We start from the raw sequence: 72,089 nt of genomic DNA, 5'->3' as shown, positions 1-72,089 counted from the left end.
ATGCGTCTTTGATTCCTTGCAGGGAACAGATCCTAAAAGGACGCTAACTACACGCGCCCCTGCAAAAGACGCCATCATCAACAATGGGCCATCAAGCACCGGCGCCAACCCCATCTAGATCAGAGTCGGCGACGGCCTGACGAGCCCGCCCTGCTCCAGGAGCGGCGCTGGCTCGGGGGCTTGTAGCTGTCGTCACTCGTCTCCGGAGTCGCGAAGAGCTCGCCGGAGTCGCTAGAACCTCCGACGCCTCCGCCGCCTGAGGATCCGCCAAGGGAGCGATCGGCGGGCCCAGTCCTCGCCATAGCAGGGTCCCGACCACCTCTCCCGGGGCAGCACTCCAGCCGGCGCCCGTTAGCATTGAAGACCTTGAAGAACATCACCGAAGCACTGTCGTACTCCAAGTGGATCGCGAGGGCGCCTCTTGTCCTGCAAACCCGGGCGATTTCGCTCCAGCCTCGAGTCATGAAGACCTCGCCCGGGGCAACGACCGTGACCTCTGCCTCGGTTGCGAGGGTGCTGCAGCCGGCGTGCTGCAGCCAAAGCTTCAAGAGTTCTCCCTGCGGGATGATGGAGGCGAAGAAGGGAGGAAGGCGAATCCAAGACTGAGGAGGCATGGCGGCATGGAGCACGAACTCTCGGGAGGAGCCCTCGGTGTCGACCCCAGGGGGGACGACCCACACCTTCATGACCTGTCGGCGCCGACGGCGGCGCCGCCCGTGGCGATCGGCATCGACTCCTTCAGAGCCCTCGATGTGGGCGTACAAGGGAAGCGGGAACCCCGGCGGTGGCCGCTCGCACCAGGGCCTCGACACCACCTGATGGGCCCCCTCGTCCTGGCCGCGGAGGGCGAGCCGTTTCTTCGGCGAGAGCGGGTCTGGTTCCTCTCGGGGAGCCTTTCCCTTCTCTGTCGCCGAGAACCGGCGGATCGGAGCCATCGCAGCAAGACGGAGCAAGGACCGGGAAGAAGGAGAAGCAAGAAGGGATGGACTGGAAGGGCGCGCGCCGTTCCGTACTTATGGCCAGCGAAGGCCAACCGCCGACCTCCACGATCACACGTAATCATGACCCGCTTTGCATGCAGGGACTTGTCCAGTCCGTGCAGTTGCCGAGGCGCCGTGGGAAGTGGAGACGCCCACGTCCAATCAACCGCCACGCGGCGCCCAAGGCCGCTGGCTGTTAGGGCCCGCGGCGCTTCGCTCTTGCCCTTTCGCCTCCCTGCACGGCCAAGTCCGGGCGCGCCTTGGGCCCGGGGGCTACTGTCGGTGTTCTGGGAACGGGGGTCCCCAGACTTGCCTGCCTGCGGCCTGCGGCGTGGCTCGAGGAGGGGCCCAGCACGGCCCATCTTCATCAACACAGACACAAGACCCTCGCGAGGGGCCAAGCCTCGCGGGGCGGACGACACGGAGCTTCCTCAGGCACGGCCCCACCAGGCTGGCTCGCGAGGAGGTGGAGAGATCAAGGCGGGGTACCTCACGAGGTGCCCGTGACACAAGCCATGACGACCAAAGGCGCCAGGCGGGCGCCAGCCGCGCAGTGTCCTTCTTTCCTCTTTGGTGCAAAGGGAGCAAGCACAGGCGAGAGCATCAAGCAAAGGCACCCGTTTCGGTGCAACGAGACCAAGACCAGTTCAACGGCAGGGAGGAAGTCATTGTGGAGCCCAAGCCAGCGTCACCACCAGAGCCTTTGGTAGGCGAGGACCAACTTTAGTCAGGATAAGTGTACCAGATGTTCCCCTTCAAAATGGCCAATTGTTGGCGCCCTTCCCGCTCAATATTTGGGAAGAGGCCCAGGGCCTTTGCCTATAAATAGGACTAGCCACCCACAGGGTAGAGGGGAGATCAGAGATCGGAGATCGGATCGAAATTAGTGAGAGAATCGAGAAGAGAGAGAGAGAGAGAGAGAGAGAGAGAGAGAGAGAGAGAGAGAGAGAGAAGGGTGACTGAACTCCTCCTAGCAGTTCATCCCCCCAGCCAAGAACAGACCCTCGCGAGGCTGTTCTTCCTTGTATTGCTCATCATCCTCAGCCCAAGAGGCAATCCACCACACCACACACTGGAGTAGGGTATTACACCACAACGGTGGCCCGAACCAGTATAAACCCTGTGTCTCTTATGCTGTTCTTTCCATAGCTTAGATCTTAGCGAGGCAGAGGGGTGCAGGTAGGTAGAAGGCGAAATCTCCGCGCGCACCCCAGTGTTCGAACCTCAAGGGTCTGCAGGAACCCGAAATCCGACAGCGGTGGCGACGGCGAACCGGCTCGACCGGGCTCGACTGGTGGGGGTGAGAGGAGGGAGACGACTTGGGAGGCAGGTGGGCCGAACCAGCTGGGCATGTCCCTGTGGCCTTAGGCCCAGGGGCAGGCGAGCCTTTTCCCTTTCTTTTTTATTTCTTCTGCTCTTTCTTTTTATAGAAAATGTTTTGCAATATTTGAGTTGCCAAAAGGATTCTGTAAAATGCTTTGTAAAAATGTTGGTTCACCACCATAATTAGATATGGAATATTTGCAACACTTCGAACATTTTAGTTCCCATGTTTGAGAATTTCTTTAATTCGCTTATAATTTGAATTAGAATTCAGATGGAATTTCAAATGAGATATTTTACAAAGGTGATTAAGCATTGTTTAGAAAAATGATTAGCTTAATCACAAAGTGTTATTGTAGCATGACACTCGGGTGTTACAGATCTCCTCCACTACAAGAAATCTCGTCCCGAGATTTAATAGGTGGAGTAAGGGGAAAAGAATTGGTTAAGAAATTCTAACGAATATTCTTTTCTTGCTGCTCTCATCCAAGAGGTTGATCCATAATGTTGATGTCTTCAATTCACTGCATCAGGGCATCATGATGAAGTCGTCAACTTTTCTTCAGAAAGTCCACCGTACTTACGAATAGGGTATAAGGGAAAAAACATAAGGACAGATGTTGGAAAGGATTGGCATCCGGTAATTATCTCACGGAAGGAGATTTTAGAAGCAACATGAAACAAATCGAGAGTGGTATAAGGAGGTTCAACAAGTTTCAACCAGGTAGGCATCAAGTTGGTGCCTATAACAGGTGATGAAGGGGCTCAGAGCAATGAGGAATAATGTTGCCTCTGATACCGGAATGAATCGTGGTGAGGAAGTTAGCTCGTGAATTACATACGAAGCCAAGTGCAAAGAATATTTTAGAATCAAGGTTGTACAGGAGAGTCAGGTTTCGATCTTGTGGAACTGTGGGTTATGGGCCCACCTTGTGTGTTCAGAGTAGGAAGAGCGGCGACATCTTGCACGGATATGATAACAAGGCATGTCATAGGATAGCCTATCAGTTATGTTGGCATCAACATTGGTACCAAGGGCGAGGGACGAAGATAACCATTTTCCTGATCGTTGGAACGAGGGGGACCATTAGGCAAAGTTCTCGTCCATCAGTGGTTACCGGAAGGTCATCAACCATAGTAACATGGTCTTACTGGTAGAGTTGTACGCCGAAGTGTTTGCATAAGCAGGAAAATATTACTGCTTAGATCATATAGATCACAAGGAAGGTTAAACAAAATAATGGAAAGGAAAATGTGAGTATCAGATTAAGCAGAACAATGGAAATGAAAATGTGTTTATACCCAAGTATCAAGAGTATATCTTTCACAAGGAAACGAAGAGCATGATATACATGATAGGGCTCCAAGTATGAAACCATTTAGGCAAAGGGGCAAGCAATTTATGAGGTTAACCATACAACGGTGTTTGGATAATTGATCAAGAAACAGTTAGCATTGCGCTTCCAATGTTCTTGTTGATGATCAGAGTACCATAGACATGCTTCGGGATAGCATTGACATGCTCATCGGATAAAGATCAGACTTTAGATACACAAAGAATCCATCAGAAAACAACTTATAAAGTAAGTCATACAATTTCAGCAAGAAAAAGATGATCTTGTGGCCGGTGGGCTCAACAACAACTCATCGAGGGGGCAAGGATGGTATTCCTCATCATGAATTCGATTGATAACCTGGAAGAGCTCAGAATGTTGATGATGATCACGACACATTTGTTGAGAGACTTCTTGAAGATGTAATCGACCATCGACGACATCAAGCAAAAGGAAGGGTGAAGCGAAAAGTTATCGGAACCACAAATAGGATTGTAAGCTCAGAATCGAAATTGCTTTTCAAAGAAAACAATATGATGTTGAAAGTTCGATGTAGTTTAGCGCACTGTCGGATTTGTGTTCTTTAGACGGAGGACATAGGTAGCACGGTCAAGCTTTAGCATGACGAAGATGATGTAGCCAATCAGTTGGGAATGATATAATCGAGTATAAACTCGTAAGCAATGAAGATTACTAGAAGTTGTTGAATCATAGTGCGGACTCGATTCGGTTATCGAAGTCCTGGAGTGTCTAACAACTCAGAACCCGTGGAAAATTGGAATCAGCGAGAAAAATAGTTGAGGAAGAACTCATAATAAGTTATGTAGTTCTGTGATATTCTCGAGATACCAAAGGGTAATACTCGAAGGTAGAGCAGAATCAAGGTTGGGCAGGCATATTGTTCTATAGAAGACAAGTGCTTTAACTTGTCTAAGAAATGGAATCAAGGAGAAAATATGGTCAGAACTGAAAGTGCAACTATCCCTAGGTGGTTTTGGTAATTCATAACAACATATAGCTCATTGAGCTAATGCTATTCCAAGATGATTATTTTAGGAAAGCTCAATGATTGGCATGGCATGGATGTGAAAGTGGAACCCTCAAAATGCTAAGGAAAAAGGATTGGCTCAAGCTCAAAAGCTCAAGACTCTTCATTTTATATTTTAGTGATCCAAGATCACATTGAGTCTTTAGGAAAAGCCAATACTATCAAGGAGGGATGAGGTGTTGCTTAATGAGCCTCTTGCTTCATGTGCTTAATGATATGCTCCAAAACCCTCAACTACTTTCCCATATCCACATTTGACCTAAACCCTAAGCCAAACTCGGTCATACCGATTCTTCCTATCCGGTGCCACCGAGTTTCACTTGTCATAAGCCACTGCCAAACCCTAGCAATTCGGTTCTACCGATAGGGATCTCGGTCTCACCGAGATGGGATTGCAAACTCTCTGTTTCCCTTTCGTAACTTTTCGGTCTCACCGAAAGAGCGGATCGGTCCCACGGAGATTGCAATGTAAATTCAGTGTTTCCTTTTTGTAACTTTTCGGTCTCACCGAAAGAGCAAATCGGTCCCACCGAGTTTGCCTGACCAACTCTTTGGTTAGCTAATTACCAAATTCGGTCTCACCGAGTTTGTGTAATCGGTCTCACCGAGATTACGTTATGCCCAAACCCTAACCATATCGGTCCCACCGAGTTGCATGTCAGTCCCACTGAAAATCTCTAACGGTCACTAGGTTTACATTGTCGGTCCGACCGAGTTTGTTGATTCGGTCCCACCGAGATTGGAAAACTGTGTGTAACGGTTGGATTTTGTGTGGAGGCTATATATACCCCTCCACCTCCTCTTCATTCATGGAGAGAGCCATCAGAACACATACACAATTCCAACTCTTATGTTCTGAGAGAGAACCACCTACTCATGTGTTGAGACCAAGATATTCCATTCCTACCATATGAATCTTGATCTCTAGCCTTCCCCAAGTTGCTTTCCACTCAAATCTTCTTTCCACAAAATCCAAATCCTATGAGGAGAGTTGAGTGTTGGGGGAGACTATCATTTGAAGCACAAGAGCAAGGAGTTCATTACCTACACACCATTTGTTACTTCTTGGAGTGGTGTCTCCTAGATTGGCTAGGTGTCACTTGGGAGCCTCCGACAAGATTGTGGAGTTGAACCAAGGAGTTTGTAAGGGCAAGGAGATCGCCTACTTTGTGAAGATCTACCGCTAGTGAGGCAAGTCCTGTGTGGGCGATGGCCATGGTGGGATAGACAAGGTTGCTACTTCGTGGACCCTTTGTGGGTGGTTGCTTCTTCGTGGACCCTTCATGGATGGAGCCCTTTGTGGACTCGCACAACCGTTACCCTTTGTGGGTGGAGCCCTCCGTGGACTCGCGCAACCGTTACCCTTTGTGGGTTGAAGTCTCCATCAACGTGGATGTAGGATAGCACCACCTATCCGAACCACGGGAAAAACATCCGTGTCTCCAATTGCGTTTGATTTCTCCAAACCCTTCCCTTTACATTCTTGCAAGTTGCATGCTTTATTTTCCGCTGCCAATATACTCTTTGCATGCTTGCTTGAATTGTGTGATGATTGCTTGACTTGTCCTACAATAGCTAAAATCTGCCAAGAACTAAAATTGGGAAAAGGTTAAGTTTTTATTTGGTCAAGTAGTCTAATCACCCCTCCTCTAGACATACTTTCGATCCTACAAGTGGTATCAGAGCTTTGGTCTCCGTTTGCTTTGATCTTCATAGCTTTTGGTGGTCATAGCCTTGGTTTCACAACCTAGGAGAGTATGGCGTCTAGCGAGGGAAATTATCACCGTAGAGATCCTTACTTTGATGGTACTAATTTTGCTAGTTGGAAGCATAAAATGAAAATGCATATTCTTGGACATAACCCCGCCGTTTGGGCTATTGTGTGTGTTGGTTTGCAAGGTGACTTCTTTGATCGGAAAGAACCAAACCGTGAAGCTACCGCGGAAGAGTTGAAGATGTTGCAATACAATGCTCAAGCTTGTGATATTCTCTTCAACGGATTGTGCCCCGAAGAATTCAACAAAATCAGCCGTCTTGAGAATGCAAAGGAAATTTGGGACACTTTGATTGATATGCATGAAGGTACCGACTCCGTCAAGGAATCCAAGTTGGATGTGCTTCAAAGTCAACTTGACAAGTTCAAAATGAAGGATGGTGAAGGTGTCGCTGAAATGTACTCTAGGCTTGCTCTCATCACAAATGAGATTGCCGGCTTAGGAAGTGAAGAGATGACCGATAGATTCATCATCAAGAAGATTCTAAGAGCCTTGGATGGAAAATATGATATTGTGTGCACATTGATCCAAATGATGCCCAATTACAAAGATCTCAAGCCAACGGAGGTGATTGGAAGAATTGTTGCTCATGAGATGTCACTTAAGGATAAAGAGAACTTCACAACAAATCAAGTGGTGCCTACAAAGCCTCATGCGAAGCCCCTACATCATCAAGTGAGAAACAAAACTTCAATGAAGAATTGAGCCTAATGGTGAATAACTTCAACAAGTTCTACAAGAGTAGAAGCAAAGATAGAAGCTTCAAGTCAAGGTCCTAAAATGACAAAAGATCTTCTAGTCGAGAGCGAAACTGCTACAGTTGTGGAAGACCTGGACACTATTCCAATGAGTGTACGGCTCCCTACAAGAGAAGAGAAGATTCTCCAAAAAGAAGAAGCAAAGAATCACCACCAAGAGAGAGAAGGAGTAGAGATGATCGTTATGAATAAAGATACTCACGGAGAAGCAAGGATTCGGAAAGGAAGGAAAAATCATCAAGGAGCTACACAAAACGAAGACATCAAGCTCATGTTGGTGAATGGGTATCCGGCTCCGACTCCGACAGCCACTCCGAGAGAAGCTATCACTCCGACTCCGAAGATACTCAAGATGAAGGTGTTGCCGGTCTAGCACTTGTGTCAACCAACTCCTACAACATATTTGACTCACCAAATGAAGGAATTGGAAGATGCTTCATGGCCAAAGGTCCTAAGGTAACACACCCCGAGTATGTTGATTTCAATAGTGATGAAGATGACTTGTTAGGTGATGATTTGCTTGTTGACAACTCTAGTGATGAATACTATGATGAAACGTCAATTAATCATGCTAATCAAGATAAAACGAATGACAATGATAAGGAGAAGATTGAGGCTCTAACTAAAGAACTAAACACTCTTAAGTTAGTTCATGAAACTATCTTCGAAGATCATCGAGAACTTTTAACAGCTCATGAGAAATTACGCTTTGAAAAGCTCAATCTTGAGCAAGAGCATGAGTTCTTAAAGGCAATCAATGATGATCTCCGCAAGAAAAGTTCTTCTTACATTGCCAAGCGTTTACTCTTATCCACTTACATGCCTCAAGTCAAGTCTAGTAACAAGAACAAGAAAGATTCTTCCTCTAGCAGTAACAATGGTCATGCTAAATCCAATATTGTTGCTTCTAGTAGTTCTCTTGATTCCACTAATGATTCTCTTAGCCAAGTTACACTTGAGCAAGAAAATAGCTTATTGAAGGGAATTATAGAGAAAGGAGTGTACAAAAGCCTTGTCGGGAGTAAGCAATTCGAGGAAATTGTGCGCAAGCAAGGAATGCACCGGAAGAATCAAGGTGTTGGTTTTGAACGAAAGTTCAATGCCAATGGAGTTGAGTGGGAAGAAGATCAATACCCCAAGACAAAGTTTGTTCCTCAACAAGAGAAGTATGATACTTCTTTCAAGGAGACACAAGCTCAAGATGATCTTCCACCACAAGACTACAAGCAAAAAGGCAAGGACAAGCTTCAAGAGGAAATTGATGCATTTGAAGAAGCTCCTAAGACCTTAGTCAAGTGGATTCCCAAGACTACTTCAAGTTCCACTTCATCAAGTACGACTACAACTCCAAGGATTCCCATCAAGATGGTGTGGATCCAAAAGAAGAAGAACTAGAGAGTTCTTGAGGGTGACTCCGCCAACATACTTCACTCTTATCATTTTGGCAAGAACAAGTGCAACCAACTTCCACATCTTGCACTAGTTCAAGGAGTCACAAACCCTCTTGTTGGTAAGACAAGGGACAAGGTAACCTAAAAGTTTTCATGGACATCATCTTGTGTGTGCATCACTCTATGTCTATGGATATCCTTGTTTGTTCCTTGTGGGACTAACCCATGTAGGTATTGAAAGTGCAATTCACTCAAATGGATAGCTCCAAGTGATCTACATCAACATTGAGCGTCCACATCTTCAACATCTACATGAAGTCATCATCGACAAAACCCAAGGTTAGTTCATCCCTCTAAGGGGGGATATCACATCTAGGGGGAGCTTTACTCTAAGACTTGAGCTAAAGCAACTCTAAAGATGTGAACACAACAATGCTTTATGTAAAAGTGGTAACCCACTTGAGCTTAAACGATGAGTATGACCTATGATCAAGTGTTCTCACTTGACTCCTAAGTCAATATACTCATATATAGATGACCTTGTCATCACAAATTGCTTGATAGATGCTAGAATTGGTTGTGCATGCCTTGTCACATATTTCATTTGCCATCTTATCGTGTGAGCATGATGGTTGCATATTTTACTCATTCGAGGACATCCACTTGTTGTTTTGATTGTTTGGTTTTATTTCCTTTTGCCAAGTGGATGGACAAGAATGCCTAAGAACCTCCTCTAGCTATCTATGCTTTTCTCGTCTCAAACTCTATTCATGCTACATCACAAAATTTGATCAAGTCAGATTCGAACCACTCTGTGTGAGGAGCGCTCGGAGTCCCCGATTCGTCATAGACTTAAACTTCCAAAACCTCTTTATGATTCTCGGTCTGACCGATACCCCACTTTCGGTCCTACCGAAATCATTAAGTTGATCTAGGTTTTCGATCTCGGTGCAACCGATTTGAACCTTTCGGTCACACCGAGTCGTTCCACTCAGTCACACCGACAGGGTCGGGCTATATATAGTCACGGGCAAAAATTTGGAAATTTCTCCGAACCCCTTCGCCCGCGCGATAGCCTGCTCTGCCAACGTGGTCTCCGGATCGTCTCCTCGCCGCCAGCCGCCTCCAGTCGTTGGTCTCCATCGCCGTCAACGGGAATTCTACCCCACCGTTGCCGCCGTAGCGAGTCTCCGCCGAACTAGGGTATGGACTCGATCTTTGTGCTATTCTCCAATCTGATTCTTAGCACATTGTGATCATCATGATTCTTGCCACGATTGAAACACTCCTATCCAGTCAATGCGCTCGTAGATTAGGTTTGATTCGAAAATTTTAGGGTTAGGTTTCCGCCGAAACCATCTCGGACCCACCGAGTTGAAAAACTCGGTCCCACCGATTTGGCTTATGCCATTGCACAAGTGAGACTCGGTCTGACCGAGAATTACTTATCGGTGTGACCAATTTTGGAACTTTGTGAAACCCTAGCAGTCTCGGTGCCACCGAACTGTGACTCGGTCTGACCGAGTTCACTAGTTTAGGTGCCAAAACTGCTTCGGTATCACCGAGTTTAAAAATCGGTAGATCCGAGATGATTTCAGTGGGAAACTAAAACTATGTTTTTGGATCATTCTTTTGCAAAAATCTCTGCATTTTGTGATGCTCATCTATTCTACCTCATCTATAAACTGTTCACAGGGTCAGCAGTCAGCTTGTTCATCATGTCAGATCAGAGTGATAGCCAGAACATGTCAGAAGAGCAAGTGCAGATGAGTGAGGGCACTAGTCCCTCAAGTTCTTCAGATGATGGCAGCAGAAGTACTCCCAGCAATTTGCCAAAAGCTGCCACCAGACAGAGGAAGAAGAGAACTTCAGATTCTGAGGATGAAGATTATGTGGCAGAGGAAGAGGCCACATCAAAGAGAGTTGAGCCAGCACAGGGCACAAAGCCAGGCTTAAAGATCAAAAGGCCAGCAGGCAGGCAGCCTATGTCAAAGGCCAGAGCTTCAACTGAAAAGCCTGCACCCAAAGAGCCAGTTGCTGCTGAAGGCAAGAAGAGGAAGGAAAGGGTCAAGAAGACCGTAGCCAGAGTGCTTGGAAAGGCTTCCATCATGGAAGATGAGGATGACGAAGAAGAGGTTGCTGCACCAGCACCTAAGGCACCCAAGATGATGGGTGATGCCATAAGATCAGGGTCAACTGCTTCTAAGGCCAAGCCAGCTCCAAAGCCAAAGCCAAAGAGGAATACAAGGAGCATACCTGCTGCTGAGAAGAACAAGGCCCCAGTGCCTGACATTGCTGAAGAAGAAGAAGAAGAAGGTCAAGTGCTTAGAAAGCTCAAGCCCAAGATCCCAGACCATAGTGATGCTCATCCTGTGGCTGAGGACATGAAGCTCAGGAGAGATTCAGGGCTCAGGAAGTGGAGAGAAGCAGATCCGTATGCTTCAAGGAGAAGGACTGCTGTGGACTACAGGTTTCACACCAAGGAGCAGCAAGATTTTTATGAGACAGTGCTGCTAGACAAGAAGCCAATAGTCTGTGACATGAGATGGGTTGATTGGGAGTACATGAAGGAAAATGAGGAACACTACCCTGGAGTGTATGACAACTTTAGTGCTTGTGGAGTTGCAGACTTTGTTGGGCAGAAGCGCACAAAGTGGAACGAGGAGCTTATCATGCAGTTCTACTCCACAGCACACTTCTACCCAGATGGAAGGATTACATGGATGTCTGAAGGTACGAGGTACCAATCTACTGTTGCTGAGTGGGCACAGCTCATCAATGCCCCAGAGGAGCATGAGGATGACTTGGATATCTATGCCAAGAAAAAGATGGATCATAACTCAATGTCAAATATGTACAAGGAAATTCCAAACGAGGCACTTGAGACTTTCAAGTTTGGGTCTGTGCACTATCTTCTGTCAGGGCTGCCAATAATCAATTGGATACTGAGGCACACCTTATTGCCCAAGTCTTTAGATCACAAGATGATCAGAGGCCATGAAATCAACTTGCTACATATCTTTGATGTGCCACAGAAGTTCAAGGTCATGAGCCTCATGGTAGAGACAATCAAGAGGACTGCAGCAGATCAGAAGAGGAGCTGTGGATATGCCCCTCAGATTCAGGAGCTCATTAACTCCAAGATGGGCACGGGCATATACTTATTGGACAAGGAACACCTGCCCATCCGTCCAGATTTTGAGGACAATCAAGTTGTGATGACTGAAAATGAACCATCATCTGCACAAGCACAAGCGAAGAAGGAGAAGGCAAGGAAGGAGAAAGCTGCCAAGATGCCAACTCAAGAGGAGGCATCTGAGTATTTCTTGAAAACCAAACAAGAGCAGCTTGGTTACCTGATTGCATCCACCCTGTGGATTGAGAAAGGACTAGCCACCCTAACTCAGAACCAGGCAAGCCTAGAGAGAATCATGGAACAAAAGTTCTATGACTTGGATGTCAAGGTGACAGAGATTCAGACTGCAGTGGAGCAGCTCCAAGATGATATGCAGGAGAGGAAAGGGAAGACAACCACTGATGCCTTTGCCAGAGTGCCACGAGGTCCGAGGTCGTCTGCAGTGCCAGTTCCCGACACAAGAGCAACTGCCTCAGCTCCAGCCGTAGCACCAGCCCAACCTGTTCCAGCGTCTACTTCAACTCCAACTCCAGCGTCTACTTCAGCATCTACAGAAGCCTTCGTCCTTGGAGTGATCCGGACTCCACCACCACCTGAAGATCAAGCCTGAGCGTCGATCTAGCACTATGCATTTTCTAGGAACTTTTTGGTAACTTGTTGCCAAAGGGGGAGAAAATGTATAGATCATAGGCTTCGAGAGAGAGTGTGTGTTGCTTTTTTCTCTCTTTCTTTATTTGGTGGTTGTTCGAACTTTGTTTGCTTTTGAGTGCTTGAGATACTACGTCATTATCTGTGAGACATTGATGATCATGTGTTTGATCATAAGCTACACTTAATGTTTGCTTGGTGAATGCTATTATCTTATCTATCTTATGTGATCATTCACTATTCTTGCTGATGAGTGCATGTATTTCATTCTTATCATTTTAAGCGCTCCACCAAGATGTATGTGACATGGAAGAGTAACCCATGACTCTAACTCCTTGTGCATTTGTAGTCCAAAGCAAATTTTAAATATGCACAAATTTAGGGGGAGCTCTTACTTGTCACATACTTCTCAAAGCGACGATATATTTCATGCTTATTATCATTTGTTGAAGCTTTGATCTATATGTTGTCATCAATTACCAAAAAGGGGGAGATTGAAAGTGCAACTATCCCTAGGTGGTTTTGGTAATTCATAACAACATATAGCTCATTGAGCTAATGCTATTCCAAGATGATTATTTCAGGAAAGCTCAATGATTGGCATGGCATGGATGTGAAAGTGGAACCCTCAAAATGCTAAGGATAAAGGATTGGCTCAAGCTCAAAAGCTCAAGACTCTTCATTTTTTATTTTAGTGATCCAAGATCACATTGAGTCTTTAGGAAAAGCCAATACTATCAAGGAGGGATGAGGTGTTGCTTAATGAGCCTCTTGCTTCATGTGCTTAATGATATGCTCCAAAACCCTCAACTACTTTCCCATATCCACATTTGACCTAAACCCTAAGCCAAACTCGGTCATACTAATTCTTCCTATCCGGCGCCACCGAGTTTCACTTGTCATAAGCCACTGCCAAACCCTAGCAATTCGGTTCTACCGATAGGGATCTCGGTCTCACCGAGATGGGATTGCAAACTCTCTGTTTCCCTTTCGTAACTTTTCGGTCTCACCCGAAAGAGCGAATCGGTCCCACCGAGATTGCAATGTAAATTCAGTGTTTCCTTTTTGTAACTTTTCGGTCTCACCGAAAGAGCAAATCGGTCCCACCGAGTTTGCCTGACCAACTCTCTGGTTAGCTAATTACCAAATCGGTCTCACCGAGTTTGTGTAATCGGTCTCACCGAGATTACGTTATGCCCAAACCCTAACCATATCGGTCCTACCGAGTTGCATGTCAGTCCCACCGAAAATCTCTAACGGTCACTAGGTTTACATTTTCGGTCCGACCGAGTTTGTTGATTCGGTCCCACCGAGATTGGAAAACTGTGTGTAACGGTTGGATTTTGTGTGGAGGCTATATATACCCCTCCACCTCCTCTTCATTCGTGGAGAGAGCCATCAGAACACATACACAATTCCAACTCTTATGTTCTGAGAGAGAACCACCTACTCATGTGTTGAGACCAAGATATTCCATTCATGCCATATGAATCTTGATCTCTAGCCTTCCCCAAGTTGCTTTCCACTCAAATCTTCTTTCCACAAAATCCAAATCCTATGAGAGAGAGTTGAGTGTTGGGGAGACTATCATTTGAAGCACAAGAGCAAGGAGTTCATTACCTACACACCATTTGTTACTTCTTGGAGAGTGGTGTCTCCTAGATTGTCTAGGTGTCACTTGGGAGCCTCCGACAAGATTGTGGAGTTGAACCAAGGAGTTTGTAAGGGCAAGGAGATCGCCTACTTCGTGAAGATCTACCGCTAGTGAGGCAAGTCCTGTGTGGGCGATGGCCATGGTGGGATAGACAAGGTTGCTACTTCGTGGACCCTTTGTGGGTGATTGCTTCTTCATGGACCCTTCGTGGGTGGATCCCTTTGTGGACTCGCGCAACCGTTACCCTTTGTGGGTGGAGCCCTCCGTGGACTCGCGCAACTGTTACCCTTTGTGGGTTGAAGTCTCCATCAACGTGGATGTAGGATAGCACCACCTATCCGAACCACGGGAAAAACATCCGTGTCTCCAATTGCGTTTGATTTCTCCAAACCCTTCCCTTTACATTCTTGCAAGTTGCATGCTTTATTTTCCGTTGCCAATATACTCCTTGCATGCTTGCTTGAATTGTGTGATGATTGCTTGACTTGTCCTACAATAGCTAAAATCTGCCAAGAACTAAAATTGGGAAAAGGTTAAGTTTTTATTTGGTCAAGTAGTCTAATCACCCCCCTCTAGACATACTTTCGATCCTACAAGAACCACGATTGCAAAGGATCAATTCACAGATACCGGATGATATTATATCAAGGAAGTTATTATTACAAGAAGCTTACATGATAGGATCTACATCATGTCCATGGGCATGAACAAAAAGTACAAGGTTGACTCCCGCTTCTTCAATGCATAACCTCTCATTTACTTCTCGCTTTTGACGAAGTTGTAGTGTAAAAAAATTTATCCGGCATAACACCAGTAGAGTATGACCCATAGAAATTTCTGGGTTCACACAAATTAGGGAAAGCATTAGTTCAACCCATCGAGGCATCTTAGGAACATTTGCAAAAACTTCAGAGGTAATTAACTCAAGCTCGGAAGCAGAGCATGGTAGAAAAAAGTAGGGGATACAATTTACCAAAGGCATTATGTATCAGGGAAGAATTCACAAGGTGATTAAATATGAAGGACACTGTCGGATGGTAGTCCAACAAAGGATCTGATGACCCATAACAAAGCTGATGTGGGTATCGGTACCCAATCAGACAAAGAAAGAATGCAAGGAGATGGGATTATAGAAACAACTGACTAATTCAAAGTTTAATTAACAAAGGAATTATGATTTCCAAAATGAAGGATCAAAAGCAGACGCTCTGGTCAAATGATGGGTAAGTTGAATAGAATTAGAACGGCAATCAAGCAAGGTTTGATTTGCCGAGAACCATCTCCTATTTAAAATATGATCTAAGCCAAAAGTAAAATTTCTAAGGATCATTGAAGACTGCGAGTAATTGCACACATGTCGAATCGAAGGCTCAGAATGACAACCACAAAGGATTTTAACGAATATTGCTATACTTATGGAATTAACCATAATGCAAGTAGGTAAAACTTTCCAGAGTAATAGGTTTCTGATGATTTTCGGAAGATTGAATAGCGTTTCAAAGACATATATGAAATGCATGAACAACTGGGGATGAACGAATCCCCGTAAGTGTGAGGAATTATTCATACATGTATTCATGTGGAAAAGGAGCTGCAAGGCAGCAGGCACAAAGGATTCTCGTAATATCCAAAGTATTTCATGGTATCTTGTAATAACAAGAACAATTGGAAAATAAGGTATGGACGACAAGTGTATGCAGCTATCCATAGGGATTTATCGGTGATATGGAATTGCAACGGCGAAGGGCACAAGGGTTTCAGGGAAACATCAGAGAGTATCTTAGAAATCTTCTGGTGCAGCAAGCGATCATCTAGACTGAAGGGGATCTCTGGGAGAAAGTATTTTCGAGAACCCAAAGTTAGATTTTAGCAAAACCATTTAACCCGAATAGAAGAGTGATCAGAATCCCAGAGTATAGACGAGGAATAAAAGATCCTAATACCACCCAATTGTGATGTGGGCCCATAAGCCACACAACAATGTTAGTAAAACTTTTTCAAAGACTAGACTCAACTTCGGCCAAGGAGTTGGAAGGGGGCTAAATACATGCAGTTGATGGTAGCTGGAACTACGTCGGTATTTCCCTGGAGAGGGAGGGATGATGTAGCATAGCGACGGTAGGTATTTCCCTCCGTTATGAAGCCAAGGTATCGAACCAGTAGGAGAACCAAGCAACACAACGTAAGCATCACATGCACACAAATAACAACACCTCGCAACCCGACGTGTTAAAGGGGTTGTCAAACACACTGCAAAAGAATATTACATCAGATAGATCTCCAAGAACATCAAGGTGAGCATTGTATTGAAGATCAAAGAGAGAAAACAAGCCATCTAGATACTAGCTATGGACCCATAGGTTTATGGTAAACTACTCACGCTTCATCGGAAGGGCAGCAAGGTTGATGTAGAGGCCCTCCGTGATCGAATCCCCCTCCAGCAGAGTGCCGGAAAAGGCCCCAAGATGGGATCTCACGGGAACATAGGCTTGCGGCGGCGGAAAAGTATTTTCGTGGATGCGTCTGATGATGGGGGAATATTTGGGAATTTATAGTGCAAAGATTAGGGTTGGAGGACTCCCGAGGGGCCCACAAGCCCTCAGGGTGCGCCCTTGAGGCTTGTGGCCTCCTTGGGGATCATCTAGCCCTCTCTCCAAGTTATGTGGGTGTCTTCTGGTCCAAGAAAAATCATCGGCAAAGTTTTATTCCGTTTGGAATCCATTTGATATTCCTTTTCTGTAAAACTCAAAAACAAGGAAAAAAACAGAAACTAGCACTGGGCTCTAGGTTAATAGGTTAGTCAGAAAAATAATATAAAAATAGGATATTATGCATATAAAACATCCAAAACAGATAATATAATAGCATGGAACAATCAAAATTATAGATACGTTGGAGACGTATCACCAATCTCTGTCTCAAAACCTCATATTGGTACCCGTGGGTTACTAGTAGTGTTGATTACATCTTGTAGTTGATGCAAGTTAGTTTATTTGGTGGAAGATTATATGTTCAGATCCCTGATGGTATTCAATATCCCTCTGATATTGAACATGAATATGATTTGTGAGTAGTTAATTTTTTCTTGAGGACATGGGAGAAGTCTTGTCATAAGTAATCATGTGAATTTGTATTCATTCGACATTTTGATGATATGTATGTTGTTGCTTCCTTTAGTGGTGTCATGTGAACGTCGACTACATTACACTTCACCATAGTTGGGCCTAAGGGAAGGAATTGTGGAGTGATAAGTAGATGATGGGTTGCTATAGTGACAAAATCTTAAATCCTAGTTTAGGTGTTATTCCGTAATGGGCTGATTTGGATCCATATGTTTCATGCTATGGTTAGATTTATCTTAATTCTTCTTTCGTAGTTGTGGATTCTTGCGAGAGGGGGTAATCATAAGTGGGAGGCTTGTTCAAGTAAGAATTACACCTAGGCACCGGTCCACCCACATATCAAATTATCAAAGTAGCGAACGCGAATCAAACAAACATGAAGGAAGTGACTAGATGAAATTCCCATGTGTCCACGGGAACGCCTTGCTTATTATGAGATAACATTTTTGCCTGTCCTTTGCTATAAAAACGATTGGGTTACCTTTCCGCACCTTGGTTACAATTTCTACTTATTGCTCGTTACAAATTACCTTGCTATCAAACTATCTGTTACCGACAATTTCAGTGCTTGTAGAAAATACCTTGCTGAAAACCGCTTGCCATTTCCTTCTGCTCCCCGTTGGGTTTGACACTCTTACTTATTTAAATGACTATGATTGCTCCCCCTATACTTTTTGGTCATCAATACACTTTTCTGGCGCCATTGCCGGGGAGTGAAGCATCTTTGGTGAGTGGAATTTGGTAAGGAAACATTTATATTACGTGCTAAAATTTACTATCACTTGTCACTATGGAAAGTAATCCTTTGAGGGGTTTGTTCAGGGTGTCTTCACCTCGACCGAAAGCAATAAGAGTTGCCCCTCAACCTACTGAACCTACTTAAAATAATTATTATGAGATTCCTTCAGATATGTTAGAGAAACTGCTAGCTAATCCTTATGTAAGAGATGGAACAATACATCCTGATATGCACTTAAACTATGCGGATGAAATTTGTGGATTGTTTAAGGTTGCGGGTTTATCCAAGGATTGAGTTAATAAGAAGTTTTTCCCTTTATATTTGGAGGGAAATGCATTGGCATGGTATAGGCTATGTGATGATATTGGAACATGGGATTGGAACCGATTGAAATTGGAAGTTCATTGTGATCGGTATTATATATATAATTTTTTGCATCGTGAAGGAGAAAGTATCTCTCAAGCTTGGTGGAGGCTTAAGTACATGATGTACACATGCCCCAATCATGAGCTCTCAAGCGAAATTATTATACAAAAGTTTTATGCTCCGCTTCTCATAATGATCAATCCATGCTCGATTCTTCTTCTATTGGTTCCTTTATGAAGAAAACTATTGAATTCAAATGGGGTATTCTGGAAAGAATTAAATGCAACTCCGAAGATTGGGAACTCGACAAAGGTAAAGAGTCAGGTATAAAACTTAAGTTTGATTGTGTTAAATCTTTTATGGAAACCGATGCTTTTCATAAGTTTAGTGCTAAATATGGACTTGACTCTGAGATAGTAGCTTCCTTTTGTGAATCATTTGCTACTGTTGATATCCCTAAGGAGAATGGTTTAGATATCATCCCCCTATTGAAGAAAAGATTGAGGAACCCATTATAGTTAAAGATGAAACTATCATTTACAATGTTGATCCAGTTGTGCCTCTATAAATTCTCTAAAATTGGGAAACCAACAAAGAGCCACCCAAAACGCTTTTACTGCCCCCGCAAGTTTCCATTCTCATGAGATCCCATCTGGAGGCCTTTTACGGCACTCTCCTGAAGGGGAATCGATCATGGAGGGCTTCTACATCAACCTTGTTGCCCCTCTGATGATGTGTGAGTAGTTTACCACAGACCTACAGGTCCATAGCTAGTAGCTAGATGGCTTCTTATCTCTCTTTGATCTTGGTTCTTAACTGAGGGAAATATATATCTCTACTATACTGCATCTTCCTCTCCTCTTCGGGGAAATCCCAACGCAGCTCACAAGTAGCAGGAAGAATCTCCGGCACCGTTGTTGGGGAGAATTTCTGGCGCCGTTGCCGGTGAGACATCATCAACATCTATCAAGTACCATCGCATAAACTTTCATCTCCTTGCATTTACATTATTTGCCATTTGCCTCTCATTTTCATCTTCCCCACTTCTATAACATTTTCACAAAAACACAAAAATATTTTCGGTTTGCCTTTTTGCTTGTTTGCTTGCTTTGTCGTGATGTCTCAAGAAAATACAAAAATGTGTAACTTTTCTAATACTAACAATAATGATTTTATTAGTACTCCCATTGCTCCTCCCGCCACTAGAAGTCTTGTGACATTAATGCCACTTTGCTAAATCTTGTTATGGAAGAACAATTTTCCGATAGTCCTAATGAAGATGTCGCATCCCATCTTAACACTTTCGTTGAATTGTGTGATATTCAAAAGAAATAAGATGTGGATAATGATATTGTCAAATTATAATTATTTCCGTTCTCACTATGAGATCGTGCTAAAACTTGGTTTTCATCCTTACCACGAAATAGTATTGATTCTTGGGATAAATGTAAGGATGCTTTTATTGCCAAGTATTTTCCTCCCGTGAAAATTATTTCTATTAGAAATCAAATTATGAATTTCAAGAAACTTGAGCATGAACATGTTGCCCAATCTTGGGAGAGGATGAAATTAATGATAAGAAATAGCCCTACTCATGGTTTAGGTTTGTGGATGATCATACAAAGAATTTATGTGGGGTTGAACTTTGTTTCTAGTAATCTTTTAGATTCCACAGTGGGTGATACTTTATGAAAATAACATTAGGAGAAGCTACAAAATTTCTTGGTAATATTATGGCAAATTATTCACAACGGCATACTGAAAGAACTCCTACTAGTAAAAAAGTTAATTCTGTTGAAGAAATTAGTACTTTGAGTGATAAAGTAGATGCACTTATGAAAATGGTTGATAGTAAAAGTTCTCATATTGATCCTAATGATGTGCCATTGTCTACTTTTATTAAGAAAAATAATGATCCCATAAATGTGAATTTTGTCTCACGAAACAATTTCAATAGTAATGCTTATAGAGGTAATTTTAATCCTAGGTCGTTCCCTGGAAATTCCTCAAATAATTGTGGCAATTCCTATGGTAATTATTATTATAATAATTATTATAGGATGCCCTCTGATCTTGAGAGTAATATTAAAGAATTTATTAATGCTCAAAAGGTTTCTAATACTATGATAGAAGAAAAATTGAGTAAACTTGATGATATGTCTAGGAGCATGGATAGAATTATTCATGATGTGGGAAATCTTAAATATAAATTTTTGCCACCCAAGACTGATATTGATGAATCCATTGGATCTCTTTATGTCACTATGGATGTAAGTAAATAAAGAATCGCTAGGTTGAGGGCTAAGCAAGAATTCTTAGAAAAAGCAATCCCGCCCGGTTTTTATCGCAATCATGATGAAGATATTAAAATTATTGGTGTTACACACACTAAATCGTTGTTTAGTGATATTAAACTTTATGAAAAGGGCACTGAAGAAGATTCATCTTTAGTTAGAAGATGTCCTCATTGTTCGGAGGGTGAAAATCTTAATGAAAAAATTAATAAAGGTGCGTTTGAAGAGGTCAAAACTTTAAATAGCAATGTGCCCACTATTTTGGATTTCAAGGACTTTAATTATGATAGTTTTTCTTTAATTGAGTGTATTTCCTTGTTGCAATCCATGCTGAATTCACCCAATGCTTATGAACAAAATAAGGCTTTTACTAAACATATTGTAGAAGCGATGATGAAAGCCTTAGAATAAAAGCTAGAATTGGAGGTTTCAATACCTAGGGAATTATTTGATGAGTTGGAACCTACCATTAAGGTTAAAATTAAAAATTGTGAGTGCGATGCTTTATGTGATTTGGGTGCTAGCATTTCCACATTACCAAAAAATTTATGTGATGTGCTAGGTTTTACTAATATGGATGAATGTTCTCTTAATTTGCACTTAGTGGATTCCACTATTAAGAAACCTTTGGGTAGAATAAATGATGTTCTTATTTTTGCAAATAGAAATTATGTGTCTGTTGATTTCCTTGTGCTTGATATTGATTACAGTTCATCTTGTCCCATAATACTTGGTAGACCTTTCCTATGAACCATATGTGCTATTATTGATATGAAACAAGGGAATATAAAATTTCAATTTCCGTTAAAGAAGGGTATGGAAACTTACCTATAAAGAGAATTAAGCCATCGTATGAATATATCATTAGGGCCACCTATGGAATTAATTTTAAGGATGACAACACTTGAAACTATGCATTACGCCTAGCTATGGGCGTAAAACAATAGCGCTTGCTGGGAGGCAACCCAATAGTTATCTCATTTTTCCTAGTTCTTTTTATGTTTTTTTGGTGTGTGCACACTTATGCTACTGTTATGGTTGTGTTTTTGTGTTTTTAATTAGTGTTTGAGCCAAGTAAAGCCTTTGGGATGATTTGGATGATAGTTGCTTTGATTCAGTGAAAAAACAGAAACTTTTGCGTCCAGTGGAAGAATTGTTAAATTTTGCTGGTGCATGATAACATTCTTAATTTTTTACACGTGATTGATATACAAATTTCCCATGTTTTCCTAATTCTTCAGAATTTTGAAGTTACATAAGTGTGGTAATTGTTCTAGTCATTACAGACTGTTCTGTTATTGACATATTCTATTTTCGTTGCGTAGTTTGCTTGTTTTGATGAATCTATGGATTGTATCGGGGGGTATAAGCCATGGTGAAGTTAGAATAAAGTAGGTATAATGCAATAATAAAATATGAATGGGTTTACCACAGTACCTAAAGTGGTGATTTGCTTTGTTATACTAACGGATCTCACGAGTTTTCTACTGAGTTTGTTTTCTGAAGTTTTCAAGTTTTGAGTGAGATCATGATGGATGAAGGAATAAGGAGTGGCAAGAGCCTAAGCTTGGGGATGCCCAAGGCACCCCAAGGTAATATTCATTTGGATATGAGTGATCATGACTTGCTGAAAAAAAGCTCTTACATGAGACCCTTCCTGAGAATATGATGAATTGTAATTGCTTTGTTGGCTAAGAACATGGTTTGTTAGTTTTCTAGAAAGTTTATGCTTTATACTTCGTTATTGTGATGAACTGTTACTTGATCATAAGAAGTTTTATGCTAATATATTGTAGCTATGATAATGATCATGATGCTACTATGTCCGTATTTAGTTTTTATCAACATGTGGTCTTATTATCCTAAACATGTGGTCATTATTATCCAATTCGGTTTTCGCTTGAGGACAAGCGATGTCTAAGCTTGGGGGAGTTGATACGTCCATTTTGCATCATGTTTTCCTACTGCTATTTATAATGTTTTTGATCAATATAGTACTTTGTGATGCAATTCTAATGCCTTTTCTCTCTTAATTTGCAAGATTTACAGGAAGAGGGAGATTGCCGACAGCTGGAATTCTAGACCTGAAAAACCTATATCATATATACCTATTATGCACAACTCCAAATGAGCTGAAATTTCACGGAGAATTTTTATGGAATATATAAAAAATACTACAGCAAAGAAGTACCAGAGGGGACCCACCAGCTGCCCACAAGGCAGTCGGGCGCGCCCCCCTGGGCGTGCCTTAGTACCTTGTGGGGCCCATGGACGGCCTTCGAGGCCCATCTTCTCCTGTATGATGCCATTTGCCCTAGAAAAAATCAAGAGAAGACTTTCAGGACGAAGCGCCGCCGTCTCGAGGCAGAACCTGGGCAGGAGCACCTCAGCTCTCCGGCAAAGCGATTCCGTCGGGGACACTTCCCTTTGGGAGGGTGAAATCGAAGCCATCGACATCACCAACAACCCTCTCGTTGTGGGAGGACCAATCTTCATCAATATCTTCACCAGCACCATCTCATCTCAAACCCTAGTTCATCTCTTGTATCCAATCTCTATCTCAAAACCTCAGGTTGGTACATGTGGGTTACAAGTAGTGTTGATTGCATCTTGTAGTTGGTGCTAATTGGTTTATTTGGTGAAATATTATATGTCTAGATCCTTGATGATATTAAATACCCCTCTGATCTTAAACATGAATATGACTTGTGAGTAGTTACTTTTATTCTTGAGGACATGGGAGAAGTCTTGTCATAAGTAATCATGTGAATTTGGTATTCGTTTGATATTTTGATGATATGTATGTTGTTGCTTCCTTTAATGGTGTCATGTGAACGTAGACTACATGACACTTCACCATACATGGGCATAAGGGAAGGCATTGTGTAGTAATAAGTAGATGATGGGCTGCTAGAGTGACAGAAGGATAAACCCTAGTTTATGTGTTATTCCGTAAGGAGCTGATTTGGATCCATATGTTTCATGCTATGGTTGATTTATCTTATTTCTTCTTTCGTAGTTGCGGATGCTTGCGGGAGGGGATAATCATAAGTGAGAGGTTTGTTCAAGTAAGAACAACACCTAAGCGCCGGCTCACCCACATATCTAATTATCAAAGTAGCGAAAGCGGATCAAACAAACATGATGAAAGTGACGAGATGAAATTCTCATATGTCCTCGATAACGCTTTGCTTATTATAAGAGAATGTCACGGCTTATTTTTTGCTATAAAAATGATTGCGCTACCTTACTGCACCTTGGCTACAATTGGTACTTGTTGCTCGTTAGAAATTACCTTGCTATCAAACTATCTGTTACCGATAATTTCAGTGCTTGCAGAGAATACCTTGCTGAAAACTGCTTATCATTTCCTTCTGCTCCTCGTTGGGTTCGACATGCTTACTTATCGAAAGGACTACGATTGATCCTCTATACTTGTGGGTCATCATTCCTCCCCTGCAACTGAACTCAGAGTTCCTTTTCGGTAGCAGGTATGATGATTCTCGACACCATCTTCTAATAATTGTCTCTCCCTGTAGAATTCTCTAATCTCGCTGAAGTTGCCCATCGACTTGATCAACTGCAGAGGTTCCAGGCACCATGGCGCATGCATGCGCGCCCGCTCCTCCGACGTGGATTCGGTGAAGATGATTTCTTCCATGAGCCCAAACTCGAACTCGAGCCTGCGCTACCAAATCTATACATCTCGTAGCCACTCCACGCGGAGATCGAGCTAGACTTCTGCTTTCTGCCTCACCAGACGCAATTCCTCGGAGCTCCTCTTCATTTGCTAGATCGTCTTCCGGATCCAATTAGACCGCGCATCCCACCACCATCGGCGCAAATTCGGCAAATCCTCCGGCGCCACTGCCCTGTGAGACCAAAGCAGCGGATCTCCTCTGAGGGAGAGGTGAGTCTCGCTCAACAGCAGCGACGGCGGGGCGATATGCACGGCAATGGACGCTCATGGGATGTCGGGATCCAGGTGATCCATGGGATTGTCTAAAAAAAAGGTGATCCATGGGATCCGGAGGGAAACGGTGACGATGGGGCGTATGGTGGCTACTGGAGCAGGCTGGAAGGCAGGTGGCGCTCACGAGGCGAGCAGCGCGGCGGATCTAGGGTGGAGGAGGGTCGCTGTCGCGGGGGGCGAGAGCATTTTTCAAACTCTTCGACCAACCATAGAACATACCATTGTGTTCTCACGGAAATGAAATTAATCGCAGTACATTCAATTTTACAGCAAATGGAAAGGTGTCACTCACTCACCTTAAAACTGGCAGAAAAATGAGGATGTTTTGACGCATGCACGCCTCTGTGGACAGCACGGTCATGCAGATTAAGAATGATAATGGTACGTATAGTATACCAATTAATTAAGCAGCAACGGCTAGAAAAACCAACGGCGGGGGTGCTAGTACTCCTACCTTATTTTCTTATTTGGATATATTTGGAAGGAGTAGTTGGTTTTCAGGTCTCGATATCAGATGGGATTTTGCTACGACTACGACCTGCGAGCATTGATTGATGAATTTACCATGGTAGCGAGCTGTCCTTTCACATGCATACACTACACCACAGTGTCCTGCAAACTTTCACCGGACTGGAGCAGGCAGGTATTATGTGCAGTGTCATTTTCCGGAAGGTTATTTTATTTTGCCTTTAATGGCGCGTCCGTGCAGGCAAAGGACCTGTCCCTTCTTGTTTCCGAACTGTGGCAGTGTGGCTCCTGCTACAGTGGATCTTGGGACTTGGCGCGTGTTTGGAAATTAAAGCAATTTGCATCTACTACTTCTTTTTCTTTTTCTTTTTGCGGGAATACTACTTCTTTTTCTTTATCTATACAAAATACGAGACATCAAAGACACCGTTTGCTTGGGCATATGTTGTGAGATCTTTGTTTATAGCCACCATGTTGTACAGTATAATGCTTGAGCTACCTTCATAGCTGTTTTTTTTTTGGTAGCTGGAGAGTCAACTCTACCTTCGTACAACATTCCTTATATTGTGAGTGTCATGTTTGCAGGAACTATATATATAAACTATAGAGTATAGACTGAAGTAAATGGCCTACAAAAAGGATGTTTCGTAAATAACATTTGCCTTTGAGTTTTTTTCTTGTTTGCTTGTAGCTTGTTTCCCACTAGAAACGGAAGCCAAGATGATGCGGCGATGTACATTCTGTCCCCGACCAAGCGAGCCAGACTCACTTCCTTTGCATTTTGGTGTTACAAGGAAAACTCGTTAAACCTAGTTTTATTTGCTTGCATACATAGCAGTCTCCATGTATTATTATTTTCTACGACACAACTTTCTAATCTATTCATGATCAACCATGGCAGTATAAAAAAAGACTAGAGGTAATGAAAATTACAACCAGGTTCATGGACTACCTAGCGACGACTACAAGCACTGGAGCGAGTCGAAGGCGCGCCACCGTCATCACCCCTTCTTCACCAGAATCTGGCAAACCTTGTTGTAGTCGACGGTCGGAAAGTTATCGTGCTAAGGCCTGAAAAAACCAGCCCACCAGAGCAGCAACCATCGGTAATGAAGAGAGTCGTAGATCAAAAAGGTCATACCTGTAACCACACGAACGAAGACGGACAAAAACTGGATCGAAATAGATTCATTGAAGACCAGCACCGACCGAATCTCGTGAGATCGAACGGAGACACGCCTCCACACACCCTCCGACGATACTAGACGCACCACCGGGACAGGGATCGAACGTGGGAGACATTATTCCTACTGAGGAACATCGTCACTGCCACACAACCCCAACTAAGACGGTGTGCCTAACAAAAACGACATCAGAGTCCCTCTCGCCGGCGAGGGGCCGAGATCCTCCACATCTCCACGGCCCAAAGGCCATGAGAGGGCGGGTGGACCGACGGCGGTGCCGATGGGAGGAGGAAGAAGACTTTTTCTTGAGGAATAGGGAAAAAAAAGGTCGGGAAAGAGAGCCTCCCTGACTCCCTATTCTTCATGTAAATTACTCCCTCCTTCCCTAAGTATAAGTTATTTTAGAAATTTTAATACAAATTACATACGGATATATATAGACATATTTTAGAGTATAGATTCATTCATTTTGCTTCGTATGTAGTCCCTTATTGGAATCTATAAAAAAACTTATATTTAGTAACGGAGGGAGTAATTGACAAATATATTGATGGGCAAAGAAACGTGTATATAATTACGGTAAAGCTTTTGCGACTATCTACAGTAGAAGCAATATTCCGATTTTGGCGGAAGGAGGATAAAAACATAGATTTCCTAATGATAAAAAAAGGTGGTTGCACATATTTTGTGTCGTATTTTAACAAATACTCCTCCGTTCCATAATGCTTGCCGTGGTTTTAGTTCGTGCTACCTCCATCCTGATTTATTGGTTCTTTTTGTAATTTGTGCCAAAATTTGACCAAAGATTTAACTAATAAAATGTTCATGTATGTCAACAAAAATTATATCATTGGATTCGTATTTGAACATAGTTTTCAATGATATAATTTTGGTGACATGCGTGAACATTTTGTTAGCTCAATATATGGTCAAAATTTGGCATAAAATACAATAAAGACCAATAAATCAGAATGGAGATAGTATTATGGAAGGGAGGGAGTACTACGGCTTATATGATTAAAAAATTGCATTAAACTTGTTTGAATGATAAATGGGGGGTCTCTCGGTGTCTGAATCTGGAGATGCACCCACGGAGCCGCCGTTCAATGAATGTGTGCTTTATGCAAGGGACACAAACAAGAGCCAGTTGGGAGGACCAAGTGATTATCATTGTCCGGACAGTACTGACAGATAAATCAAGCTTGGATTTGTACAGCTGGTCCTTGCCTTAAGCTCCATTAATGAGTGTACGAACACTGCATTTGCTATCTGTCTTCCTGTTCTTAAACATCAAGCCTCTTCTTTTTTTTCTTCTTTTTTTTGAGTCCAAGCGTAGGATCGTCTTTTCGCAAAAAAATAAAGCGTAGGATCGTCCTTTTCCCCCCTTTTCCCCACCTTGAGGGGTGTCCTTTTTCTTGTGTATAAGTGCGCGTTCGTCCCAGGAACAACAGCCTGGTAGTGCTATGGCCCTCGGCCCGTTGGGAGGCCCAGGCGGCCCGAATCCAGTTTCTCGTCGTTGGATGCCAATTCAATTTTCCGTGGATAGCACGTGAGGGTTACAAGATTGAAATTTTATTTCTTTCAAAAAAGAAATGGATCTATCAGGCAATTCATGGATCTTCCATCTAAATAAGAAATGGAAAGAAAACGGCCAGTTCAGACATAACAATGACACAAGAAGCCTGCTTAACGCATGTCCGGTGATGAAAGCATGTGCCACACATATAATTGGCCTGGGAGATGGTGTGCTGCTTCACTGAACTGTCCCTGTGTACAGTTTCTTTCCAAGTATTTCAGAGAGCCAGACTGGAATCATATGCTAGGCACAGCAGTAGGGACGGACCGTCTCGTAGGACATACATGCATCAGTACTGGGTACACTTCATTATTGGCAAAGGGAGAACTGGATACAGTTTGTTTAACCTTAGCACCCAGAGAAACAGAAGGATGTAGACAAAAAAGCTTTGACGGGAAAAAATTATGCACTCAAAATGGACCTCAGACCTTTTCTAATGGGCGGTACCACACATGCGCAACGATTATTCACCAAATGGCTGAAGAGGTGTAATTTAGACCTGTTGTTTTTCTGCATGGTAGGAGATCAGAAGTTCTGATGGCTATGCAAAGAATCTACATGTTCAGAGCGGAGACTTGATGGGGTCTCGCTGCAGCGCCTTCTTCACGAGCTCGGTTTGCTCCTGGACATGGACAGTATAGAAACCTGTAGCTGTGGCTGCAGATGGGGCCCTTCCGACGTACTTGATATCATCTATGCTGCCACGACCGAGCGCCCTCATCGCGGTCAGCAGGCGAGGATTGATGTAGGTATACGCCCCCATGTTCATCGGTTCTTCTTGGCACCAAACAATCTCGGCATCTGCAAAACAGAAACACGCAGACAGTATATACTTTTAGTGCTGCTAGGCTTCATCATCTTTTTGGTGGTTATTACTAGAATTCACTAGAGCAAACAATATGAGGTATTCTCATACTCACAAGTGTACTGGATCAACAAAATTGTTTTTTTTAAACTAGAAACAGGTATCCTGGTTAATAAAATACATAGTCCTGCACTACTTGACCGATCAATTCCTATTGTTCTGTACCCCATTTCAAATAATATTGGCATGTAAGATAGAAGAGTTTCTCTCCCTACATGCAAGCCTTGTATGTTTTCACGAAGAGAAAAAGGACTACTCGATATAGCGACGCAATGGACATATCTGAGAAAGGTATTTTTTGCCACATACTTGGATATCTCTTCAGCTCACGCTGAATGAGGTCGTAGGGGAATGGACAGAGCTGCTCAACTCTACATATCGCGACATCATTGGAATCCGACTTCTTTCTTTCTTCATCCAATTCATAGTACACCTAGATCATAGCAAAGTTAGTTATAAAATAAGTCGGTGAAGAAGCTGAGTTTGCAACTTTGTTGGACGTATAGCTTCCAGCAAGTATAACATAACCTACCTTTCCAGAACAAAGAACTAGACGTCTGATTCCTTCCTCAAGGTCCTTATGGTCATTCCGGTCTTTTATTAGACGCTTGAAGCGTGTCCCTTGCTTATCAAATCCAGGGTGACCAGCAAGATCATCGAATTCAGATAGACTGGATTTGCAGTCCTTGTGACGAAGGAGATTCTTTGGAGACATCACAATTAAAGGCTTTCTGAAATCCCGGTGTATCTGCAAACATTGGAAGATACAGGTTAACGCACCGAAAGATGGTTGCGAAGGGCAGGAGGAAGGGATGGGGGGAGGGAGGTTGTATTATTATATTCACCTGGCGACGCAGCACATGGAAATAGTTCGCAGGAGTGGTGACATTCACGACCTGCCAGTTGCACTCCTGGATTTGCTTCCTCAGTGTTGGATCCATCTCAGGTATAACATAGGGGTTATCATCACTCATCTGCAATCATGGACAATCTTAAAAAGGAATATAGCTAAACCAAAAGGTAGCAGCATTTAAGATCTCCATGACCCAGGCCTAGGAAAGAAACTTCATAGTTGCAGAATTTGTTGGTTCTGCAGGTTTGTATTTATATTAACAAAATATGCAATTTAACATATTTGGCAAGTATTTCAATGAACTACCTTCAAAATGCTTCACCAATACTACATGGATTTTGGCTCTCACGTGTTGTGAAGTACAACCCATAAATTGCATGATACAGAAGACCAACTAAGAATCAAGTCTGGTGTAGTTGCAACTTTCTAGCCAGAACTCAGAAGTAGAGGAAGCACAATACAAATGTTGCGCAATTAACATGCACTCTCATGAAAAGAGGTTTGCCTATGAGGTATTTAGCTTTGTCCTTGTTAGGTCATGCGAACAGGAAAGCCATAATAAGCAAGAAAGTGGAGGGAAAAAAATACATTTTGCCAGTAAATGGGGAATATTTATATAAATAATGAGGTGTATGGTTATGGCAGTTCCAGCATTGTGTGTGTATATCATGATAAAATTGTGTAAGAGCTAATGTACAGTAAGTGCTCTCCTCATATGTTCCTTTTATGTGCATATATAATACAGGTACTTTAAATGGAAGAGATACTTGTGTCCACATCCTTGCAACCTGGGCAAAATGATACCTGAAGGAAGCGCTCCATTCTCGCACTAGAATGTTCAGGCCCTTGACCGTCATATCCATGAGGAAGGCAGACAACAAGCCCAGTCTGGCGGAGCCATTTTGCCTCTCCGCTACTAATGAACTGATCAAATATCACTTGAGCCCCATTTGAAAAATCACCAAACTGTGCTTCCCATAAAACCAGTGAGTTTGGGTTCTCCATTGAATAACCCAACTCAAAGCCCAGAACAGCAAATTCTGACAGGGAACTGTTCAAATTATAGCACACATCAGGTGATGGTAAACCAGATCAATTAAAAAAGGGAAATACATCAAGGGACAACATCAGTATATATATTTAAATAATGTTCAAATAATTATTTAAATGACAAGCTTATATTCAGATGACAATGTTATGACTTTGTAAAGTGCACCCCAAGTAGTCTCTACCTAAAATTACTAATTTAGTCACTTAAGAGAATATAACAATTTGTTAAGAATTGCCTCTTCTTTTTCTCACTCCAGATTTTCTTAACAGTTCCAGACAATTATGAGCATGTAGAAATCAACCTTCTAAACCAACTTTGTTATGGGTCTACCAATTATTCCAAGATGGTGTTTAGTTAGTTATTTTCTATTTCTCTAGATCATCCCAGAACATATAATGCTCCGAAATTATACAACATGTATTTAGCCATGATTACATCCCTGAGCAACATGTCTGCTACACATGCCACGTGTGCTGCTCAGTTCAACGGGTACAAACCTTGTTGCATACCTCAGCTGCTAAAAAATCATGACAGTGTATCAGCAAAAAATGCCAATTATTTGGCCAAGGACAAATTTGTGGAGCCTTAGCATGCCAAATTGCATCTTCAGTAATACTGGCCCCAATTTGTTTATGTTCTAACCGTTCTCTTTAGAAATAAAAAGGGTAGTGTCAATTCTCCATTCCAGAGTTGACAATAACGAGCATAATTGGTCAGTTATGTGTCCACTGTCAAATACTGGTGGATCAAGCCAGCCTTAAGCTTTCTCTTATGTATATGGATATAAAAGCAATCACTATGTACAACATAAAACCAACATTATAACTAAACTAGCTGATACAGTTTTCGGTCTATCTGCTTATGGTGATTTCATGTTTCATTATATAAGAAATCTAACTTAAGTAACCCATGTGCACCCCTAACTGGAACAAGTTAGCAGACTACAATTCTTACCTGTTGCTTACAGTAAATAGTTCCTCATTCTGGTTCATGACAAGATTATCAAGTGGGCAATACTGCTCCCCAGTTTCTTGGTCATGGATGACAGAATGGCGGTGGCTGAATGTACCTCTCTCAACATCCTGGCCACTTAACCTGACATGGTTCCCCTCAATTATAAGAGTTGCAAAAGCAAGTGCTTCACCCACTGCCCAGTCAATGCCTTCCCCAGTCTCAATCATTTGGCGACGCAGATCAAAAATCTTCTTGACAGCCCTGTGAGGTTTGAAAGTTTCTGGCAGTGTTGTCATGGCTTCACCAACACGTTTTAGAATCTCTGGCTTGACACTGCATTGTTGCAAATGCATTACATCAAATACACTCACACAAAATGTGGAGGGAAACACAGAAACAACCAGACTGGAAGGAAAGAATCATTTACCCGGTGTTTCGGATACGTGAAATCTGTTCTGGGGACTTAAACCCAGTCCAGTAAGCAGAAAGCCAGTCCCTCTTGTTGGGGATATCGTCTTTGCTCTTTTTGAATTCCTCATTCAGTATGGTGCTGACCTTCTTGTGTATCTTGTCAATATCTTCCTTGGAGATCTTCCCCGATTCTAACAGCTGGTTTTGATATATCTCAAGCGCACTTGGGTGGTTCCTAATCACCTGATCCAGATAGAAAGATATCTTAAGTTGCTTGTATAATAATATCGCTATTTTATTACGCAGAATCAGTTTTACTGCTGATTCATAGCAATCTTTCTAGTTCTGCTTACCAATAGATAAGTAAAATACTTCAGGCTCACAGGTATGTCTACTAAATGATAATTAGCCAGAGTTCCAAAGATGGTGTTTACTCAAAAAGTAAGGAATGATCAGGACTAAAATTAAGAATGAAAAGGCCAAATGCATATAGAATTATGGGCCAGATCATAATCATAATGGTGTTTTCCTTTTTTTCTTTCCTTTGGGAGCGGGGTGGGCGTGTTGACAGTACCTTGTACATTTTAGGCTGGGTGAAGGAGGGCTCGTCAATCTCATTATGCCCAAATCGACGGTAGCATACAATATCCACCACTACATCAGAATGAAATGTTTGCCTCCACTCCGCAGCAAGTTCACAAGTATGAACCACAGCCTCCAAGTCGTCACCGTTCACATGGAAAATTGGGGCATCCAATGCTTTGGCTACGTCTGTACAATACTGTGAAGATCTCCCTGACATCGGATCAGTAGTGAATGCAACCTGATTATTGACCACAAGATGAATTGTTCCGCCAGTGGTGTAGTTTGGAAGTGCACTCAGATGCAGGGTCTCATACACAACACCCTGCCCTGAGAAGCTTCCATCACCATGCAATAGCACCCCTAGATTCTTGGTCCTGTCAAGATCATTAGAATAATACTGCTTTGCTCTGGTCTTCCCAGCAACAACAGGATCGACTGCTTCCAAATGACTTGGATTTGCAACCAACGATAGATGGATATGTTTCCCACCCCTGGTAGGCCTATCATATGAAGTTCCTAGATGGTACTTGACATCACCTGTCCCTGTATACAAACCCTCCCCCTCATTGACAGGCTTGGTACCACCACTAAACTCGCTGAAGATCTGTCGCAAGGGCTTACGTACGACGTTTCCCAAGACATTGAGCCTGCCTCTGTGTGGCATCCCAATGACAATACTCTCTACACCAAGATCAGCTGCCCTGTCAAACATCTCCTTCATACCAGGAATCAGTGTCTCGGCACCTTCTAGGCCAAATCGCTTTGCAGTGGTCCACTTCTGTGCCAAGAAATTCTCAAACTGGGTACTCCAGATGAGCCTATCGAGCATGACCTGGCGACGATCATAGGTGTACTCCCTTGGGTTAACTGTCTCGATCCTCTCCCTCAGCCAGTTGCACTTTTCCCGGTCCGGTATGTGCATGTACTCGTAACCAATGGTGCCACAGTAGGCCTGCTCCAGACGTCCCAACACAGAACGAAGTGTCTGCACAGGCCGATTCTCCGACAAGAACCCAGCCATCCTCCACACCCCGAGGAAGAACTCCCGATCCAAATCAGACTCAGAGAAGCCGTAGAACGCCGGGTCCAGGACATCCGGAACCGCGCGCTGCTCCAGTCCAAGAGGATCGAGCTTGGCCTTCATGTGGCCGCTCACCTGGTAGGCGCGCACGAGCAGCAGCAGCCTCATACTCTCCTGGATCGTCTGGCCGGATATGCCGGGGGACGTGGCGGCCTGCCCGACGAAGTTCCGGAAGAAGTTGTCCCAGGACTCGTCGACGGAGGTCGGGTCCGCCTCCCACGCCCGCTGCAGCTCCTCGAGGTACACGCTGCTGGTGCCATCGAGGAAGCTGTCGGTGAGGCGCGAGAGCGGCACGGCGCGGGGCTCAGGCGCCGCGTACCGCCGGGGGAGCGTCGAGTGGAAGTACCGCGGCGCGGGGCCGGCGAACGGGCTCGCCGGAGCGCGCGACAGGCTCCTCCGCAGCGCCACCCGGGCTAAGCCCGACGCGGCCCGGAACAACCCCATTTTCAGATCGAATTTCCTCTCCCGACGCCAAATCTAGCCGCGGAAAACTGGACGGATTGGGGTACCGATCAAAGAGAAACAGAGAATTAGATCATCAGGAGAAAAGATCGGAGCAATCCAAACAAGTTAGGGTTCGTCACCTACGTCCGGATTCTTCGGTGGAAGAATGCCTGGAGCGGGTTCCACCCACGACGCCGCCGCGAGGGGAAGAGGAAAAAGATGGACGTGGATAAAAGGGAGGATGGGGATATATTCGATATTTTTCTTGGATGTTTTCGCGAACAAGGCGTTGTTGATGTATAGAGAATACTATTTTGGGTCCCTCCCGTGCTAATTGTTCATACTTTTCGTTATGTGGATACTTTTTAGACCATCTCTAGCAGATTCGGTATATAACTGTCCTGTAAATTTCGTTTATAGTATCTTGTAAACAAAATTTACGGGACGGAGGCCTTCTTGTATAATAAATCTTGTTAAATGTTGTCGGATTTGCACTTGATTTCAACATAGATAGTTTCACAAGCCTTCGCGCTATATCCATCACCGTAGTTCCACAAGCATAGTTCATACATACAAGCAAATTAAACTACTCCCTCTGTCCCAAAATTTTTGTCTTATATTTGTCTAAATACGGATGTATCAAGTCATGTTTTAGTATTAGATACATCCGCATCTAGACAAATTTAAGACAAGAATTTTGGGACGGGGAGAGTACTAGATAGATAGTTTCGCACATAGCACACTGATAGATAGGTCAAACTGAAATAACTAGACTAGATAGTTCATGCTAGCATCTACTCGTCGTTGGAGTCGTCGAAGTCGTCCTCATGGGGTGGGGGCTCGTTGTCGTGGAGGGTGTGGTAGATCAGCATGCCAGAGAGGAGCGAGGCGAGTTGGTACTCCTCCCGGAGCGGCGGCACGCGCGCGGCCGCAGCTGCATCTCAGATGGCGGCGGCCTCCTTCACCGCCCACCACGCGCGCTCGGCCACCCAGGGGCGCTGGATGGGTGGATCGAACATCTGCCTGAGGCGACGGAAAGTATCCCACCCGGGCTACGGGACTGTGCGTCACGGCGGCGCGCCTGCTCCCTGTGCCTTTTCGACACCGGAGGGCGTAGGAGGAGTTTCTGGCCTCGTCGTCGTTGCGCTGCTTGCGGGAATCGAACCCACTGCGGCCGCCAAACCCCCTGTGGCACCCGAACCCCCCGCTGCCATCAAACCCGGATCCAACGGACACCATCTCCGATGGTCAAATGCGTCGTAAAACGTCGCCGGAGGTGTAGGGATTTATCGCCGGAGAATGGATTTCGCGGCGGAGGTGGATGTGGGGATTGCGGGACGGGAACACTAAAATGCACCGACGCCCACATTATGGAGGAATGGAGGGAGGTTTACGGGCCGGGCCCTTTTTAGCGAACCTTGTCGGGCCTTTTTTTGGCCCATCCCGTAAAACGGCCGGAAAACTCACTTCACCGGACTTACATGGGATCTACTATAGATGCTCTTAACCCTTTTTCCTATGCAATCACTGTACATCTCATTGTGTCAAGTTTTGGGGCTTTTGGGGCGAATGTCTCTTTCACCGTTGGATTTGAGCACGAATCTTAGAGCACAAGACATCAACCACGGTAGCGAATGAAAGCATTCAAAAAAAGGCAGACGTCGCGAACACATCCACTCGTCTTCGCACCACTCATCTCCATCTCTCTCGTCGCTAACCCCCCCTCTCCTCTTTCTTCCCGCCGACCACCCCCTCCATTTCTTGACCCCATAGTGGCGCCGAATCATTCCTCCCCCGGGCGGTTCTCTCGCAATGGTGTTGCCCGGTTCCTAGCGGTGGCGTAGTGGTGTGGTGCAAAGGTGGAGGCTCGCGGTCCATCGGATGTCGTGTCACAAGGAGGAGGAGTCCGTGGAGGTGCTGCTGTTGGGGAATGCAGTAATTTCAAAAAAAAATCCTACGCACATGCAAGATCTATCATGGTGATGCATAGCAACGAGAGGGGAAGAGTATTGTCCACGTACCCTCGTAGACCGTAAGCGGAAGCGTTATGAAAACGCGGTTGATGTAGTCGTACGTCTTCACGATCCGACCGATCCTAGTACCGAAAGTACGGCACCTCCGCGATCTGCACACGTTCGGCTCGGTGACGTCCCGCGAACTCTTGATCTAGCTGAGTGTCGAGGGAGAGCTTCGTTAGCACGACGGCGTGATGATGAATCTACCGTCGCAGGGCTTCGCCTAAGCACTACGATGATATGACCGAGGTGGATTATGGTGGAGGAGGGCACCGCACACGGCGAAGGGATCAATGATCAACTTGTGTGTCTATGGGGTGCCCCCCTCCCCCGTATATAAAGGAGGGAGGGAGGAAGAGGCCGGCCTAGGAGGAGGCGCGCGCCAAGGTGGGGCCATCCTACTCCAAGTAGGTTTGCCCCCCCTTCCTATTCCTACTAGGAGAAGGAGGAAAGAGGAGGATGGGAGAAGGAAAGAGGGGGCCGGCCCCCAAACCCTAAACCAATTCGGTTTGGGCCTTGGGGAGCGCGCCCCACACCTTGCTTGCTGCCCTCTTTCTCCACTAGGGCCCAATAAGGCCCATAGACTCCCCGGAGGTTCCGGTAACCTCCCGGTACTCCGAAAAATACCCGATACACTTCGGAACCCTTCCGGTGTCCGAATATAACCTTCCAATATATCAATCTTTATGTCTCGACCATTTAGAGACTCCTTGTCATGTCCGTGATCACATCCGGGACTCCGAACTACCTTCGGTACATCAAAACACATAAACTCATAATACCGATCGTCACCGAACGTTAAGCGTGCGGACCCTACGGGTTCGAGAACTATGTAGACATGACCGAGACTCATCTTCGGTCAATAACCAATAGCAGAACATGGATGCTCATATTGGTTACTACATATTCTACGAAGATCTTTATCGGTCAAACCGCATAACAACATACGTTGTTCCCTTTGTCATCAGTATGTTACTTGCCCGAGATTCGATCATCGATATCTCAATACCTAGTTCAATCTCGTTACCGGGAAGTCTGTTTACTTGTTCCGTAATGCAACATCCCGTAACTAACCCATTAGTCACATTGCTTGCAAGGCTTATAGTGATGTGCATTACCGAGAGGGCCCAGAGATACCTCTCCGATACACGGAGTGACAAATCCTAATCTCGATCTATGCCAACTCAACAAACACCATCAGAGACACCTGTAGAGCATCTTTATAGTCACCCAGTTATGTTATGACGTTTGATGGCTGATGTCTACTACACAACCTTCTTCTTGTAGACATTGTTGGGCCTCCAAGTGCAGAGGTTTGTAGGACAGTAGCAAATTTCCCTCAAGTGGATGACCTAAGGTTTATCAATCCGTGGGAGGCGTAGGATGAAGATGGTCTCTCTCAAGCAACCCTGCAACCAAATAACAAAGAGTCTATTGTGTCCCCAACACACCCAATACAATGGTAAATTGTATAGGTGCACTAGTTCGACGAAGAGATGGTAGATATAGGTTTTTGTAATCTGAAAATATAAAAACAACAAGGTAACTAATGATAAAAGTGAGTGTAAACGGTATTTTAATGCGTTGAAATAAGGCCTAGGGTTCATACTTTCACTAGTGCAAGTTCTCTCAACAATAATAACATAATTGGATCATATAACTATCCCTCAATATGCAACAAAGAGTCACTCCAAAGTCACTAATAGCGGAGAACAATGAAGAGATTATTGTAGGGTACGAAACCACCTCAAAGTTATCCTTTCTGATCGATCTATTCAAGAGTCTGTAGTAAAATAACACAAAGCTATTCTTTCCGTTCAATCTATCATAGAGTTCGTACTAGAATAACACCATAAAACACAAATCAACCAAAACCCTAATGTCACCTAGATACTCCAATGTCACCTCAAGTATCTGTGGGTATGATTATACGATATGCATCACACAATCTTAGATTCATCTATTAAACCAACACAAAGAACCTCAAAGAGTGCCCCAAAGTTTCTACCAGAGAGTCAAGACGAAAACGTGTGCCAACCCTTATGCATAAGTTCACAAGGTCACGGAACTCGCAAGTTGATCACCAAAACATACATCAAGTGGATCACGTGATATCCCATTGTCACCACAGATAAGCACATGCAAGACATACATTAAGTGTTCTCAAATCCTTAAAGACTCAATCCGATAAGATAACTTCAAAGGGAAAACTCAATCCATTACAAGAGAGTAGAGGGGGGAGAAACATCATAAGATCCAAAATATAATAGCAAAGCTCGCGATACATCAAGATCGTGCTGAATCAAGAACATGAGAGAGAGAGAGAGAGATCAAACACATAGCTACTGGTACATACCCTCAGCCTCGAGGGAGAACTACTCCCTCCTCGTCATGGAGAGCACCGGGATGATGAAGATGGCCACCGGGGAGGGATTCCCCCTCCGGCAGGGTGCCGGAACGGGTCTAGATTAGTTTTCGGTGGCTATAGAGGCTTGCGGCGGCGGAACTCCTGATCTAGGTTTCTTTCTGGAAGTTTGGGGTTATATAAGAGATGTTGGAGTCGGGAACAAGTTAGGGGGTCCCCGAGGCGGCCACGAGGTAGGGGGCGCGCCCCCCACCCTCGTGGTGGCCTCGGGACTCTTCTGGCCCATCTCCGGTACTCCGTGGGCTTCTTCTGGTCCAAAAATGATATCCGTGAAATTTCAGGTCAATTGGACTCCGTTTGATTTTCCTTTTCTACGATACTCAAAAATAAGGAAAAAAAACAGAAACTGGCACTGGGCTCTAGGTTAATAGGTTAGTCCCAAAAATCATATAAAATAGCATATAAATGCATGTAAAACATCCAAGGTTGATAATATAATAGCATGGAACAATCAAAAATTATAGATACGTTGGAGACGTATCAAGCATCCCCAAGCTTAATTCCTGCTCGTCCTCGAGTAGGTAAATAATAAAAACAGAATTTTTGATGTGGAATGCTACCTAACATAATTATCAATGTAATTTTCTTTATTGTGGCATGAATGTTCAGATCCGAAAGATTCAAGACAAAAGTTTAATATTGACATAAAAATAATAATACTTCAAGCATACTAACTAAGCAATTATGTCTTCTCAAAATAACATGGCCAAAGAAAGCTCATCCCTACAAAATCATATAGTTTGGCTATGCTTCATTTTCGTCACACAAAATGCTCCCATCATGCACAACCCCGATGACAAGCCAAGCAATTGTTTCATACTTTAGTATTCTCAAACTTTTTCAACTTTCACGCAATACATGAGCGTGAGCCATGGACATAGCACTATGGATGGAATAGAATATGATGATGGGGGTTGTGTGGAGAAGACAAAAAGGGAGAAAGTCTCACATCGATGCGGCTAATCAACGGGCTATGGAGATGCCCAACAATTGATGTCAATGCAAGGAGTAGGGATTGCCATGCAACGGATGCACTAGAGCTATAAATGTATGAAAGCTCAACAAAAGAAACTAAGTGGGTGTGCATCCAACTTGCTTGCTCACGAAGACCTAGGGCATTTGAGGAATCCCATTGTTGGAATATACAAGCCAAGTTCTATAATGAAAAATTCCCACTAGTATATGAAAGTGACAAAACAAGAGACTCTCTATCACAAAGATCATGGTGATACTTTGAAGCACAAGTGTGGAAAAAAGGATAGTAGCATTGTCCCTTTTTATTTCTCTTTTTTTCTTTTCATTTTGGGCCTTTCTTTTTTTATTTGGCCTTCCCCCCTTTTGGGGGACAATGCTCTATTAATGATGATCATCACACTTCTATTTATTTACAACTCAATGATTACAACTCGATACTAGAACAAAATATGACTCTATATGAATGCCTCCGGCGGTGTACCGGGATGGGAAATAAATCAAGAGTGACATGTATGAAATATTATGCATGGTGGATTTGCCACAAATACGATGTCAACTACATGATCATGCAAGGAAATATGAAAATGATGAAACGTGTCATAATAAACGGAACGGTAGAAAGTTACATGGCAATATATCTCGGAATGGCTATGGAAATGCCATAATAGGTAGGTATGGTGGCTGTTTTGAGGAAGATATAAGGAGGTTTATGTGTGACAGAGTGTATCATATCACGGGGTTTGGATGCACCGACGAAGTTTGCACCAACTCTCGAGGTGAGAAAGGGCAATGCACGGTACCGAAGAGGCTAGCAATGATGGAAGGGTGAGAGTGCGTATAATCCATGGACTCAACATTAGTCATAAAGAACTCATATACTTATTGAAAAATCTACAAGTCATCAAAAATCAAGCATTACGCGCATGCTCCTAGGGGGTAGATTGGTAGGAAAAGACCATCGCTCGTCCCCGACCGACACTCATAAGGAAGACAATCAAAGAAACACCTCATGCTTCCAATTTGTTACACAACGGTTACCATGCGTGCATGCTACAGGACCTGCAAACCTGAACACAAGTATTTCTCAAATTCACAATTACACAACTAGCACGACTCTAATATTACCATCTTCATATCTCAAAACAATCATAAGGAATCAAATTTCTCATAGTATTCAATGCACTTTGTATGAAAGTTTTTATTATATCCCTTTTGGATGCCCATCATATTAGGACTAAATTCATAACCCAAGCAAATTACCATGCTGTTCTAAAAGACTCTCAAAATAATATAAGTGAAGCATGAGAGTTCAACAATTTCTTCAAAATAAAACTACCGCCATGATCTAAAAAGATATAAGTGAAGCACTAGAGCAAACGACAAACTACTCCAAAAGATATAGCTGAAGATCAATGAGTAGTCGAATAATTATGCAACTATGTGAAGACTCTCTGACATTTAAGAATTTCAGATCTTGGTATTTTATTCAAACAGCAAGCAAAGCAAAAGAAAATAAAATGACGCTCCAAGCAAAACACATATCATGTGGTGAATAAAAATATAGCTCCAAGTAAAGTTACCGGTGAATGAAGACGAAAGTGGGGATGCCATCCGGGGCATCCCCAAGCTTAGGCTCTTGGTTGTCATTGAATATTACCTTGGGGTTCCTTGGGCATCCCCAAGCTTAGGCTCTTGCGACTCCTTATTTCATGGTCCATCGAATCTTTACCAAAAACTTGAAAACTTCACAACACAAAACTTAACAGAAAACTCATAAGCTCCGTTAGTATAAGAAAATAAATCACCACTTGGGTACTGTTGTGAACTCGTTATAAATTAATATTGGTGTAATATACTGTATTCCAACTTCTCTATGGTTCATACCCTCCGATACTACTTATAGATTCATCAAAATAAGCAAACAACACATGGAAAACAGAATCTTTCAAAAACAGAACAGTCTGTAGTAATCTGTATCAAATGTATACTTCTGGAACTCCAAAAATTCTGAAATAAATTTTTGGACGTGAGGAATTTGTCTATTAATCATCTGCAAAAATAATCAAATTAATAGCACTCTCCACTAAAAAATGGCACCTAATCTCGTGAGCACAAAAGTTTCTATTTTTTACAGAAAGATCGCAAAGACTTCACCCAAGTCTTTCCAAAGGTTCTACTTGGCACAAACACTAATTAAAACATAAAACCACATCTAAACAGAGGCTAGATGGATTATTTATTACTAAACAGGAGCAAAAAGCAAAGAACAAAAATAAAATTGGATTGCCTCCCAACAAGCGCTATCGTTTAACGCCCCTAGCTAGGCATGATGATTTCAATGATGCTCACATAAAGGATAAGAATTGAAACATAAAGAGAGCATCATGAAGAATATGACTAGAACATTTATCTAACCCACTTCCTATGCATAGGGATTTTGTGAGCAAACAATTTATGGGAACAAGAATCAACTTGCATAGGAAGGTAAAGCAAGCATAACTTCAAGATTTTCAACACATAGAGAGGAAACTTGATATTATTGCAATTCCTACAAGCATATATTCCTCCCTCATAATAATTTTCAGTGGAATCATGAATGAATTAAAAAATATAACTATCACATAAAGCTCTTTTTTCATGATCCATAAGCATAGGAATTTTATTACTCTCCACATAAGCAAAATTCTTCTTATTCGGAATAGTGGGAGTATCATAAGGAACCCGAATACTATAAATGGTTTCCACATTAAAAGAGTAATGTTTAGAAAAAGGGTAATCATAATCATGACAGGTTTTATAAATATAATCATCACTACTTTTTATAGCATAAGTGTCATCACAATAATCATCATAAGTAGCAACTTTGTTCTCATCATAATCAATTGAAACCTCTTTCAAAATAGTGGAATCATTAATAAATAAAGTCATGACCTATCCAAATCCACTTTCATAATTGTCACAATAAGATTCAACACCCTCTAAAATAGTGGGATCATTACTTCCTAAAGTTGACACTCTTCCAAACCCACTTTCATCAATATAACCATCATAAATAGGAGGCATGCTATCATCATAATAAATTTTCTCATCAAGACTTGGGAGACTAAAAATATCATATTCATTAAACATAGCTTCCCCAAGCTTGGGATAAACATTAATTGCAGCAAATACATTCTCGAACATGTCATTCTCATCAAACACAGCATCCCCAAGCTTGGGCCTTTTCGTATCATAAGCATAATCACTCTCATCATTAATAGTATGGATAGCACCAATAGTATAGCAATTATCATCATCACAATGAGTAATAGGAGAAACATCATTTGGGAGGGATACCTTTTTACCTTTGCTTCTACATCTTTTCTTTTGCTTTTTCGCATCATGTGTGGGTTTAACCCTCTTTCCAGAGCTCCTTATTAATGAGATTGGTTGGATAGAAGGCTCTTCCCCGTTACCTGATTAATCATAAGAAAAAATAGGAGGATATTGGGAAATATCTTCCCTTTCATTAGTATTCTCTTCATCTTCTAATTTTTTTCTTGACTTTATGTAATTGGCAATATAAGGATTTTCAATGCAATTCACCGCACAATACATATAAATTTCCTCTAGATCAAAATCAAGAACTGTATCAAGGGAAAATTCTGGAATATCCTTAATTATACATTTCATTTCTTCATAACCCAGAAGCAAACTAAGTTCATTATGATGCGCAAGGGAAATCAGGTCATCACAATTTTTGGACACGATTCGATCATGAAACAATTTGCATTGGATATTTAAATGACCACGTTCATTGCAAAGTTCACAAGGATGGCTAGGAAAATTTAAATTTTCAGCACAAACGTCTAGCCTTTCAAAATCTATCTTCCCTATTTGGTGTGTACTTGCAAACTCTATGCACTCCATAAAAATTGACATGCTTATAAGAGAAATTTTCATCATGACTAGTACAATCATCATTAGTACTATGGATACTCAAAGAGTTTGTACTAACAACATTGCAATCATGCTCATCATTCAAAGATTTAGTGCCAAACATTTTAATGCATTCTTCTTCTAGCATTTTGGCACAATTATCGGAATCCTTATTTTCATGAAAGATAGTAAAAAGATGAAGCATATGAGGTACCCTCAAATCCATTTTTTTTGTAATTTTCTTTTATAGACTAAACTAGTGATAAAACAAGAAACAAAAAGATTCGATTGCAAGATCTAAAGATATACCTTCAAGCACTAACCTCCCCGACAATGGCGCCAACTGGCTGGTCAATCTCAGTGATCTTATCGGCCGGCAAAGCGGAGACGAACGACCACGGTCCCGACCTTACCAGCACCGTAGCTTTTGTCCGGTGAAGAATCTCCTGCTGCAGAGATAAGATGAATGGCTTCAAAAGAGCTTGATGTCTAATACACAACCTTCTTCTTGTAGACGTTGTTGGGCCTCCAAGTGCAGAGGTTTGTAGGACAGTAGCAAATTTCCCTCAAGTGGATGACCTAAGGTTTATCAATCCGTGGGAGGCGTAGGATGAAGATGGCCTCTCTCAAGCAACCCTGCAACCAAATAACAAAGAGTCACTTGTGTCCCCAACACACCCAATACAATGGTAAATTGTATAGGTGCACTAATTCGGCGAAGAGATGGTGATACAAGTGCAATATGGATGGTAGATATAGGTTTTTGTAATCTGAAAATATAAAAACAGCAAGGTAACTAATGATAAAAGTGAGTGTAAACGGTATTGCAATGCGTTGAAACAAGGCCTAGGGTTCATACTTTCACTAGTGCAAGTTCTCTCAACAATAATAAAATAACTGGATCATATAAATATCCCTCAACATGCAACAAAGAGTCACTCCAAAGTCACTAATAGCGGAGAACAACGAAGAGATTATTGTAGGGTACGAAACCACCTCAAAGTTATCCTTTCTGATCGATTTATTCAAGAGTCCGTAGTAAAATAACACGAAGCTATTCTTTCCGTTCAATCTATCATAGAGTTCGTACTCGAATAACACCTTAAGACACAAATCAGTCAAAACCCTAATGTCACCTAGATACTCCAATGCCACCTCAAGTATCTGTGGGTATGATTATACGATATGCATCACACAATCTCAGATTCATCTATTCAACCAACACAAAGAACTTCAAAGAGTGCCCCAAAGTTTCTACCGGAAAGTCAAGACAAAAATGTGTGCCAACCCCTATGCATAAGTTCACGAGGTCACGGAACTCACAAGTTGATCACCGAAACATACATCAAGTGGATCACATGATATCCCATTGTCACCACAGATAAGCACATGCAAGACATACATCAAGTGTTCTCAAATCCTTAAAGACTCAATCCAATAAGATAACTTCAAAGGGAAAGCTCAATCCATTACAAGAGAGTAGAGGGGGAGAAACATCATAAGATCCAACTATAATAGCAAAGCTCACGATACATCAAGATCGTGCAGAATCAAGAACACGAGGGAGAGAGAGAGAGATCAAACACATAGCTACTGGTACATACCCTCAGCCCTGAGGGAGAACTACTCCCTCCTCATCATGGAGAGCACCGAGATGATGAAGATGGCCACCGGAGAGGGATTCCCCCCTTCGGCAAGGTGCCGAAATGGGTCTAGATTGGTTTTCGGTGGCTACAGAGGCTTGCGGCGGCGGAACTCCCGATCTAGGTTTCTTTCTGGAAGTTTGGGGTTATATAAGAGATGTTGGAGTCGGGAAGAAGTCAGGGGGTCCCCGAGGCGGCCACGAGGTAGGGGGCGCGCCTCCCACCCTCGTGGTGGCCTCGGGACTCTTTTGGCCCATCTCCGGTACTCCGTGGGCTTGTTCTTGTCCAAAAATGATCTCCATGAAGTTTCAGGTCAATTGGACTCCATTTGATTTTCCTTTTCTGCGATACTCAAAAACAAGGAAAAAACAAAAACTGGGACTGGGCTCTAGGTTAATAGGTTAGTCCCAAAAATCATAGAAAATAGCATATAAATGCATATAAAACATCCAAGGTTGATAATATAATAGCATGGAACAATCAAACATTATAGATACGTTGGAGACGTATCAATAGCACACTAAGTGTTCCTCCGGTATCCGGGGGTTGCATAATCTCATAGTCATAGGAACATGTATAAGTTATGGAGAAAGCAATAGCAACAAACTAAACGATCATCGTGCTAGGATAACAGATGGGTCAAGTCTATCACATCATTCTCTAATTATGATGTGATCCCGTTCATCAAATGAAAACTCTTGTCCATGGCTAGGAAACTTAACCATCTTTGATTAACGAGCTAGTCAAGTAGAGGCATACTAGTGATACTTAGTTTGTCTATGTAATCACACATGTACTAAGTTTCCGGTTAATACAATTCTAGCATGAATAATAGACATTTATCATGATATAAGGAAATAAATAATAACTTTATTATTGCCTCTAGGGCATATTTCCTTCAGTCTCCCACTTGCACTAGAGTCAATAGTCTAGTTCACATCATCATGTGATTTAACATCAATAGGTCACATCTTTATGTGATTAGTTCACATCTCCATGTGACTAATACCCAAAGGGTTTACTAGAGTCAATAATCTAGTTCACATCACTATGTGATTAACACCCAAAGAGTGATCATGTTTTGCTTGTGAGAGAAGTTTAGTCTACGGGTCTACAATATTCAGATCCATATGTATTTCACAAAATTCTATGTCTACATTGCTCTGCACGGAGCTACTCTAGCTAATTGCTCCCACTTTCAATATGTATCCAGATGAGACTTAAAGTCATCTAGATCGACGTAAAAAGCTTGCATCGACGTAACTCTTTACAATGAACTCTTTTATCACATCCATAACCGAGAAATATTTCCTTAGTCCTCTAAGGATAATTTTGACCGTTGTCCAGTGATCTACTCCTAGATCACTATTGTACTCCCTTGCCAGAATCATGCTAAGGTATACAATAGGACTGGTACACAGCATAGCATACTTTATTGAACCTATGACTGAGGCATAGGGAATGACTTTTCATTCTCTTTCTATTTTCTGCTGTGGTCGGGTTTTGAGTCTTTACTCAACTTCACACCTTGCAACACAGGCAAGAACTCCTTCTTTGACTGTTCCTTTTTGAACTACTTCAAAATCTTGTCAAGGTATGTACTCATTGAAAAAACTTATCAAGCGTCTTGATCTATCTCTATAGATCTTGATGCTCAATGTGTAAGCAGCTTCACCGAGGTCTTTCTTTGAAAAATTCTTATTCAAGTATCCTTTTATGCTATCCAGAAATTCAGTACCATTTCCGATCAACAATATGTCATCCACATATAATACCCACTACAAAAAAAAGACACATCCGTGACATTTTGGGCCGAACGAATTTTTTTCCTGTCATACATATGACACTTCTATGACGATAATTGTGACAAAACCCGGTATCATCATAGATGTGGTGGGCTCCTACTTCTATGACAAAAAATCATGACACAAAATGGGTTGTTCGTCCTAGGTGGGCCGGAGACACAGCTGCATGACATTCTTTGGGCCGTCCATGACGGAAAAAACCGTGGTAGAAGCGAGGGCGAGGAAAATTTCGGGGAGTTCCCGGTTACGGTGGGAGGTCGGGGGCCGAGCGATGCGCGTTTCTCTCGTACACGTACGTGCGTGTGTGCGAGGCGTTGGCTCTAACTAAACCCGAGCGAGGCGTTGGGCTCTAACCGAACCCGAGCGATTGCACTGCAGGCTACGCGTTACTGAACCCGAGCGATCGATCGATGGCTGTTAACTAAACCCGATCGAGCGATTCCTTCGCTACTGCTGCTAACTGAAGCCGATTGATGCTGCCTCTGGGATGAACAGTGAGCGTTGCGGGGGAGGGGGGGGTTGGATGAACAGTGAGCAGTGGTGTTGCCTCTGGATGAACAGGACCCCGTGGTGTGGAGGGCTGGATGAACAGTAGACGGTGGAGGGGTGCCCGTGGAGGGGTGGTTGAACAGGACCCCGTGGTGTGGAGGGCTGGATGAACAGTAGACGGTGGAGGGGTGGTTGAACAGTAGCCTGTGGAGTAGTGCGCGGTGGAGGCTGGATGAACAGGAGCCCGTGGAGGCTGGAGGAGGTCGACGGTGGAGATGAACAATATCGCGTGGAGTCCCGTTTTTGCGGTACGCCACACCCCTCTCGATGAACAGGACCCCCGTTTCGATCGTAGGAGGTCCGTTTCGTCCGTTTTGCGGTACACCACACCCCTCCCAATCAACATGACCCCCCGTTTCGACCGTAGGAGGTCCATTTCGTCCGTTTTGCGGTACGCCACACCCCTCCCAATCAACATGACCCCCTGTTTCGACCGTAGGAGGTCCGTTTCATCCGTTTTGCGGTACGCCACACCCATCCCGATCAACAGGACCCCCGTTTTGACCGTAGGAGGTCTGTTTCCTCCGTTTTGCGGTACGCCACACCCCTCCCGATCAACAGGACCCCCGTTTCGACCGCAGGAGGTCCGTTTCCTCCATTCTACGGTATGCCAGGCCTCGTTTCCATCGCCCGTCCCGTCCAAGCCCTCCTGATAAACATGACCACACATTCCGTTTCGATCCAGCCGGTTGGCTCCCACGCGTTCTGTTGCCTCCCAATGAACACGATGCATTCCGTTGCCTCCCCATGAACACGACGCATTCTCTTGCCTCCCCATGAACATGACGACGACGCTGTTTCTCCGTTCCGACCCAGCCATGTACACGAGCCCTGGCCGTACGTATGCGCGAGTAGGCGTTCGAGACCATGCCTGTATGTACACATACGTGGTCGTATTTTCTTTCTTGCACCCTGGCCGATGTCCGTACGTGTACATGCTACATGCGCGCCTCTACTACGACATGTGCGCGCCTCTACTACAACACGTGCGCGCCTCTACATCGACCAGTATGTACGTACACGTTCGCGACCAGAATGACAATGCTACATACGCTTCGACCAGGTGGGTCCCGACTGTCAGGCACTTCCTTGCCTGCGAAGATGTAGCTGGTGGGTCCCAGTAGTCAGGGGGGCGAATCGTTTTGTTTTTTTTTACCCGGACGCACTTCCTTGCGTGCGAAGGTGTAGCTGCTGGGTCCCAGCAGTCAGGGGGCGAATCATTTTTTTGCCCGGACGCACTTCCTTGCGTGCGAAGGTGTAGCTGGTGGGTCCCAGCAATCGGGGGGCGAATCGTTTTTTTCGGACGCACTTCCTTGCGTGCGAAGATGTAGCTGGTGGGTCCCAGCAGTCAGGGGGTGAATTGTTTTTTTTTCAGACGCACTTCCTTGCGTGCGAAGATGTAGCTCATGGGTCCCAACAGTCAGGGGGCGAATCATTTTTTTCATGAAATACAGTGGCCCGTCCTGTGGGTCCCCGCTGTCAGGTGGAGGAATAATTATTTTGCGCGTAATAAGGAGGCACTTCCTTGCGGCTGTCGTGGACCCAGCTGTCAGCCTCTCCACGTACAGTCCACGTCCGATGGAAGTCGTTCCTTGACCACTGTCGGTGTCAAAACCGGCGGATCTCGGGTAGGGGGTCCCGAACTGTGCATCTAAGGCGGATGGTAATAGGAGGCAGGGAACACGATGTTTTACCCAGGTTCGGGCCCTCTTGATGGAGGTAAAACCCTACGTCCTGCTTGATTTATTCTTGATGATATGAGTATTACAAAAGTTGATCTACCACGAGATCGAAGAGGCTAAACCCTAGAAGCTAGCCTATGGTATGATTGTATGTTGTATATTGTCTATCGACTAGCCTGGCCTCGGTTTATATAATGCACCAGAGGCCTAGGATAACAAGAGTCCTAGCCGAATACGCCGGTGGGGAGGAGTCCTTGTCTTGATCGCCAAGTCTTGTGGAATCTTCCATGTATGCGGCAGCTGTCCGAACTGGCCCATGAGTATACGGCCATGGGGGTCCTCGGCTCAATCTAACAGATCGGGAGATGACGTGGTGAGTACCCCCTAGTCTAGGACACCGTCAGTAGCCCACTGAACCGGTCTTCAAGTTAGGGACGCTCCTCGATTCTTCCGAACTATTCTTCATCTTCGGTTGTCGGTCTTGAAAACTGGTTCAACAAATCTTCTCATCTTCAATCTTGAAGATCGCCGAAATGCATTCGATAAGTTTATACGTCGGGTATCCGAGGAGCCCCTTTAAGTTTCTAGCCTTTATCATTGCCTTGTTATTTTTACGCGATACCTCGGGTTTGAAGTTGTTCCCAGGCGGCAGCGTCCTCTTGCGTCCGAGCTCTAACGCCGGACTGCATTCGAGGTATCTTTTGTAGCCGAGCACCAATGCCGGACTGCTTCCGAGCTCTAACGCCGAAATATATCCGAGCTCCAACGCCGGACCGTGTCCAAGCTCCAACGCCAAAATGTATCCGAGCTCCAACGCCGGACTGTGTCCAAGCTCCAACACCGGACTATATCCAAGATGTCATAGATCATCTTGGTACAAAAAAGTTGAAGGAGTTTAGCCAAGCTTAATGCCGGAAATGCCCTCTATGGAGCCAGCCACTAGCGCCCGAGCTTTATATCGGACTGCTTCCGAGGTGGTGCACCACCTCGAATGTGGGCCGATTTTTGTCAATATTTTTGATTGGTGCAATTTTATTCTCTGCCGAGATATATAGTCAGTAGCCCTCAAGGTGTGTATCAGTCTAAAACCCGAGATGCACCTGAAGGATGACATAAGACCGCTGATCCCAGTAGCCACTGAGACTCAGGTTAATTTGCAAAATCGGTCTGAGGATCAAGTCCTAGCTCGGTAGAATACTTTGGGACACTAAAAGCGGCGTGCTCAGTCCTCGAGACTCAGGTTGGGTGCGGCCGACCAACATGAGGATCAAAATCTCCTCGGAAACTATAATGCACATAAAATTTTCTGCATTGGACATGCAATGCAGTAGCCCCCGAGACACTGGTCGGGTGGCAACACCAGATCAGGGGATCGATGTACCCCTTTAATATTTGTAAATAATAAGCCCGAAGCCCAGTAGGCCCCGAGCCTTAATGTGGGCACGGGTGGCCGAATTAAGGATCGATATCCATAGTAAAATCACAAATTATGTGTAATGACTCTATGTATCCAAGTACTTTACATCATTAATGCTCAGATCCGCATTGTACAAACTTTGTTGACCGACCATCGGCTTCCACCTCCTCGGCTAGTAGCCGAGGAGTGTTTGTCATGCTTTATAAAGCCTTTATGAGGGCAAAGATTTACGACAAACAAGGCAATCTGGCCATATGGTTTTATAAACAAAGGTAGAGAGATATGTTATATTACTGTTTAACATAAGAAATGTCTTCCAGAGAAAATAGTCCCGCTATCGGTTCCTTTCTTTGGGTTGTCATGCTAAGCATGATCATGAAACCTCAGCTCTAATGTAAGAGCAAAATATCGAGGATTTAGTTTGGGAGGCCAGTTAATAGCCCCCGGTAGTGTTCGGCGACAGTCGAGGTCAAGTCGTAAACACTTCGGCCATTGTTATGAGTGGCCCGTCATTTAACACAGTCATCGGATCGCTGACCAGTTTACGCTTATTGTGACAGTCAGTTTTCGGCTTTCTCCACTGAGGTGCTTAACCGTGTGAGCTGGAAGCACAATCGCAGTGGTTCTCGCTTTGCATGCCTAGCCGAACAAAGCGGAACATAGGAAGCAAGTGCAGGAGCCGGGCAACCCAACTATTGACCGAAGACACAATTTGAAACCGATGCATATATAGCAATATCTGAGAATATTTTTGCCGAATCTATAAAGGTGTCCGGCATTGCACTGCGAGACTTGTGCTGAAAACACACAAATAGTTTAAAAGTGCCATAAGCTTGGAAAACCAAAAAATGTCAGTAAAAACTTGACGTCCGAACAAGATCAAGTGTTCGGTGCCAATCCGAAAATTGGTCTTAGAAAAAAAGAGTGCTTCTGTCGTGCTTTAACATTGCACATCCGATCTCAAGACTTCAAGCGGGTCAGCCTACGGCTGCAGCCTCCTATCCCGAAGGCGGAGTGCTTCTCGTTAGACCAGTTTAGCAAACTAAACTCGAGCAGTCACTAGAGAGAAAATGGGTTATCTGGCTATTGACCACACACTCACGTCGAAAAAGGAGCGATAGAAAAAGACTTTGCAACGACCAAGAAGAAAACACATTTACTATAAAATAGCTCATATAAATATTAAGAGCCCCCAAGTGACTTGGGTAAAAGATTTTATGTATAATGATTGTATGTACCGAAGTACTTATATCATATCTTTGTTCAACCGAACTTTAAACGCGTCTTAACCGACCGTCGGCTTCTCCCTCTTCAGTCAAGGACCGAAAAGTGTTATGTACTCCACCTGTCGAGAATATCGACAGTGTTTCCGATAACCAGGCAACCGGGCCATAAGGCTGTAACAGACAAAGCGCGCTCAGGGAACTTATGCTATATTACAGACGAAGTGTAAGAAGCATCTTCGAAGAAAATAGTACCCCCACCGATACCTTTCTCCGGTGCTCATTATTACTATGAGACTTGTGCAATAGATTTTTTGTACTCATGAGTTCCTTTGTGTGCCGACCATGATTGAAAACAATAAGAGTGCTAGCTTTCGGCTTCACCCAATCTGAGGTCAGAGCTCGGAGGATTCGGTCGTGACAATCGCAGAGGTGCTCCCTTTACTCCCTAGCCGAACAATCGGGAACGTAGGGGTAAGCACAGGAGCCAGGCAACCCAGCTTGCGAATCGCTTAGGTCAACATGGTGCATATTGTGGCGTAATACACGAACAAGGAACGAAGCCGTACAAGTATAATCATATGCAAGAGGAAAAGCTCCATCAAGGGAGCCCCCAAGTAAACAGGGTATTTGAATTTGTCTGTCACAATCAAAGTTTGGACAAGGAAATTTTTTAACAAGCCACTTTTTTCCAAAAAAGTATAATGCTAGGTCGAATCGAACACAAGTTAAAAATTAAAACTTTGAGCATGAAAGCGACTTAGCTGGTTAATGTGTTCGGCATTGATGACATGGTCCGAGCTTGATGCGGGACAAGGTTCCATCCCCCAAGCCGGTCCCGAGGTGGCGGAGCGGAGAGCTCGACACGCCGAAGTGGTGACATAGCACGGTCAATGCAGACCGGCAGAGTGATGACGAAGTCCCCGGATCATTTTCCTGTGCACAAAAATAAGTGCAAACCAGAGATAATAGTAATAATAATAATTAAAAAATCATTGCATAATAAATAATTTATGCAAAGTGAGTAATAAAAGAAATATGCCTGGCGCCGAAGTCAATGTCGATGCAGGGCGTCGGCGTGACGCAGTGAAGGCGTGACAAAGCCTGAATTTGCAGGGCGGTCCGGGCTCCGGATGCGGCGTTCGCCGAACAATGTACGGAAACTGACCGAACCACCACGCGACCGGTTTTAATGTGGCCGCCATTTGATAGACCTGTGTACAGATGATGGAACAAACCGGAGTAATAATTCCTTAAGAAAAATAAACCCAACAAGCAAAAATTGTTAGGATTAATAGCACCTGGTTTATTTGTTGTAGCAATCCGAAGAAAGGTGATTCCGAAAATTGGGACTCGATCCGCACACCCATTGCCTGATGGGCGATAAAGCAACGGTATGGTGATGCTGTCCAAGGTTGGCTCGCCGAGGCAGAGCCCTCGGTCCAGCTATCATGACGGAGCTGGTCGACTAGTGATGCCGAAGTCTCCGGAGTAGGTTGATGAAGAGATGGCAAAGCCCCCGGTCCAGCTGAGATGTCGAAGCCTCGATGTCAGCCAATGAGTCGAAGTAGGTCAGCATGATGGACACCAGCTTGAAGAAGCAATAGTGCGGCCTTGCCCATGTAGGTCGTGACGTGGTCGATGCCGGCTTGATGAAGTGACCGTGCGGCGATGCTGGTATGCCTGCTTCGTGTAATCAGTGGGGCGGCGATATTGGTGATGATTTATCCTTCGCGATGCCGGACTCTTGTTCGGCTTGCTGAGATGATGATCCGAAGAAGTTGAGCTCGGCTCAATAAAGTGACGACGTGTCTAGCGCAGGTCGGCAGTCTTGGAGCAATATCGCTGGACTGGTTTGACACCAGCATGATGATGGCGACCTCAGGGGGGGCTTAAAAATTTACGGGCGCATGTTTAAAAACAACGCACAATACCCTAGAAGATAATTCCTCTAAAAAGGTTGTCCAATGTCATGTTTATAAAGAAACATGAATTCGGGTCGGATCCGTATTCGCGCAGAAAACGGATCCGAAAATTGATCCACTCATCGGAAGGTTCCCGGAGTTTGAATCGTCGGATTGAGCTGAAATTTGAAGGGGTGGTAGATATGGGAATTCCACAGTAGATGAACGGTTGGATCTTCCAAAGGACCTCCAAGCTAGGCTCTGGAGACCACACCCTAAACTCGTCCAGATTCCCGTCCAGATTTGACAGGGCCCCGATATATCGTAGATTGTCGGAGATTCCTCCATCGGAAATCGATGAAATTTTGCATGGCTGTTGTAGACTCAATTCCGCACAATTCCACCAAAGGGATCATCGAAGCGATGCTCTAAGAGGTGGTGACAACGGATATAAGTTTGCTGTTCGAAAAAACAGCACGGTCGCCCGAGGGCAATGTTGACGTTGAGCCCCCGAGCTCCATGGATAATTCCTCCATGATCTTGATAGAGATCGGAGTTGATGTTGATGAAGGCCCTCGTCCGAACATGACGATCAGAGATGGAGCACGGTCCTCGGTCGAGCCAAGGTGACCAGTCGAGCCGGCTATGAAGATGTCGGCATCGCAGTTGACCTACAGACGAGCCATCGATCCTTTTGCCGATCACACAGCGGAACCCTCAATGAAAGCACCAATGTCGGTGTCAAAACCGGCGGATCTCGGGTAGGGGGTCCCGAACTGTGCGTCTAAGGCGGATGGTAACAGGAGGCAGGGAACACGATGTTTTACCCAGGTTCGGGCCCTCTTGATGGAGGTAAATCCCTACGTCCTGCTTGATTTATTCTTGATGATATGAGTATTACAAAAGTTGATCTACCACGAGATCGAAGAGGCTAAACCCTAGAAGCTAGCCTATGGTATGATTGTATGTTGTATATTGTCTATCGACTAGCCTGGCCTCGGTTTATATAATGCACCAGAGGCCTAGGATAACAAGAGTCCTAGCCGAATACACCGGTGGGGAGGAGTCCTTGTCTTGATCGCCAAGTCTTGTGGAATCTTCCATGTATGCGGCAGCTATCCGAACTGGCCCATGAGTATACGACCATGGGGGTCCTCGGCCCAATCTAACAGATCAGGAGATGACGTGGTGAGTACCCCCTAGTCCAGGACACCGTCAACCACGTTGACCACGCCGCACCGAGAGCACCAGGGCGGTGGATGGCGGTGAGGCCTAGGAAGGGGACGACGCGGAGCCGGGAAAGACGCGACAGTGGATGCACACGCGGAGAGGAGTACGAGGGTTCACTGGTTCGGCTGCGCTGTCGTCGCTGTAGAATAACAGGGTGTGTGGGTGAGTGGAGGGATGGCCTGGCCAGTGGTGGGAGTAGTAGGGGGCGGTGAGGCCTCCGCGGCAGCACAGCCGGCCATGGGAGGCAGGAGCAGGCGACACGACCGGAGCTGCTTTGGGCGGCTGGAGCAAGAAGACCCGAGGTTGAAGAAGCACGACGGCCGTTGGATGGACATCGTACGGTCACTGCAGCTAGAATCGTTTATATTGACTAAGTTGACAAAGCCCTTGGTACGTCAACTTAGTAGGCCCACAGGTCAGCTTTCGAAATGGTGCGCCCCAGATGTCAGGGGGAGGAATCATTTTTTGGGCGGGTGAAGCTAGAATATCCGATATTGAAGAAGAAGCACGACATCCATTGGATGGACATCCAACGGCCACTGCTGCTAGAACCGTGTGTTGACTATAAGTTGACAAAGCCTTGCATATGCGTCAACTCTGTTTTTTTAGGGGACGCGTCAACTTAGTAAGGCCAGAAGTGTGTGGCAGAGAACTTATAGCCCATTTGAGATTTGTAAGAATGTGTAGCCCATTTTTGAATTCTAATGGAATTTACTACAGCCCATTTACAGTTTGTTAAAAGTACAACCCATTTCAACCAACCATTCAAAACAGAATTCAATAAAATTTCCCACATTTTGATGGGATCCGAAATATTTTTATCCCGAAATTTCTAGTCAGATTAAATACAATTTCAATATAAATTTATATTACGTAAAAATCCAACGAAACATTGCGCTCGCAACAATGAATGAAATTAAAATTTCCAATATCCAAAAATAGTATTTTATAAAGTAATCACGTGTTTGGTGCATTTTTTATAGTTACTGCCCAGTTTTTATAATTACATCCCATTTATTATTTCTTAAAGCTCATTTTCTTGTTAAGCATAATGCATCCCTCCTAGAAAAGATTTGCAGCCCAGCGGGGCGGAGAATAACAACTTGACCTTGTCTGGGTATTCCTAAAAAAGTATAGCTGGGCTAGCCATTTTTAGCTTGAAAAAAATTAATATCTGGGCTGGATATCTGGCCTGGGCTAGACGGTTCACAACCCGCCCAGTTAATACCTGCAGCGATGTTTTCGTTGTTGTTCAGAGGAGAAAAAAATAATATCTGGGCTAAACATCGAAAAACTCTGCAGTGCTCACACCTCAAAAACACAAATACTACTCGAGCTGTTTGGTCCCAGCTGTCGGCCACTTCTTGTGCAATTCTCTCGTTAATTGACTACTACATAGGTTGACAATGGTGTGGGACCGTGATGTCAGGAAACCAGGAAGAAGCAAAATAAATTATATATATAATAAGGAGGCACTTGCGTACGTGAGGCTATGGACCTGGTGGGTCCCCATTGTCATCCTCTCCAAGTAAAGTAATCTCCTCGCCCGCGCGTGCTTTCCGCCGGAAACAGTCAACGCCGCCCGCCCCGCTTCCCGGTGCAGGCAATTGCTCCGCCTTCAAACGACACAAGTGCTGTCCGTCCATCCATCTACCGCCCACATTAATGATACACGGTTGCCGAGGCGGCTACTCCGGCGCCACACGTTCGTCCCTCCGCCTGCCCACCATTGCTATATAAACTGTTGCGCCGGCCATAGCCGCAGTCATCCGCATTCGTTCCCTTTCTCCTGTCCACACCACTACTGCCCACCATGGCTTCCTCGCGCTCCAGTGCTCTTTGGGACGGGCGGACGATGGACCACAAGGAGATGGCAGCCATTGTTGCCGACCGGCTGGCCGGCAGGCAGCCGGAGGACGACGACATCCCAATGGAGAACATGGTAGTCGACGATCCGGCGCCAACCCCCTCCTCCGCACCATCCTCGCTGGTGCATTGCACCATGACCATCGGCGAGGCCCGTGCCCAATATATGGATAGGGTGAGGTAGATGCGTGAGGAGCAGTTCCGGGAGACGCAGGCCGACGCCGTCTACAACCACCATCTCCTCCAGGAGCACCTGCAGGCGGAGGAGCAGATCACCGCGGAGCGGGCGGAGCAGGAGGCGCTGCTTGACTCGTACCACTCCACCCGCAAGGGCCGCCTCGAGCGCTGGCGGTACCGCATGCAGGTGGCGGAGGCTACGGCCGCCTACAAAGAGGCTAGCAAAGAGGGCGATGAAGCGGGCGAGGCGCTGTTTGGCGAGACCGAGGATAAGGCAGAGGACAATGCCGGCTCCGACAAGTCCCCGCTCCGCTGGCGTCGACGAGGCCCTGCTCCGCCGAGGCCCCGCGGCACCAACAACGAGGCAGAGGACACCGCCGGCTCCGCCGAGGCCCCGCCCCGCCAACAACGAGGCCGAGAACATCGCCGGCTCAGCCGAGGCCCCACCTTGCCGGCAACATGGGGGAGGATTTCCACCGCTCCGCTGAGGCGTCGCCCACCGGCAACGAGACAGAGGACATCGCCAGCTCCGCCGAGGCCCCGCCCCGGTGCCAATGAGGCCGCGCCACACAGAAAACGAGGAAGAGTAGAACATGGTAGGTCGCCGCCGCTCGGGTCCAAGTAAGGCCACCGCTGCTACCCTCCGGTTGAAGCCAAGCTAGGCAGGTTGACCATTGACGGCCGGTTAGCTTCTTGGCGGTGACGTGGAGTCGGAGAGCTGCACTGGAGAAGAACACTGCTTCTACTTAATTGCTGATGCAATTGGCTGACTGACACGTGGGCCCAACAGGCCACATGTCAGTTACGCAACTGCACCTGTAGTTAAGTCACTGAAGCTTCTGTTTGGCTCAGCGGGACACCGGTGGGTAGCTTCGGTTAATTAATTATACCTCCAGCGCACCCCTTTTTAGTTGAAGAATGTATGAAATGTAATGAAATCCGGCATATTTATATGAAATCCGATCGTGTATGAATGAATTTATTTTGATTAGTTCGAATTCCTGTATCACTGGCATTGGATGAACATGCAAAACAATACGTACTAGCATTATTCCCAGGGTGATCACCTCGTTTGCAGCAGTTTCACATGTACTCCCTCTGGTCCTTTCTAGTCTGCATACAAGTTTTGTCTGCAGTCAAAGTATCTCTACTTTGACCAATCTTATACAAAAAGTATGCACTTTCACAATGTGCGAAGTAAAAAGGAACAGAAGGATTACAAAGAGTTTGAGCAGCTTTTTAGCGTTTCTGTACATTGCAATCAAACACACAGGCCTGGCAGTAGAGAACATTCAAAACAATCGATGATTATGCATCTCAGCGACTCACATGTTGGAGGCAATATTTACTTCACAACTAAAGAATAAAGAAAAAATTGATCGACGCTGCTGACAGCAAAGGGCGTCCCATTCGAAAATATCAAACGCATGTCTTGCTAAAACCAGTGAGCAAAATTTGACAAGCTTGTCCCATTCCAAAATATCAAATGCCTACGATTGTGGAATGAGCAGGGTTTGCCATCAGTTCGGACATTGACATGGCACCTCGTGCTAAATAAACCAGCTGTTCTTTTTGTGCAGTTCCACCAAAATCAACCAAATTCGCGCGTAGCTTGTATGATTTCGCCCTTATATGTTGCAACGCCTTGAACTTATCGGCACCTCCTTTCTTGTGGTGGAAATGAATGATTCGATGTATTCTTGAACATTTTGTGCAGTTCCCATTGAAATCAAGCTGAGCACCCCTGTTTGCACAAATACAAAAAAGTGATTAGTATAAAGCAAACTGTACTATGAATTGACAGTTTCAACAGGCACATACATGGTCCATGTAGATCACACTTTTAGAAAAATGGAACTCACCAGAAAGAATCCTAGAACAACATTGTACTCACGCATCACAGCAAAAAAATGGAGATTTGTCAGTCCTTCTGAGCTGAAGTTAGTTTGGTCTTGTGGGGAGTAATGTAACCATCCTTCAACTGCTCCTTCTGATGAGAAGATAGACATGGCTTCTTCATCCTGCCATAATCGGAACTAGTCACTTCACGTACTCCATATTCTTCTTCAGAGGAAGATGATCCTGTTGTGCAAAGACAAGAGGACTACTAAATGCTAGCATCCCTGTTTGCTCGAAAAAAAGGAAAGGAAATATTTAGAACAACACAGATGAAGCACTTCTCAAGGACAATACCACTTTTTCATGACAGTATCTAAACAGTAGCACAACACCAATAGAGATGACAAAGCTCAATCATATGGATGAAATCAGTTGGCGAGTACCAACCTTTGTCAGGAGGCTTATTGTGTAGAGCATACAGATGAAGCACTTCTCCGGAACCATCTGTTGCTATCTACGGAGGTGGCCATGCTTTCTATATACTCCTCGATTAGTTTAATGTTTCCAACATCTTCTTGTGCAGTTCCACTAAAATATATGGTATCTTCAAAGAAGATCCCTGTTTGCACAAGTAGAGATAATTACATATTACATTAAGAGTGGCATCAAATCAGTGGCAAAACAATTGCTCGTTCCAGCCATAGCAATAAATTAAGATGCAAAACTATATCATTACTTGTGTCATCACAGTTCCAGTGCTTCATTACAGCACCGGGAGTTGATTTTTGTTTTTCTTCCGCTTGTTCTTCCCCTTCATCACTTGGTTCAATAACAGACAAGCTTCGCCTTTAATGTAAGATTTGGCATGTCAATTAGGGATCACAAGTATAGTACTAAACTTAATTTTCTGATGAAAGTGGCAAAATACAGGCCAGCAGTTGTGAAATATCCTTATCTCACCTTAATGGGATATTACGGTGCACATACAGATTGGAAGTCTTGCCTCCATTTGTGCAGTTTACTAAAATCAAGCAACATTATCATACAAGTAGCACAACATATGAAAGCACACTGCAGAATCATGTGAAAGAAGGCTAGTACTGACCTCTCATGATGCGGAATTCAAACAACTCACAAGAAGAAGATCTGAACCAAATTCGCCTTAACGGATAGGAAGTAAGATCTCCTCTTGTGCAGTTCCACTAAGACCAAGCAATCAAGTAACGTTGTCGGTGTGACATTTTGGTTGAACTACACAAAACACTCCTAAAACAAAAGTGTTTTGTGCAGTGCAACAAAAGGTCACAATGGCAACTAGGTGAAGTAGATAACCCTGTTTACACAGAGGTGCAAAGGAAACAATTAGTGGTCAATAACGGTGGATGACACAGAAGCCAACAAAAAGAAGCATCTACCTTATCTAAATGGGAAAGAAAGCAAGACAGTAGCATTTCTCAAACGGTGGCATTGATTAATATTAACATAGAGATTATATTAACAATAAAATTCGTTAAACATGTAATTTGCTTTTAACTGTGGCATTGCATCAATTTTCCAGCGGCATTATTAGAGGGTGTTTGTTTATAGGGACATTTTGGTGTAGGGACTAAAAAACTCCGTGTCAGTCCCATCTAAACCAAACAGGAGGGACTTTTAGGGACTAAAAGTGGGCTTTTGGGACTAAAGAAAGAAGACCCCGAGGGAGTCTTTTTGGAACTTTTTCCAACAGTTGCCCCTTCCACGCATCGCATCTTGTCTCTATTAGTTCATTACTAGGGGTAACATGGTCTTTTAGCATGTCATTTAATAACCTCTAGTCCATGTTTAGTCCCTGGAACCAAGCAGGTAGGGACTAGGGAGTTTTTAACCAAACAGGGCCTTAGATTAACAACAGCTAATGAGTTGCACGGGACAGTGGACGCACCAGCACCATGTGCATCTACCGATGTACTGTGGTCATGCACAGTCTGCTGCAACAAAGAACAAACAACCAAGGAGCATATTTGTGTTGGTCCCAGTTTTGTTATCTTTAGACACCTTTCCCTATGTGAGCGCAGCAAATCTAGTCCCGCTCAAACTCTACAGCCTTGTCCATTCCTTTCCTTTTTGAACTAGCACTTTCGCCCCTTCCTTTCCTCTTTGAACCACGTCCTAGATTTATGCGATACAACTTTCCCCACTACTTTCCCCCATTCCTTTCTTCTTTGAACCACGTCCTAGATTCATGCTATACAACTTCCCCCTTCATTTCCTCTTTGAACCACGTCCTAGATTCATGCTATATACAACTTTTCCCACTACTTTCCCCCACTCCTTTCCTCTTTGAACCACGTCCTAGATTCATGGTATACATGCAGCAAGAGCAATGCATGCGGAGTAAGTAAATTATACCTTAAGGTTCTTGGGGCGTGGTTCAGTGGGCGACGGGACGACGACGAAGAAGAAGGGGTCGGAGGCCCTCTCGCGCCGCCGCTGGGTGGAAAGTGAACAGCTGCGCCGGTAGTCCCTCGCTGATGACGACGGCGTTAAGCCTCCTTCCCTTCCCGGTGGACGGATCCTGCCGGCTCTTTGAGCAGCAGTGAGGGGAGAGAGAGGCCAACGAAGTCTTGTTTAGATCTGGAGAGGGCGAGAGAGTGTGAAGAGAGCAACTACAAGCGCCGAGGCTCCAATGGGAGATGGCGAGAGAGTGTGAAGAGAGCAACTACAAGCGCCGAGGCTCCAACGGGAGAGGGCGAGAGAGTGTGAAGAGAGCAACTACAAGCGCCGAGGCTCCAACGGGAGAGGGCGAGAGAGTGTGAAGAGAGCAACGCTAACCAGCTACACAACCCTCCCGTTATGTTCAACGAGAGGGAAATAACCTTTTATACATTCCTGCATTTGTGTGACAAGCATGCCGTGTTTTTGTGTGTGTGTGGGAGTCATTGGGATTTCAATCATAATCGTGTCATGTGGCTTTGGTGGTAAGACTATCCATAATGGTGCAGAAATAATGCAGCCTTAGTCACCTTACCTCTCTCCACGTAGTACATTGGGTCCCACCAGTCAGAGGGTGAAACAAACAAATTAATAAGAAAAATTAAAAGAGCCAGCGGTGTTTCTTACCTCACACATCTCGCTATTGCTCGGGAACACTGTCCAATTGATCCCTCTGTTCGCTCACGTACTATTTTAAGTGAATCCTTATTATAACATGCACACAAATTTTGGGCACTTGTATTCGACTTAAGTCAGTGTGCCACCGTATCTCGTATACTTACTACTCCCTCCGTCTAGGTGTAATAAGTCACGTTAGAAGGTGCAACGGGACCAAGGTGCGTGCATGTGTGCATGTGCGTGTGTGTGTGTTTAACAGCATGTGTGTGTTAGAGAGAGCGACAGATCGACCTACTCCTACAGAGAGATGTTGTGTAGTGTACGATTTTAGCCGCGAGAGTCGGTGCATCCTCTCATTTCCGGGCGTGTCCGGTAGGGACATGCGGATAGCTGCCACGCCCGCTCCTGACCATCCTGGCCCACCCAAAGCCCCTCCATCGCCCGCGCGCGCTTCTCGCCCGAAACGGTCAGCGCCGCTCCAAAGAATCGGTGCCGCATTCATGCCCGGGCAGAGCGGACGCGACCTCTTACTGGCGCAAGAGTGATGGTTGCTTCGTCCGTCCAACTTACTGCTGGGTCTATGTGATTTGACGGCTCATTGGTCTTTATTACTGAGGTGGTAGGACTGCTGGATGTCCCACGCTTTCGGCAAAAGGAGGTACTACTACTAGATTACAATTTTCTCCATTCTTACAGCAGAGGCGTGCAAGAGCAGTGAAAACACGCAGGCTCAGTGATTACATGGCCCACCTCACACTATCACCGTGCGACACCTAACTCTTTACATAGTACTCCCTCCGTTCCTAAATATTACTAGATGAGTCCCCGCGCGTTGCCACGGAATAGTGGTATATCTCTCTGCGCAAAATTATTGATTTCATAGAACTAAAACAAAACTCTATTACTGCATGACAAATGTGATAGCCAAACTAAATAAACTCCCATCATCATTTAGGTCATCCCACGTAAGGAAAAAAGATCAGCCAACTCCTATTGCATAATGGGATTATATTTTTCTTTTTGACATGTTAATGGGACTTAAAAGCTCACTTACATGCATGCTGCCGGTGCATGCTTGCATGCAGACATGTTGATGTGATTTAAAACCCACTCACATGCATGTGCCATGGTATTTCTGCATGCTTGCATGTGGCTTAGTGCGGAGCCTCTCAACGTCTAGATCAGACGGCTATTATGGACTGATTTACTTCATCTAACGGCTACATCAATTTTGATGATGTAGCTCAAGGAGAGGATAGAGAATTCCTAGTAGTGGGGGCTAGCTATTACTAGTAGATAAGTCTTTGTAGAGATTCCACTACATACGGAACAAAATGAATGAATCTACACTTAAAATGCATCTATATACATCTGTATGTGGTTCATGGTGAAATCTCTACAAAGACTTATATTTAGGAATGGGGGAGACGGCGTACTAAGCAAGCTTCTCCTCGTTCTGCGAGTTGACGGGACACATCAAAAGTACTCCAGTGTATAGAGCCTTGCCTCTAAGGTAGGCCCCACATGGTTTGCCTCTTTTTTTAACATAACACGTCAAGTCGCAATTTGTTTGTTCACCCGTGGTAGACGATCCTCCCTCCACCAAGTGGACAACCAGTACACATGCCAAATTACCACGTGGGCTGACTTTTTCGTACAGAAATGAGCTCCACCGTGTACCCGCGCGGGTGTGGTTGGGAAAGAGATGGGAGTACGTGCGCTGTGCATGCACCTCTTCTCTTTGTGCACGTCCCCCACCTACGTGGGTGTGTGTGAGAGATACAAACCGCGTTCGTGAGTGTTTTTTGTTTTGGGGTGGGGGTGGGGGGTTGATTTCGTGAATTATTTGTGGGAATATGTGTCGATGACATCTCAAACAAAATTTTGCATGCAATGTGTGTGAAATGGAGGCCTATCCATATCATACATAGAGGGTCGGGCAATCCACGAGAAGAGAGGGAGGGGTCATAGCTATCGATAGAGTCGAAGAGAGGATCAAGTGGGTGGGTGCGAGATCGATGAAGAGAGCCATCGAAATTGTGTGTGTGTGCAAGTTAAAGATATAGGGCGACTGGCCTACCAGAACGTTAGAGGGCACATGTCAAGTTTGTGTGTGGCAGGGAGACATGACTAGAGCGCTCGATGTATCGATGTGTGTGGGGGGGGGGGGGGAGGGGGGAGGGGTAGGCAGAGGCCTAACTATAGAGGTAGAATGACTCATATATGTGTTGAGAAGGAGAGACCCAGCTATGTCTTGAGGGAGATCGGTCGACATCCATACATAACTGAAGGACGGGAAATATGATGGGACAGAGAGAGAGAGAGGAGAGAGGGAGGGAGAGGGGTAGAGTGCTAGATGGGTGATGGAGTTGCTTCTCGAAGATGGTGGGAGAGGCCTACTAGACAAACTGAGGGTGGAACTGCAATGTTATCAATAAGAGTGGGGATGTGTTTCTGTGTGTGCCTGTGCGTGATAGATCTGTCAGGACGCATCCATGGATGATGAAGGGGAACCATGTGTTTGGTAAGCAAACCTAACTAGATTGGTAGATCAATTGTTGTTTGTCGGAGGAAGGGAGAGACACAACTAATGAGGTAGATCGATTGACGTGTGGGTAAAAACGATTTATAAGGACCTAGCTAGCTATATGTATAGCGAGAGATCGGTCGGTGTACGTCCATTTGTTAGAGGCAAATAGGGCCCGGCGAGACGGATAGACAGAGAGAATGGAGCTAGGAGGTGGTGCGAGAGGCCCAACTACTAGCTAGATAGGGGGAGGAGTGTGCGGTTGTGAGATCGATGAAAAGAGGGGCGAGAGTTTACACGTGTGTCTGACCGTATGAGAGACACGAGGCAAGAACACATAAAGGAGGAGATTGAAGGTGTGTGTGTACGTTGTAGGCAGGCATCGCTGGAGAGGTTTATCGATCGGTGTGTGTCGGAAAGGAGTTGTGGAGACTCTGGGAGAACGACCTAAAGAAAAAAATGAATGTGCCCGGTGGATAGAATGCCGAGGGAGGGGGAGCGCGAGGAGGGCGTGTGCATGCACGAGAGAAAGTTAGTGGTAGCTACAAAGGTTAGAAGATTGTGTGGGTGTAAGAGACTAACAAAGATCATAACTTGATATGAAAGCGGATTCATATATTTGAATAGGAGATCATAGTGTTTTAAACATTGCATGCATGAATATAGCGGTGATACACGTGCTGTGCACATGTTATACCATAATGTGATAATGCATGGCGTTTGCAACTCACAGTTAAATGCCGAACAATCTAAACCATACTATACATCAAACAATCTCACATTTTATTTGAATTTGTGATAATTTGTGGCGTTTGCAGCTTACAACTAAATATCGAACAATCTAAACAATACTATATATCAAACATTCTCACATTTTATTTGAATTTGTGGTAATGTGTGGTGTTTGCAACTCACATCGAAATACTTGTAGGCGTAGGGGGCGGGGCACCATACATAATGTGATAAACACATTATACATATGAGACATGGTTTAGATTATGAAGATCTAGCTAGAGCTCGAAATGTAATGTCATTTGAAATCAAAATAAAGTGGATTCAAAAAATCTAGTTCGAGTTCATATAGTACACATAGTTCATATGTAACTCGAGACAAATCATGTGGTGTGCTGTGAAGATAATACACAAATGATGGTTTAACTTGACAATAATGATGATTGTAGATCTTATTAAAACAGAGAAACGAGTTTAAATGCTTTGACTTCACAACAATCATTACTGTAGATCTTATTCAAATAGAGAAACGAATTCAAATTTAGTTCATATTGAAGCGGTAGTATATACGTTTGGAATGCACTAAAACGTTCATTTGAGTAGTAGGTTGCATGCATTATACACGTAGCGAAATATTTTAATTGAACATAACATGAATTCAAAGTTTTGAGTGACATTTGTAGTGCGCATTGATTTGGTACAGTACACGTTAGGATTGTCCGGAAATTTCAACCCGTGCCTTGTTAGCCCAAAATATTTAAGATATATCTTTGTCTCGTTGTGCTCCGACAACTCCCTCCATCTCAACCCGTGCCTTGCTATTCCGAAATTACAACGCACGCGAAAACTCCCACCTCCTATGAAATCCCGACACGTGAAATGCCCGTGGTACCCCTGAACCAAAAGAACTGCCTCAAATCAGTGGGGGTACTTTCGTAACTTACCCCACATTTCGGACAAGCGCATCTCTAAGCCATGGTTCCCCACTGCCATCCCATCCGCCCACCCATTCATACACCAAGGCCGCGAAAACCCGCGACGAAACCCCACACCCTGCTCCGTCCGCCACCCAGCCGGAGCCTCTTCCCCGACGACGTCGTCCACAACAACACCTCGACGTCCCTCATCCACCGTACCGGATGAGGATCCGTCATCGATCTCATCGTACCGCCGGTTCAGCCACCCCGTCCTCCACCTCCAAGGAGCTGCCCCGACGTTCCCCTCGTCTTTTGCACCACCTCCATTCCCACACCGCCGTCTTCACCTGCACCACCGAAAGAGCATCATCATCACTATTTCCTCGGATGAAGTTGCGGCCTAATCGGCGCCACCAAAGAGGTTGTACACTAATCACCGCATTTTCTTCTTGATTCGATCTCATGGTGCTGCCGGCGCTCGGTCCCGAGCCGACACGGCGCGGCTCCATCCACGACGGCGTCGCCGGCCACTTCCTCCACGGCGTTGCTCCCTCGGCGGCGACATCCACACCGGTAGGAATTGTTGCTGCTTTAGCTCTCGCTCGTGCTACTGCTCTGCTCTTGCTCTCAGTCCCCTGCCTGGTCTGCTCTTGCTATTTCTCTTGCTCGCGCTGCTGCTCTCGCTCTTGCCCTTGCTTGCGATGCTGCTCCGATTTAGCTACACTTCAGTCGACTGAATCGACTTTTGGGTCAGTCGATTTTCAGGGGGTGGGGGGAGGGGGGCCTCGCTGGGGTGAAGGAAGAACCAGCCGCAGCGGGGAGGGGGGCTCGCTGGAGAGGTACCCCACTATCTATCTTAGGGTTCAGGATGGGGGTGGTGGTCGCCGACGGTGGCGGGGCATTAGCGGGGTGGTGGCGTGGGGATCGCCGGAGAAAAAGCTCGGCATGGGGGAGCCTAGAGGGATGGCCGGGGCGGCGGCGGACCGATGATGGGGAGTGTTCTCGGGACGGGAGGGGCGGCGCACTGCCGGCCGCGGGTGACGGGGGGCTGCTGTTTGGCCGGTGGTGGCTGGCGGCTCAGGGGGTGGAGGTTGAAGATGAACTGCAGGCCCTTGATTTCGTACCCAACGGCTGCAAAATCGACTGACCAGAGATGAAAAAGTCAGTCGACCGATGTGTAGCCTCACCTTGCTAGTGCGTTCAGTTTCGACAGCAAAATTCAGTTTCGACAACAAAATTCAGTTTCGACAGTTAAGTTCAGTTTCGACAGTTAAGTTCAGTTTCGACAGTTAAGTTCAGAGATGAGCGGCTGATCTATTTTACATCTAGCACTTTGTGGTTATGTATTTTACGTCATGTATTGGAGATGCTATTAGAATTCCACTCAGGTTAACGTTGTTCGTCGTCTCTCTTGTCCTGCTTCAGCCTCGGCATCGTACAACTCACCAGAGCTGCTCCAACGACGAAACCCTCCATCACAGCGGGGCAGTACCTCGGGCTCCATCTCCAGACGCCTAAGATCTTCTTCCCCTCCTCCAACAGCAAAGTCAGCCGTAGCATCCTCACCGGCCAAGCCAATCACGCTGAGATCGACATGGCTTCACCAAAGAGATTGTACACTTGTTGCATCTCTTTTTTACTCTACATGTTATATATATTGTCCACTGAGCACACGGATTTGTTCCTTTAGTGTCTCCTTGAAAGAAAAAAATGTAGGAATTCTAATTTTCACTTGTCCTCCTTTTCAAATTCCTATTCATGAAGCACAAGACTAAGAGATAGTAGCATAATAGCATTATAACCGTACATTTTCTTGTGGTTTGACTTAATCTCACCATGCTTCTTTGCATCCTGTGATCTTCCAATTGTTGTGAATCAAACACCCAGATTGGCAGAAATCCTGTGTTTTTAAATTCTCTGTTTTGCACGTGCATTCCTATCCTATTCCTGTCTATTTCCTATCCCTGCATTGTTGGAATCCTCCAATTCAAACGAGCACTTACAGAATTACTTCTCTTACAGATAGTTGTCAAAGAAAACCTTGCGTGGTTTGTCCCGCTCCTGCTGCGCCGTCGTCCACCCCAGCTCAGCTGCTCCAATGACAGAAGGTCCAGCACAGCAGGGATCCGGCCTCCAGACTGTCTTTCGCCGCCTTAGATCTTCTTCCCCGCCGCTGGCAGCCATGAAAATTGCATTACCATCATCAACCGAGCAGATGACCTCGAGGACTACACGGGTCCGCAAGAGAGGTCGCACTCTTTCGTGTCTGCTTACGTTATGCATCGCTTAATATTACATGCTACTTTATCATCCTGTTCACCGATTAGACTCTGAGTCAGCTCCAAACTAATGGTCAAACTTGAGTTTTTAAATGGTTGTGGGGTACATATCGGGGCCGCTATCAATAGTATCTATCTACTATCTGGTTAATCTCCGGTGTCTACTATGAGTTTCATGTTGGGTGGGAAACAAACAGTAAAGAAGCCATTATCTGTATTTTTTAACTGAAGCCATTATCTGCCTACTATTATTGGTTTTGGGTCTATCCACAGGTTGCTACCATCACTCTGGATTTCTGCATGCACTCCTTACATAATCTCACTATGTTTTATTCCTATGCATGACAGTTATTGTAAACAATGGAACTGAACATGTAGAGCAAAAGAGACAAGCCTTGCGTGGCAATAAAATTTCATGCATACGTCGCTCCATGGTAGGCGCAAAGGCAGCCCCCTCCACGCATTTCGGATTGTAATCGAGAGGAAGATATCTGTTCTGAGGGGGGTTCAGAAGGAGAAGACAACTCCTATTTACCCCCTGAGGTCTTCGCTCTAACTTGGCATGCTGATGTTGGTTATATCATGCATATGGTGTCTTGCATTGCTTACTTTATACATCAAATATGTCATCTGCTTAGTTTAGACATCCTTTGTGCGAATGCCATCTATTTAGTTTATTCATCGTTTATGTGAATTATGCAACGCCATCTTGTTTAGCCAGGCATCATATATGTGAATTTTGCAATGCCATCCTGCTTAGCCAGTCATCTTATATGTAAATTATATCAGGCCATCCTTTTTTACATATTACATTTGTCAACAATGTTAGTACATTCAACTGCTCTTCGTGTGCATCAGCCATTTGACACGGTGATGGCAAATTCTGGAGTGAAAACAAGGTCTTCGGAGCAGACTATGCTATCTGACGAAGCGCATATCTCGCTAGTTACGGATAGCTCCTCAGAGGAGGATTCAGAGACAGATGACTAGTCCTATTCCCCCCCCCCCCCGAGGTGTATGCTCTAACTTGGCAGGGTTATGTTGCTCATATCGTGCGTATGGTGTCTCGCATTGCTATGTTATTTGATTAGTTTAGACATGCTTTGTGTGAATGCCACCTGTTCAGTGTCTAATTACCATATATGTGAATTATGCATTGCCATCTTGTTGCAAGATATTATATATGTGAATTATACAATGCTATCTTGTTGCAAAGGCATTATATATGTGAGTTATGTAATGCCATGCTGTTTAGCCAATCATCATGTATGTGAATTATATCATGCTATCATTTTTTTGTATTACGTGTTCCATTTGTCGACAACGTTTGTATATTCAACTACTCTTCCTGTGCATCAGCCATTTGAAGCGGTGATGGAAGTATCTGGAGTGAAAACAAGGTATTCAGAGCAGACAATGCTACCTGCTGAAGCAGACATCTTGCTGGTTACAGAGAGCTCCTTAGAGGAGGATTCAGAGACTGATGACCAGTCCTATTTCCCCCCAAGGTCTATGCTCAAACTTGGCAGGGTTATATTACCCATGTCATGCATGTTGTCTTGCATTGCTTAGTTTTGACATCATATATGGATTGCCATTTGCTTACTTGCTTACTATATAAATCATATATTTGAATTATATCATGCCTTCATGTTTACATAGTACATACACATCATCTATCTGAATTATGGCATGGCAACCCATTTAATAAAGACATCATATAGTTATATCATCTCATCCTGTTTAGTGTTTACAGTCATCATATTTTGAATTATGGCATTCTATCCGTGAATGTATATGAATTATGGCATGCCAACCTATTTAATAAACACATTATATAGTTATGTCATGTCATCCTGTTTACATAGTCTCATATTTTGAACTATGTCTTTCCATCTTTTTTAGTTAGCCATCATAATGTGAAATTGTGTCATGCTATCCTGTTTAGTTAGCCATCATATATGTGAAATTGTGTCATGCTATCCTGTTTGGTTAGACAACATAAATATGAATTATTTCATGCCCTCTTTTATTCCCCACTATCCATTGCACCTGTCTATCATACAATGTCATACTTTCAATTACTTTTCTTGTTTATCAACCATTTGAATTGGAGAGCGTGATGGCAGTATCTAAGGGAGTAACAACACAGTCTTCAGAAAATATAGTGCTACCAGTTGATGTAGATAGAACCACGGTTGTACTTGCCCAAGGACCAGATCCACCACACATAACCCAGACTCTCGCAGATTGTACCCCTACCCAGTTGGACAGAGAACCAGCTACACCCCTTCTAACCCCAACCCCGGCAGATAGTAACCCAGTTCCAGTTGACACAACACCGTCTCCACCACAGAGCACCCAAACACGAGCAGTTAGTAAGGGAACTGCAGTGCCCAAAGCACGAGGACCACCACGCCGAATCCCAACTCAACGCTTTAAGGAGAAGAAGATTTGTTCTCAGGTCAGGTTTTGTAGCTATGGTTCATACTCCTTTGCTCTTGCATTACTGTATTTACTCATACCAACTATTTTCAAATTTGAAGGATGGAATTGAAACTCCAATGGCGCAACAGGTATGTTTTAAACCTGTTTCTTTAACTGGTTTGCTGTTGTAACCTGCTCTATGTTGATTTCAGTTTCAATTGGATAAACAGTTATGTTCTCATGTCATGCACATTACAAGTGTTGTTATTGCTCTATAGTTACCCACACTTATATTCTGTCTATTCTGCTTTGTCTTGAACAAATATTATTTGAACTGTGTCTCTATCTTGATTTGGCAACAAAAACTAGAATGATATAGACCATAAAGTGACCATGGTACATAGATATATGTTTGTTTCATGCTGTTATCCTGTCCACTTTACTACTGAACTCATTTACCAAAATGAGTTTCATATACAACATGGTAAACATGTGATGTGTCTGCTTGTTTCTCTTTTAGAATGTGGACAAAATATTGGAGAACAGTACCGCGTTATCCAATGGTAAAGGAAGTAATGCAGATAAGGTTCAAGATAGTGAGACATCCCTGTTGGTCTCCAAGAAAGCTGATAAAAACTATCTTGACGACAGTGAGGGAACCCAAAAGTCCTGTCTTGATGTAGTGTTCGAGTTACTGGCCACTACTGCTGGCACAAGCTCTTCGAACTCGCTGCCTGAATCAGTTCGTCTTCTTGAGTCTCAACTTCAAGTTGAAAGACATCGATCAGATGTGCTGCGACAGGAAGCTGAAGGACTGAGGAAGTCCCTGCAGAATTCAGATGCATATTTTCTGGTGCAACAGCAAGCGCTGGAGGATTTAAGCGCCAAACAAGAGAAAGTTAATAAGCTTGCTAAGCATCTTGCCAGCATTATGGGTACCCAGGATATTGTTTCTTGAGATCTTCTGAAGTGGTTTCAGTTCTGGATTTGTTTTGCTGCGGCGTTTATTTGCGCTGGTCGCCAACTTTGACAACCAGTGTATATGATATGCTGCTTTGTTCCCTATATTTGCACTGGTGGTGAACTTTGATGCCCAGTGGATGTAATATGTGTAATAGCCGTGATAGCCTAGCATTAGTTGCTTTCTTATTTATTTCCTTGTTGTCTTGTTTATTTGTTTGCTTGTAGTCATTGCAGTTCTTTTTCCGTGGTTAGCTAGTGGCTGCAATAACCTATTTTTTTAAAACTAGGCCACAATAACCATGGGCTAATATTTATGTAGTGACACTGGGCCTCCTACAGGCCATAGAAACAGTGGGCCTTCTACGGCCCATAGAAACAATGGGCCTTCTACGGGCAGTAGAAACAATGGGCCTTTTGCGGGCCATATCATCAATGGGCCTTATACGGGCCGTATGATTGATTGGCCAAAC

The 72,089-nt window shown here is 44.4% G+C and overlaps 1 protein-coding gene across 2 annotated transcripts; it reads right to left on the bottom strand.

Annotated features, from left to right (window-relative positions):
- Nucleotides 1–28,050: 28,050 nt before the first annotated feature.
- On the bottom strand, nucleotides 28,051–34,317 carry LOC125537920 (2-oxoglutarate dehydrogenase, mitochondrial-like). 2 transcript variants are annotated; one of them, XM_048701242.1, is made up of 9 exons: nucleotides 34,158–34,317; nucleotides 32,478–34,060; nucleotides 31,920–32,146; nucleotides 31,493–31,825; nucleotides 30,292–30,538; nucleotides 29,480–29,608; nucleotides 29,167–29,382; nucleotides 28,944–29,067; nucleotides 28,051–28,570 (listed from the first exon to the last, which is right to left on the bottom strand). In XM_048701242.1, exons 2-9 carry the CDS (start codon nucleotides 34,011–34,013, stop codon nucleotides 28,332–28,334), a joined length of 3,051 nt encoding a protein of 1,016 aa, XP_048557199.1. In that variant the 5' UTR covers nucleotides 34,014–34,060; nucleotides 34,158–34,317; the 3' UTR covers nucleotides 28,051–28,331. The 2 variants fall into 2 exon arrangements, with proteins under 2 accessions (XP_048557199.1, XP_048557200.1); XM_048701243.1 differs by having other exon boundaries at nucleotides 34,154–34,311.
- Between the last annotated feature and the right edge of the window lie 37,772 nt (nucleotides 34,318–72,089).

This window comes from Triticum urartu, chromosome 2 (genome assembly GCF_003073215.2).
Source record: "Triticum urartu cultivar G1812 chromosome 2, Tu2.1, whole genome shotgun sequence".
In the NCBI taxonomy this organism is placed as follows: Eukaryota; Viridiplantae; Streptophyta; class Magnoliopsida; order Poales; family Poaceae; genus Triticum; species Triticum urartu.
The sequence above is the reverse complement of the archived record's forward strand: the minus strand, read 5'-3'. Positions and strand labels throughout refer to the sequence as shown.

Excerpts from the sequence above, each read along its gene's own strand:
- LOC125537920 (XM_048701242.1), bottom strand. The coding sequence starts at position 34,013 with ATGGGGTTGTTCCGGGCCGCGTCGGGCTTAGCCCGGGTGGCGCTGCGG. Across the intron at positions 32,147-32,477 it reads CCCAGCCTAAAATGTACAAG|GTGATTAGGAACCACCCAAG; the intron begins GTACTGTCAACA and ends TATCTGGATCAG. Across the intron at positions 29,383-29,479 it reads TCCATGTGCTGCGTCGCCAG|ATACACCGGGATTTCAGAAA; the intron begins GTGAATATAATA and ends CAATGTTTGCAG.